The 54,575-nt window shown below is 38.4% G+C and overlaps 1 long non-coding RNA gene across 1 annotated transcript; it reads right to left on the bottom strand.

The window, feature by feature from the left end:
• Window positions 1-19,556: 19,556 nt before the first annotated feature.
• Window positions 19,557-21,186, bottom strand: LOC105546442. The gene is made up of 2 exons (XR_001007093.1): window positions 21,011-21,186; window positions 19,557-19,858 (listed from the first exon to the last, which is right to left on the bottom strand). It is a non-coding gene; the product is annotated as an uncharacterized LOC105546442 (long non-coding RNA).
• Window positions 21,187-54,575: the final 33,389 nt, after the last annotated feature.

Raw genomic sequence — 54,575 nt, 5'->3', positions numbered from 1 at the left:
TAATGAAAAGATATTTTGATGGGAAAAATTATTTACTAGGATAAATTTATATACTCCTTGAGAATAAAATGGAATTAAGAAAGGCTTTATCTTGTAACATCTATGTTGGTGAAGGATTCAAAATAATCATAAAGAAAGAGATGTTGCATGATACAATTTCTCTCATAAAATATTTGTCGAAGAAAATTTCTCTGAATGAAGACAAAAGGAAATCATATTTGTGAAAATATGGTCAAAGAAATTGAATAGCCTTTTCTCCAAAGAAGATCTATAAATTGCAAAAAATAAATAAAATAAAAGCACATGGAAAGATACTCAACATCACTAATCATCAGGGAAATGCAAGTCAAAACCATAATGCGGCATCATCTCAGACCTGTTACTGTCAAAATAACAAATTCTTTATGATTCCACTTATATGAGGTACCTAAAGCACTCAAATCAATAGAGACATTGGCTGGGCACGGTGGTTCACGCCTGTAATCCCAGCACTTTGGGAGGCCAAGATGGGCAGATCACCTGAGGTCAGGAGTTTCAGACCAGCCTGGCCAACATGGCAAAACCCCATCTCTACCAAAAATACAAAAACAAACAAACAAACAACAAAAAAAACCACCACACACACAACTACCTGGGCATGGTAGCATGTGCCTGTAATTTCAGCTGCTTGGGAGGCTGAGACAGAAGAATCCCTTGAACCCAGGAGGCAGAGGTTACAGTAAGCCAAGGTCACACCACTGCCCTCCAGCCTGAGCAACAAAGCAAGACTCCATCTTAAAAAAATAAAAAATAGAAACCCAGAGTAGTGGATACCAGCAGCTGGGGAAAAGGGCAATGGGAATTAGTGTTTAATGGGTTCAAGATTTCTATTTGGAATAATGAAAAGGGTCTGGGCATGGTTGGTGGAGATAGTGGTACAACAATGCAAATGTCCTGAATGTAACTGAACTGTCCACCAAAAAATGGTTAAATTAATAAATTTTATGTTATGTCTTGTTAATCACAATTTTACAAATCTTTTTTTAATTATTGAGGTCTAAAGTGAATAGTTTATTATTTACAAATTTCTCAGCCATGAAATACTAACATTTCAGTCTTCATCTGTCAAATGAACAGGGGACAAAGTGGTTTTCTTTAAGCCAAACTCTGCCTGAAAGGAGCTGACTACATTAAACTGGTCATAAAGTTATAAAGTCTCCATTACGCTAGAGCCTTTAGTATTGTAAAAATTTTCACATGAAAATATAATTTAGTTTTAGATTGTATAAATTATGCATTATGAACATCATATATAATTTTGTTATTAATAATGACAAACTAAAATCGTAGCATATTCTAGTTTTCTAAGGTATCGCCTCATCTATTGTCTCTAACTTTATCCTCAATGCAACCTTGTACAAATGAAGACAAGGGTATTAAGCAATTTGCTTAATGGCAGATGTGGGAATAAGATCCAGATCCTCTTGGGTGTGTTCAATAATTACTTGTTTATGAACTGACCACTTGGGATTCTCCTAGAGAAAAAACGCTATGAATCTTAGGCCAGCCCATTGACTCCCTTATGTCAATTTAAGTTAAAACAAAGTTACCCACTGAAAACATTTTTTGATTATGTGATAATTTTATTCATAAAATATCCCTAATTATAATAGCCAAATTAAGTTTAAAAATTCAATCTCAAGTCTCCCTTTGAAGTCTCAAATTTTGAATGGGTTACAATGATCTGTGCCACAGACAAGCTATACCATAAATTACATTAAAATGTGGGCATAAATCTTATTAAAGTAGGTTATCGATGGTGAAATATAAATCATGCAAAAAGTAAAAAAGTAAAGGAAAAATGTTGTTTTATTTTTTAAGCAACAAAAGAATTAGATGTAATGACAACTGATAAAATGATATAATGCACAATAAAAAATTCTCAATACTAATTATGCAGACTAAAAAAAGAAAATGAGAAAGTTCATATTAGGTAAGGTAGTCATTAATAAAGTCCATTGAAGACCTCCAAGAACCAGAAATGGTGATTTTTAATGTAAGTATTGAGGTGGATATTGGGGAGCCAATAAAATTGGTGTGTGGATGAATTTTATAAAGGAGTATAGAGATGAACATCAAAGCCAGAGTTTCAACAGAAGTAGAATTGAGGCAGAACTTTATAAATAGTACAAGTTTTATATACCCAAATCTGTGGACAAAGATTCAAATCATCGATTGTTTTTTCATTTGAGGAAGTTGAGGTCCAGATATAGTAATTAATTAGTCCCAAGTCATAGTTAGGCTGAAGTCAAGATTCATATACAGGCTCACTCTAACATTCTCAAGGCTTGGCAGAGAGGACAAAAAGGCCCACGTATCCCATGCCACAGACCACACACCACAGCCCCCAGCCTTTCCTTTTATCTTCCCTCTCCTGGCTCCTTCATGCAGCATGAAGGGCCACACATCCTCATGCATACATCCATGCACTGTGGGCATCTCAGCCTGCAAGTCCAAGATCTGCCCATGTTCCCCAAATCCCGGCACTTGTGCACCCCTCAGATTTATAAATGAGTAAGTCATGGGCGCAGCTGAGAAGGTGGGTCTAAGGAAGAGATCAAGGCAGAGCCGGGAAGGGGACTCAGGCTCTTTGAGCAGGGAACTCTGCGCCCCAGGTACCCAGATCATGGTGCAGAAACTGGAGCTTGGGCCCTGGTGGGCACTTTCCCTTGACCCCAGGGATTCCTCATGCTGTGAGGAGGGGCATGGCTAGAATAAGCTAGCACGGGTCCCGTGAAGCATGTTCATTTCATTGGAGGCTTCCCTTCTGAGGTCTGAAAGTGGCACTTTGTATAAATCCCTTATGTTTACATAGCAATTGTGGTCAACAAAGCTGTTTTACACACATGATGTTATTCGATCATCCCAGGACACACACGAGGTAGAAAACACAGGTGTCACTGAGGAAACTGTGACTTGAGATATGAGGCTCAGCATCCGAAAGTTAGAAAGAAACAGACCTCAAGCTTAACACTACCTACCTCCACTCTGCTTTCATTTCCTCCATTCTGTATCCATTCCCCCTTCAAGAACTTCTCACTAAGCCATTCTTTATGGTGTGAAAAACACTAAGCTAGATCACAGCCAAAATGCAGGGGCCAACTTGGGACTTCATTCAAGATATTTGGCTTTGGGATTTGGGAAATATTCACCATGAATAAAGTTAATATTACACATACACAAGCACAAATTACTAATGAATTGCCTTAGTCTAGTCAGGCTGCCATAAATTTATTTTCACACACTTTTGGAGAATAGAAGTCTAAGATTAAGGAGACAATAAACTTAGTGTCTGATGAGGGCTCTCTTCCTGGCTTGCAGACAGCCACCTTCTTGTGATCTCACACGGCCTTTCCACAGTATGGTAACATGGAGGAAGAAGGAGCCCTGTTGTCTCTTCCTCTTCTTTTAAATATAATTATTTATTTTACTTGTCAAATAAGAATTGTATATATTTACTGTGTCCATGTTGTTTTGAAATATTCTGTTTCTCTTCTTATAAGGGTACCAGCCCTATCAAATAAGGTGTCCATCCCTGTGACCCAATTTAAACTTTATCACCTCCTCACAGGCCCCATCTCCAAATACAGTCACATTAGGAATTAGGACTTCAACATATGAATCTTGGGCCAGGGACGCAAACATTCCATGTAATATTAATCCAGACAAAAGATGCATTTCTATCACAAAAGTGATGCCCAGTAAGTTATTATTCACCATATATAGAGCTGATTAAACACAGAACTGCTTAGCTCTGCTTCATTCCAAAAACATGTGATTACTTGCTTTGTGTCGGAAGCCTTTGAAGAGCTTCACATTCTAGATTGACCTAGAATGTAAATTGCAAATACATACTAAGTGTGACGCCAGACACACACAGCATTCCATGGAAGTCTGTCCCAACTGTTGCTGTTATAAGCAAAACCTAGATCCAGATTCCTTCACTGCTCCCCACTAGCCATGGGTCAATATTTCTCAGTTGCTGATGGGTTCACCCTAACAAGGAGCTAGGGGAAGTTAACTTGCCCAGGATTTTTTTTCCAGGGATAAATATATGTAAGATGATACTTAACATACAGTTTTATCTCCTGCCACATTTAATCATTATTCACTATTACGGTCAGAAATATTTCATGGGCCAGAAATCATGCCAAGTGCTGAGGAGACAACAGTAAGCAAAATACACATGGTACCGCTCTCAGGAAGCTCACAGTCGACTGCTGGCAGCCATTTTACTGTGCCATGGAAAACCTTTCTGTGATGGTAAGTTTTATGTTTGCATTGTCCAAAATATGAAACTGCTTCCTAATGTTGAGCATTTGTGATTTTTATAACAATGAAGTGATTTTTTTTTTTTTGAGATGAAGTCTCACTGTTGCCCAAGCTGGAGTGCAGTGGTGCAATCTCGGCTCACTGCAACCTCCATGTCCCAGGTTCAAGCAATTCTCCTGCCTCAGCCTCCTGAGTAGCTGGGACTACAGGCACATACCCCCATGCCCTACCCATCAACCTATTCTCCACACACTCAGGGGCTGGTTTGTGTGCCCCTATTGAATCAAGAGGGCCCAATTACCACTTTCCAGTAGCCTTTTTCTGGGTCTTTCTAAACTTCACATGCATTGTCGAAACTTTTGTACTATGGGTGGATGAAGGGCATAGAAAGCTGTAATTGTCAAAATGTCACCCACTCAATTCATCCTAGATTTCCTTGTAGAAACAATATCACCCATAATATAATATGCTGCTACCAATTCTCCAGCCCCAAGGCCACCTTGCACCTGGTTGTTTCATGGGGCTCAGCATTTCTGATTAGAGGAGACACAAGACAGGTGGCCAATACTGTGCCTTAAGGAGTGATGGTTCTGCAGGACAATTGTCTCACCAACGAAGAAGTAGACACTGCAAGAAAGCAGATCTCCCCAATTATTTTTATCACAGGTAGCTCACGGTTCCCTTTTTAGTTTAGTTCCATCATCCTTATAGTTATTAGAACATTCTTCCAGATTCTGAAATTGGATTTATGCTAGTGTTGTTTATTTTTATTTATTTATTTGTATATTTGCTTGTTTTTCTTTTGTTTATTTTTTTTTGGTATGGTAATTTTTATATTTCCATACTTTTATAGGAACTAGTAAAAGTTTACACCAACATCTGTTAGCTACATGCAATTTTAAACCTGAAAAACATAAAATTTTGATTTGAAAGTCCATTTACACAGGTAGACACATACAGAATTATTTCATTGACCACTGCGATTGCACAAAGCCAGTTAACTCTAAGCTACCATATTAAACTAGTTATGGTTGTGTGAACAGAGGTCAGGCCAAAAGCCATCCAAATGCATATCCAAGTGCAGAATGCACCCTGTTGTTCACACCCACTATGTTCATGGCTTTTGATTAAAGTAATAAAAATATTTTTCTCCCTAAGTTTGTATCCTTATATGCTTTTGAAGAGACCCCCTAGGTCACTTCATACCATGCAGCAACCACTTTAACATTGTGCCAGTTCTGAAAAAAGATTAAGAGTCAAAGACAAAAAAAAAAAGAGTCAAAGATAATCTGGTGAACCTTCCTCACAAACACACACACACACACACATACCTGTACACAAGCGTACATGTGCACACATAAACACAATTAGTTGGGAAAACAAGTTAAAGAGATCATCGCAGACTAATCAACCCGGGGCAGGGTTTTCAACACGTTCAACCCATTGCAAAACTTGGTCCATTAGGATGCCCCTCAGAAATAAATGAAAGAATGCTTTTCTGGAGAATTATTAATATATGTTGCATCAATTTTTGCCATAAGTAAAGTTTAACAATATTGAGTCACACCAAAAAATTTTGTCATTATGAGTAAGTACCTTTCAACTATTAAAAAACATGCATAAATCAAAACTAAAAAAACCACAGCATATCTTCATATTACATGAGAAGCACAAAAAGAAGAGTATAATACCATAAATAACTTTTTTCTATCCAAGTTCGCATCGTTATTCTGAAACCCATTTAGAAAACAATAGAATAGGGTACCATGGGAATAAGGGATCATTTTCCATGAGACTTTAATGTGTGATTACTTAGTCACATAATTGAAAGCATGACAGTAGCACAGTGCCAGGGTTCTATTGCCAGGAGATTATATCAAAATAATACAGTCTATTTCACATCTTTTTTTTCTCATTTTCCAATACTGAACAAAATTGTATGTGAAGTCATCAGGTAATATTTATAACATAACCAATTTTAGTGATCAGCAAGGAGATGCCAGTCTCTCACATAATGCTACACAATAATATCGGCTCACATTTGCAAACGTTACTGTCTCTTCACCTTCATTTCTTTTTTGTTTGACTTTGCAGCACTAAAGATCAGGAAGTGGTTAGAATCATATGGGAAAAAATGAGAAGAATGTCAAAAGAATGGGTGCAAAACTTTTTTAAAGTTGTTTTTTTTTTTTTATTCTTAAGGTTTCTATGGTTATACACAAACCACATAAAAGACAGAATAAATGTATGCCCAGTGCTGGGCCTCATGGATAAGAGACTATATTGTAAACAAACATGGTGACCTTTTCAAGCATAAGAGTACCCAGCACAGTACCTAGCACATCATCAACACTGAAAAATATTATTAAGCAAACATTAATTGGTCAATTACTTTTCTTCTAGAAGTTTCTATTCAATTGGAAAACTTGATGAATTATCCAAATAGACTCTTATTAAAATCCTTTCTGTAAGTATGTTTTCTTTTTGGCCAAGATCCCTAAGTTTTTGAATCAGACAAACCAGATTGTCTAACATCATCGACACTTCTAATTTGTATTAGTGTCCCAGCGTCTGCATTAATAAGGCCATATTATCTGCCTGTGGCCCTGCATTTTTGCTGTAGAAAGCCATGGCAATCCCATTTAAAATCTTTTAACCTATTCACTTCATGGTAGCAGCAGTAGCAGAGCCTTCTGGGCTTTGTAACATAATAGCGCCCCTTTATCACGCTGAATGGTTTATTAGAACCTGCTTGTACTGATGATTTAGTTTTACCATGGTGAGGCCACCACTCCAGGGCTTTCCACTCTGTTTGGGGACTCTTCTGTCATTTTAATGTTTAGGGGTTTGTTTGTTTTCTTGTGAAATGGGCTTTCATTTAATTTTAGCATTATTTACATTATTTATTATCAGGAGACAAATTGAAGACTTGGGGGTTAAGAACAGTGCACTGTACTGCAGAATCCCTCTAAAATCTGTAGTGTACCAATATCACCGAGAATATTCTGACTCCCAAAAGTCAACACACAGACTCTTGTTTCGGTTACAGAACCAAATAGAAAAATAATTCCTAACCATCTTCAAAAGCTGAATTTCACAAACCCAACTGCTCTGTTATGCCTAATGGAGTTTCACACCCTGACTAATTTCCTTTGTCTTTTTAAATTCTACAGTTTCTGGGTATGGTAAGGGCAAAAAACAAAAGCTAAGACCTGAGGTCCTAATACCAAATACTGAGTGAAGTTAAACCCCTTGCTGCTGCTGCTGCTGCTGCTTCTTTTTTTTTTTTTCTTCATTCTATCTTTTAACTCTATTTGCAGGCATGAAATTCTGCCTTTAATTTCATTATAAACCCTGCCTAGTGCCTCTGCCCCATACTTCCATGTCCCCATTCAAGGAGGGACCATGAATAGAACCTCAGCCCACAAGGTACCAGTGGGTTCAGCACCCTTTTGAGGTTAATTCTCTCCAGCCTATTTTGTAAACCTACCAATTGGGTTGGACTGGTCTTGGCTTTCTCCTCCTCTCTGTCTGAAATGGGCTTTAATTATCAATACATTTCCCTCTTCGCCCTCCCAAGACCTGGGATTTAATGACAAATCTAATCACAGTAAAAGTATAATTGAAAAAATAATGCTAATTTTTCAAAAACAATGTAATTTTCATAAAATAAACATAATATCATGGTGAAAAAGTATCATATTGCTGAATTTATGCTATTTTAGGTATGGAAGAACATAATGTTCTAAATTAAGTTTGTTAGATAAGGATTGATTGGCAGATCTCAGCTTCCATTTAACCACAGCATGAGAAATACCTTTGTTTTTTTCAGGCCACTTCTCAAATCATCAGATAACAAGAAAGCACTTTTTAAAACAATAATTAAAGGGCTAGTCAGAATAACTAACAAAAACCTTGCGTTTTAAAATCGATCAACAAAACCCAAAAGCTAAAATTATTCCTACCTCCATTCTTAATATCAGCAATGACATGAGAGATTTAATTAGGCGTAAAATGATCAAGAAAACATGGGAAAAAAACGAAATATCTATAAAACTATTTCTTTAGTAACTTTGCTATGGATTAGGCTTTCAACTGCCATTGAAACAGTGAAATTGTTTATATATCTGGCCTTGCAGACCACGATATTCCACGATGTTTGCTGTGTAAACCAGCAAAGAACAAAGACAATTGATGAGGGTGGATTCTTCCAAATTTCGGCAGCCTGCAATGCTAAGATACCCTTCCCGGTGACACATCCAAATTAACTCCATCCAGAATCAGACCTTTGCATTTGTCGACCTTTGGTGGAGGGGGAAAAAAAAAAGCTAATGGATAAATTCCATGACTACTTTCTTTCTGGTATGCAAATTTTCTTTGGCAAGTTCTCGTAACAGAAATCTCATTGAATTTAATGAAATCGATGCAACAGCCAAAAGTTAATACCATTTAGGTATCAAATGTGACAATCACCATTATTGTTTGATTGACTTCAAAAAGAAACGTACAAAACATCTCTGATCTCTTGTTCAGTTTCTGGGGATTTCAGAAGAAATTCGGTTAGTAACTGAACATAATTTATTTCTAGTTACTTTTTTTTTTTCAGAGCTGGAAAATACTATAGTCATTGGCATTTGAATTGTTCCACAAATGATTTTTTTTCTCCCAATATGGACTGATAACAGTCTGAAGCTTCATGCATTCTTTTAATAAATTAGTTATTTGATAAAACAATAGAATCAAAAACCTCATTTGAAACCATAAGAATAAAGAATAAATAGCATCCAGTGTGACAATCCAAACATAAGGCTGGAGTATCTTTTTGTTCATCATTCACTAAAGCTTGACGTGAAACATGAGTTAAAAGTAACTGCCTAAAACAACAGAAGCCCTCCTGCTTTCTCCTGTATAGCTTCCAATTTGTCTTTGATCTGAGTTTTAAAAACAGAATAAAACTTAGCACTGTTTTTTAAGAAAAATATAACCAGATTTCACTTCCTTATAAAATAGATCCTTGTAATGTTGTGTGAATGAGCTTTCTTACTGGAGACAGCACTGACTTACGGCATTAAATAATCTTAAAACAAGTCCTACAATGGTTTCAGTATAATTCTTAAGAAAACTTCCACCACTTCACTGAATATAACCTGAGTTTTAGAGAGTTCTGAAATTATAAGTAACAAAATGTGTCACTCTGCCTTTCTCTGATTAGTTTTCTTTCTAATACTCTCTATTCTTAGCATCTAGCAGGATGCCTAGTTTGCGACTGGTATTTAGCAAGTATTTGATCAATGAATAGTATTTAAAATGAATGAATCAATAAACATCTTAGTTAGCCATGTTAATTATTAAGTGATGGACAGATTTTTCAAAATTCATATCCATAAAAAGAAGTTCCTACAAATGTAGAGGATATGCTCTCCATATTTAATGTAGGAATGGGAAACTGAAGTTAAGCAGCACATGAAAATGAAATCTCCCAAGCAGTAACGTAACCACGTATATCAGGCTTTCTGATTCAGGTTCTCTTGTTTAGTAAAATATTTAAGTCTAAATTTTTAATCTTTTTTTTTAAAGCACTCTTAAGTTTCATGGACTAAGTGCTAGTTATTCATTTTAGTACTTTTTTCTACGATTTTCAGAAGGATAAAAAAGGAAGAAGCAAAAAGCCACTTATGCCTCTGCTTCCAAAACATGATGTCATTATAATGAAGACAAGCAATGGGACCACAGAGAGATGCCTTCATTCAACCTTCAAGTATCCACAGAATATTACTATTATCTCCCCCACCACACACACACACCACACACACACACACACACACACACACACACACACACATCTGCAAGATTTTTCAGTCTTATCCTAGAGAGAGCCAAAATAAACTGCATTTTCTGGTGAGAAGGAAATTGGTATTCAAAACCATAGAAAGCATAGATATAAATAACAAATTATAGTTCTGAATATTCATAACTGTATTCATTAGATTTCATTGCCTTAGTTATTGGCCAAGTTGTTATGAGTATTGATATGAATCAAAAGATAAGAGTATTGATTTTGGAAACCAACCCTTCATCTTACCCTTAGTGCCACCATTTTACGGTTGTGTGACTCTGAAGTATACCAAACAAGTATCTGGTAAATATAAAATGTATACAGTTTCTGCACACATATATGTGTGTGTATGTTGCTTTGAGTAACTTAAAAATCATAGATTTTTCTAAAATCTGAAATTTTATTATTGTATTATTCATAATTTCAAAGCAGAGAAATGTGCAGAGAAATAAAGTAAGTCCGACGGTAAAAAAACAAATTATCTAACTACATGTTGAGGCAATTCATAAAATGGAATTTTATCTTATTATTGAGAATATAGTATAACATTTAAAATACTTAAATCAGCTATACGGACTTTCCAGATAGTTTATTTCTACCTCAACTAACATGCTATGATTAATTCTGAGCACCTATAACATAATCTTAAACTCTAATGTGACAAGTCAGAAAAATGAAGAACCTTTTTTTTAAACCCAGGCTTTCATAATTTAAAATGTAACCTTTTGGTTTACCTGATGCCTGCAAGCAGTGACATAGATGTTGACAGCATTAATATCACTATTTCTGCCACTAAAATCTATAGCAAATACATTAGCAGCCGCAAACGGAGGTGGCTTTTCAGAGAGCTTGCTAATTGCATTGCAGCTGTGAACTCAGTTTTGCAGTGTTCCTACAGAAAAACACAGAGCTGAGACGGAAACACGAACCTTAAGAAGACTGTAAACAGATTGATAGCTGCTGTTGAAGCCATGTATTTGTATTTAGATTATATATCATGTTCACATTATTGATATTGTAGACTGATATTTTTCAAATCTTGACGAAAGAGATAGAGACTATCTATTAGTTTGAGACAGAACAATTTACCAAATGCTCTAAATTAAAGTTAGGAATTTAATTGAGTACAAGAGCAGATCTACATTAGAATCTCGGATGAACTGAATTCTTACTCTTCTTTAATTTGGCTCTATCTACCTTCAGTCTCCCAATGCCCTCCAGGGCAAAGAAATCTCCTGCGTTCAAAGCACAAGTCCTTGAGTTCCTGGTGATAACCTTAGAGAATGTAGTCAAAGATGACCTATCAGAGAGGAGTAAAGCTGGGTTTCCAAAATAAGCAACCTTATCTGTGTAGCCTACACTTTTAAATGCCACATAGCCGTTTGCCCTTCTATCAAAAGGCAGACTTATCCACCAGATACTCCTGGACAACGGAGGAAATGTGATTTTCAATACCGAGCAATTAGTAATTTTTAAAAGCCGTCACTCTGTTTCCATCATAAAGAATAAATACAATTCATTATCATATCTCTGCACCCCAATTTTGCTGTTTTCTTTAAAAACCAAAAAGAATTAACAGTTAAAAATCACTTTCCTTATTCCATCTGCTGAAAATCCCAGATCTTTAAGACTAGAAAGAAGTTTTTCAATTACTTGCTTTCTTTCTCATTTTGCACATGGAAAAACACAGTTAGAGAGATGATGAGTATGATGAGGGCCCCTTCCGAAGTCATAGGCTGGTTGGGGGCCCCAAACCCCTGGCTCCCTGACCCTGCTCATTCCACTGCCTGTCTCAGCAGAGCACTCCAAGGATGTACATTTCTTAAAAGTCAGTGCTCCTCACACACCTTCAGAAAAAACATAAAGAGGGTATTCATTAGATTTCATTGCCTTCGTTATTGTCCAATTTGTAAAAGGATAAAGACATTTTTGTTCAAAGCATCATGATACACCATTGGGCAATGGTCATAAATTCAATATTCTCCTAAGAATTAATCTAAGAATAGAAAAAGACAGGTATATCTTTATTTGATAGCACTGCCACACCGTTAAAAGAAAAGATACTTTCCAAATAAAACAAGTTATTGGCAGTAAAATGCGGGGTTTCCCCACCAATTTTAACATCAAATAATCATCTTAGGAAGCCCCAACTGCCAGTGTCAAGAGGACAAAGGGATTCGTGAATGGCATGTTGTTAGATTATCCTTCTTCAATGTGTCCCTCCTTTCCCTTTTATTCTCTCTTCTTTGTGATTGCCTAAGCACAAAACATAATCTTAATTTTATGATTGACTTAATTTATGACTTTGTGATTAACTTGATTCATGTGGAACTTAAAGATGGAAGCATATCACATAACCTATAAGAAAGCATTCATGGTTCATAAGTTATTTAACTAATGCTTATTCTAAACTCTCACATATCATGATTTGCCCTGAAGTGATAACTGAGAATAGAAGATAAAAGAAAATGACTCAGGAATAATTGGACATTTTATATTTGAGATTTAAAATTTAGTAAAACAATCTAGACTTTGTTCCTCCAATGAAGTTTCATGTAGTTGAAACAAACAAAATCAGAGTTTACTAAGCACAGTACTTTATTCATCTTATGTCAATATTGAAACAAAGGGACAGGGTACTCGAAATTCTATTGTTTTGAAAAAAAAGGGGGGTCCATTTTATTCCAACTCAAAATACATTATAAAAATGGACATAAAAATAACAAATTGCCAAAAATGATAAAACTTAATTCCTTAGATGTAATAATTGAATTTTAGTAGATCTGTGTGTTTCATAAATATCAATTAAAATATTTTATTGTACTACACTTTTGCAGTTGAACTTCAATCTATGTTAATTCATTACAACTCTACATATTGGATTTTATTTTTCAGCAATTTATGCCATAAAGATGATAAAATCAAACTGCGAGAGAATGGGAGTCAGAAGGAACGTGACAGATATTTTGGTTTAAGGGCAAAGGCATGAGTTTGAATCTCACACAGACTCTCACCTTGCTTAAGATACACGATCTTACACAAGCTGTTTCACTGCTTTGGGCTTTGACTTCCTTTTCTGTATAGAGGTGGGTAAAAAATACCCACCTCATGTGCTTATTTTAGTAAGAATTCTAGGGTCACAGGGTTGCTATTATCTAATTTCTCCTCACCCCCTTTCTTTGAAATGGGAAAATCCATCCAAGAGCCAGGGTCATTCATGTTGTCAGGTACCATCCCTGGGGGAATTCGCTTTGTTTGTTTCAAATGTGCCCTCTGCCCAGGCCTTATGCTCAGGCTGTGTGGATAAAGAGGGGGAAAATCTTTTCATATTGAAAACTGGTTTGATTCCTACTCTTAGCAGCTGAATACCTAAAAGGGAGGACCAAGGGTCCCCAGGGAACAGCAGTAAGTATCTGTAGTAACATGAGATATAAAATAACTGTATACATTGCTGTTGCTTATTTCATATGTCATAACTCAAACGTCCCACTCTGAAGTATTTATCACTCCAGGATGCTATAACAGAACCCCACAGACGGGGTGGCTTCAACACGGAAATGTATTTCCCACAGTTCTGAAGGCTGGGAGGTCTGAGCTCAGGGTGCCAGCATGATTGAGGAGTTCTGGTGACCCTTCCTTGGTTCATGGATAGCTGTCTTCTTACTGTGTCCTCACATGGCAGAGAAAGGGAGACCATCTTTCGTGTCTTTTTAAAGGACACTAATCCCATTCATGAGGCCTCCACTCTCAAAATCTAAGGCCCGGCCTCCAAATACCGACACGTTGGAAATTTAGTCCTCAACATAAGAATTTAGGGGGAATGAGGGAACACAAGCCTTCTGTCCATAGCAGATGGAGTAGGGAGACTTTGGAGACTGGCAGGATTCAAGGTGACATGCCAGCTGTTAGCGTCGGCCCTCTCACTTCCCTTACCTGACCCTTCTCCTCATGCCTTCATTTCTCTTCCTCTAGTCCCCCCAGGTGCCACCTTAGAGGCAGGGCTGTGCTGTTTTCCGCTACCACTCTGCCCTATCTATCTATTCCTCCAGCAAACTTCCTTTCCTTCCCTGCTGTTTAGTTAGATAGTATGAGGAAAGTGCCTACTTCATTCCCAGGCAGGTAATTGACTATCTACTTTTATCTTCTGTGGCGCGTTTGCTTGAAAATCCTAATAAATCTCGAATGGACCATATCCCAAGCAATGTGAACAACATTTTCAGGTGGTGTCTGGTCACTCCTTTGAAAAATTGGGAGTACAAGGAATCCAGATGAGCTAACTTTGCACATGAAACGTGATTGCAGCAGCATCTCTAAACGGGAAGCTCGCTTCCAGCCTAACACCCAGGGGAAGGCTGGTCTCTTTATTTACAAAACTCCTAGGGCTCATGGGATTTACTTTCTTTTAGCTCATTAAAGCTTTTCTTTCTAAAAACAGACCTTCCAGCTTTCATTTCTCTGCTGGTAGCTCTTTAAGGACTCCACTCTCCCTTCTGATTTCTGCTCCTTGGACACGGATTCCCTCATGTTGGTACTGATTCATCCACGACCAGGGCTCCCTTCCTGACAGCTGGCCTGTGCTTTGTTACGGGAGTTCCCCAACCTAGAGCTGGCTCACTTCATCATTGTTAATTTACAGTGTCACAGGTGTATTTCTGAACAATTTAATAAGTGTAATTGAATCCATTATACACCAAACAAGTTGTTTCACAAAATTCTATTCATTGGGTTGCCTTCTACTGAGGAACACCAGTAATTACTCTCATGATATAGAATACTTAATAATCCAGGCATCCCTGCAGAAACAGAAAAATCATCTTGAACACACGTACCTCTTCAAATGACTACAGTGATCATTGGCTTCCAGCCAATGATAAAGAATGTTTTAAAAGAGCTAGGATTTTTCATACGATAAATGAATACGTAAGATTTTTCTGTTTTTTTCTCTTTTTTTTTTTTAGGAAGGGACTGTATCACATAACATGCCTTGTCTATATTCGGAAAATTAGAACCAGATCATTATATGCATCCACTTACTTCAGGAGCACTGCTATGCCTCAGCCATTTGAAGGGTTTGCTTAATTATCTTGCAGGGGAAGAGTAAGAGCTTTATGGCTATCTAAAGATGCTGCTAATGTAGGATAAAATGCTTTTTCATGAATGTTTTTGAGGTTTAACGTTAACGCACTGTATTATTACTCCATAGACGGAAATGAAATGTAGTGCAAAAACTAAATACACCCAATGCATCAAATCAAGGTCAAAGAAGAATTGTGTTTCATGGAGAAAAGTTGTCACTGAGATGGCAACTTGCTTGTGTTTGTTAAAATAGATAAACAGATTGCTTAAATAGTGTGGATTGCTTAGGATGCATGATCATTGTGGGCTTCTGGAAAATGTGTGTCCTTTCAATAAGTCAAAAACGTTTTTTTGACTAATGTTAGAAGATGCTAAATTTATCAGGCTGGTTATTCATTGAAGAAATATCAGAGTTTTACATGAGTTGCTCCACACTGAGTTGAACTAGTTTTAAAATGAGATCTCTAACACATTTGCTATTTAATCGCAAACTTATGACTAAGATGAAAGGTAACTGGAAGCAACAGAAAGAAGACTGACTCTGGTATCAGAAATAGTCCCTGGTCCAGTTTTTACTGCTAATGAGCACTGCTAGCCTGGACCTAGACTAAACACACGATTTTAGTCTTTTAAACCAGTACATTTAAACTATATTTATACATACATACCCCACAGGCTCCAGTTATATTGATCAAGACCTAAATTAAGAAGAAAGAGAAAAATAAAAGCTCTAAATTCTTGACCTTCCCAAAGGGAGCATTAAAAGCCATTATTTTGTTCCTCTCCTTGATAGTTACATAAAATTTTAGCCTTCTCTTGGAAAAGATTGAAATAGCAACTGGTAGAATGAAAAAGAGAGTGGCTACACTTCCACTTGTAAAAAATAAAATAAAATAAAAGGCAATAGTATTACATATTTTTAAAAGTATAAATCAGAATGACAAAAGAATAACAGAATAATAAAAGTAAAGGGTCTAAATTTCCCCTTTATAAGGCAAAGACTCTCAGAAACAATTGAAAATAATCCTGTTATTTCTTACACAAAATATCGCAAAAATAATGTATCACAAGAAAATATCATACACAAGACTCTAGAATGCAGTTCCGCCCCTCAAAGAAAAACCCAGAGTACAAATATTGATATCACTATTATTTGCAGTAATGACTACATTCTCTGTAAGCTCTACAAAATGGGGACAGTGAATTTTGTTTATAGGCTCCTAAAAGCATTTGGAATATAATCAAACTTAAAGAAATACTTGTTGAGTGAATAAATCAACTAATTAGTCATTGTTTTGTTAAGACATGAAATTGAGTAAAGAGGGCAATTTTGCATTGATGAAGTTTAAATCAACAGGAAATTTATAACAGTGTTCCACTTTTATGCCCTGAATATTCTCAAAATGTTTTAATTTCAAAATGTCAAATGATGGAAATGCAGTCTTAGGTGTGCTCAAGTTACATTAAGAAATTGTATGGCTAAAAATATGGAAGTGATCTAGGTGTCCACTGATGGATGAATGAAGAAAATATGGTACACATGGAATACTATTCAGCCTCAAAAACATGAAGGAAATCTATCATTTGCAACAACATGGATACCTTGAGGATATTATGCTAAGTGAAATAGGTTGATCACAGAAAGGCAAATACTGCATGGTTTCACTAATATGAGGTACCTAGAGGAATCAGACTCATAAAAGCAGAAAGGAGGATAGTGGTTATCAAGGGTAGGAGAGTTATGAAGTTGGGAAGATGTTGGTCGAAGGACACAAAGTTTTATTTAGGCAGGAAGAAAAAGTTCAAAAGTTCTATTGTGCAATATGGTGACTAGAGTTAATAACCATGTATTGTATACTTGAAATTGCTGAGAGTAGATTTTAAGTGTCCACACACACACACACAGATACATATGTGAGAGAATGCAAATATTAATCAGCTTCATTTAGCCATTCCACAATTCATGCATATGTGAAAACATCATGTTGTATACACTAATTATATACATTTTTTATTTGTTACACAGCTAAATCAAAGGATGCACATGTCAGAGTAACTGGAAAGACAGCACATGAATGCTACACAGGAGTCCTGTTACGTACAACCCCACTCACAATCACCTCTTTCTTCATTCTCTGCACACCAGGTTCACTGCCCACTTAATAGCCCCATTAAGGAAACCCAGGTTCTCCTATATTTCAACCTCCGTTTAGATACATTGCCTCACACTATTGATAAGTATCATCAGCCTTCCTAGCTTTGCCAATGCCTCAATTCCCTTTCCCCACTCCTGCACATCACTCCGACAATCACTGGTCTACTTTATTGAACCTGCCTCATGGGCAGGATCCATATGGGGCAAATTTGCGAAGAGTTGCATTCCTCTGCTAAGCAGTTTGTAAGGCATTCTAGCTTAAATAGGGAAGCAGATAATTGTTTTCACCAACATCCACCCCCTTGAAACGATCCCACTAAAATTTTTTTATTATTATTATACTTTATGTTCTAGGGTACCTGTGCACAACGTGCTGGTTTGTTACATATATATACATGTGCCATGATGGTGTACTGCACCCATTAACTTGTCATTCACATTAGGTGTATCTCCTAATGCTATCCCTCCCCCCTCCCCACACCCCTATCCCACTAAAATTAAAGCAAGGTCATTGCAGCCTGGGGGCCAGAATAATGAGAGATTATTGACAAAGAAACTAGTTACAAAAATGCTGAGAAAATCCAGGCAATAAATAGAGAACTTGGATTAGCATGATCAGTAGGAATAAATTGGAGAAGTTGGGTTGGTAACACATTTGTGATATAACAGGATGAGGTGGTTAACAAATAAGGTATGGAGTTAAAGATGACTTCAAAGTGAATAGTTTGCAAGATTCAGGGAATCATGATGCCATTCATACATAGACAGAATCATTTTAGAAAGAAACGACATCTTTGAGGGAAAAGGTAATGGCTTTCATTCTGGGCATCCTAATTTTGATGAATCCACGGGGCATTCAAGATGAGAAATCTAGTAGGCAGTTAAGAGGAATTTGGTCTAAATAATGTAGCTAATCTGGTAACAGGCTGTTTTGACTGAGTACCAGCCATAGGCAAGGAGTAATCATTGGAATAGTAAGAAAGTACTAGATTTTATGGTAGATTAGATCAAGAAGATGGATAAATAGCTCTTTGGCACAGCTGTACATCTTAGTGCCTATTTTGGGTCCTCAATAGAAATAGATTAGGACGGATTGCACCTATGGACATGGTGCAATATTTAAAGGTAAGCCATGCTGTAAATAAATTAACATAATATTCAGTGTCTTTAAAAATATTAGTCATAAGCTACATAAACAAAAATAGCAATGCTAACATTGTAAAAGTAAATTTAGTTAAATGAAGTTATTAATGACTCAAACTTACATCTCCCCACTTCTTAAATCCCACAAGATTCCTCTTATATGTAAGCAACACTTTCCTCAAACCAAGAGCCTTTTAGGAGCCTTCTATCATATCCATCTGGCACCAGGGTAGCAACGTTATGGATCATTGAGACAGGTTGGCTAGAAAGGTAGATCACTTTTGTCAAGGAAGAAAATTTAAAGAGTCAAAGGATCATAACTCTTATCCTCTACAGTAAAAATGGCATTGTTGATGATTTAAGAACTTTGGATGGTGCTATTCAGCCCAGATAATTATAAAGAATACCCCACTGTGGAACAGTATTCCATAGGTCTGTAAATTTTCTGTCACTTTTCCTATTTCAGCTCATCTTATACATCAAACAACTCACCCTGTCTGTAAAATGGAAGATATGCCATATAACAGTTATATCAAAAAAGATCTTTTATGTGAAATCACTTCATAAAGTGCTGTTTGAACCTAAGGTATCAGTAGTTATTTTAGCCTATCACATGAATAGTGCATCCAGACTCCAAGATTTAGAGATTTAGAGTCGAGCTCTGTTTTTTTTTTGGCCAAGCTCTTGGAAATAGTACCCTGGATTCTAAAATAGAAACATGGCAGTACAGAATTATGATCACCGCTCTGGAGTTACTGGATTTAATTCTTGGTTCAAATAACAATGATAATAAAACCAACTTCAAATTCAGCACTTTTTTCCATGCATTGTCAACTCCTTTCGAATTTCATCTTTGACCCTGAAGTACAGATTCAATTCTTTCTTCAGAATGTTCACATTTATTTCACCTTCCAAATTACCTCCTTTTTCCTTGGTCTCTGAGTTTCACAGGTACCTGATGCATAATTTATGCCCTAGAGACAAAAATATTGGCTGCCAAGATGCATAAAACTAGTGGCCCAGCTGTGAGGATGATTAAGAATGGACACCATTTTATTTCATTTTAATTTAGTTTTGTTTAACTCTAGTTTCAGTTTTGATGATATTTCACCAGCCTTTTCCATTTTTTTTCTTTGATAACAACATAATTCAGGGAGAAAGTACAAATTTGCCACAGGTTGAACATTTAGTTTGTATTCCTTAAAAAATAATGCTGTGCTTAGTTTATTGCCAGAAAACATCTTGCTTGATGTTTTGGTCTGTTTTGTTTTTAATGTTTTAAACAAAGAATCTTCTCGCCTTTACTTCGAGTTTCTTCCAAAGATACATATGCATTTCTAGGAAGAGGAAACAAAGAGTTGTAAGACATCTATCATCATAAAAAATTAATCATTTGACTCATTCCCTGTCCTGCTTGTTTCAATTAGTATTTGTAGCTTCCCAAGACCATATTGTTCTTCATCTGTATGTAAGAGCTCTGGTGTACCTAGAATTTGTAAGGTGTCCAATAAAAATGAAAAAGGGTCTCTCCATTTACTTTTCAATGGTAAAAAAAAATAGAAGAGAATCAATTTGATATAACTCTCTCTTTTACTCTAATCTTATTCTCTGCCTTGCGTTAATTTCTAGCAAGGCCCTAAACAACTGAAAAATGAACAAGTTGATTGACCTTTAGCAAGTGAATACATTGTTCCCTAAATGGTTTCAATCACACAGGTTAGCTCTGTTGAGGGTTGCACTCACTGTGATGTTCTAAAGAGACTATATGGTTTCTGAGAAGATAAAATATTCGGTAGCACTGAAACAGGTAGAATATAATCCTAGGTAATATTCTGGTGCTGTGTTGTGGATTTGCAATAAATCAATTCAGACAAACTGGAACTACATTTCCCAGAATTCCTTTATCTGGAGAGTTCTGGGTTGGGGGTGGAGCATAAGATAATTTGCACAAGATTTAAAAGGTAAAAGTGAAGTAGCAGCCATACTCTTTGCTTGCTGTAAAGGTCCACAAGGGCGCCAGGCTGTGCTTCAGACAGCACACGTGGTGGTCCCAGTGCCAGCCCAACTGGTTGGCTGGGGTAGCAGCCAAGTGCAGCTCCTCAGCTCCTTCCCACTCCCCTCCTTCAGCTTATCCCACCCATGGCAGCAGTGGATTTAGCTCCATGAGGAAAGGCTCCAGCTTCTCCAGCAAATGGATTCCATAATCAAAGATGGAGGCTAACAGGTGGTAAGAGGGGCTAATGGGTCCCATTTGGTCCTTGTGGGAACCAGCTCAGCCTCAGAAGTTCCACATTGTTCGAACCCCTCTCTACTTCACACCCTGTTTTCTCCCAATTGCCTGCCCCGTGGACTTAAGGCTCCAGCACCAGATAGTGAAGGAGCAGCCCCACATTGACTGCTTCACGTGTCTCAGTCCACCTTCACGTGTCTCAGTCTGCTTAGGCTGCTATAAAAAATAACAAAGACTGGGTAGCTTGAACAACACTTACTTGTTCACAGTTGTGGAGGTTGAAATGTCCATGATCAGAGTTCCCGTATGGTCTGGTTCTCGTGAGGACTCTTTCTGGCTTGCAGATTGGGGCCTTGCTGTATCCTCATGTGGCATAAAGAGAGCTCTTGTCTCTTCATTCCCTTGGAAAGGCTCCAGTACCATCGTGAGTTCCACCCCCATGACCTAGTCCATGCCCAGTTACCTCCCAAAGGCCCCACCTCCAAATACCATCACACTGGAGATTAGGGCTTCAACATATGGATTTTGTGGACTGCAAACATTCAGTGTATAGCAACCAGCTCCCACTTCTAGTGGACCTGCTTTTCTGACTCAAGCTCCAAATGCTGCACAGTGAAACTGCCTTCTTCGTGACTGTTCTTATGTGCTGTTTACTGCACTCTTTCCCATATCTCTGCCTCTCAGAATCTGATCTAAACTTACAAGAAAAACTCAAAGCCTACCTTTTGCATGAAGCCTTCCCTGATATTTATGGTAAAAATTAACCACTTTCTCCTGCATGTCCCTAAGCACTTTAGTTATATCTCTCTTCATGCACTTAATGCACCCTGCCTTGTATGGCAATTCTGTGTATCTCCCTCTCCCCTTGTAAATTTCTTGAGGGCAGAAATGACGTCTCACTCATCTTTGTATCCCCCAAAGCAACTATCACAGTGCCCCATGCAGAACTGGAGTTCAATAAATGTCTGTTGACTTGAAGTCTGCTGCAGCTTGCTTTATCCTCTGGCATTGCTTGGGTTGTCACCATGACTGTATCTAAAGGACAACTTTACCCTTCTGGGCTCCTTGCTCTTGTTTTATCTATTTTTATGACGTGTTTATACATAGTCCCAGCTTTATGCCAGAAGCCAAGCACTTTGGTGATACATTTTCAGTCAGGTTAAGTGTTTGGCATTTTTTTTCAAGTGGAAAGGCCCTCACCGGATGTATTAAGAGTTTTCTTTTGAAACCTCGTCGTGAAAATAAATGGAGCAAATACCTGCATACAATAAGGCACTGCATAGTTAATGTAGCAAAGTATCCTGCACACAGCAAGCTTGGAGGAAACATGGATTGAATGATGGATGAAACAAACTGATGAATTTACTAATGAATGAAAAGCCTAACCAAGGGACAAAGCCATCAGGTACATGTATAGTACTGCCATTTTTAATGACATGATTTGAGACTCTTCCAAAGAAACATAGATAACTACCTACCTTGATGTAGTCCTACCAACAGGCAGGGGATTTCTCTCCTCCATATTGCAGTGGTTCATCATTCTTGCTTAGAGTTTGCCATAAGCTATAGTTTATAATGAACTATAATTTATGGTTTATACTAGATAGGTCTTATTTACATTTCAAAAAATGGGGAACCACAGAACAATTCATGGAGCGAAGTGTCAAAGGAAAGGACCTATTGTCAGAAAAGATCTACATCTATGTTTTTTGGTTTTGTTTTGTTTTGTTGTCTACCATCTATGAAAGAAAGGGTGAATGGTAACGTACTAAATATTTTTTCTAATATTGCTAATTAAATGAGAATTTTATAAAATTCTTTCAACTCCCATCTTGTATATGAGATTCTACAAGTTGCTATGTATTGCACTAGAAAATGGGTATAGCTTTGTCTTGGAAGTTTTATGTTTCAAAACATTTTCCCCTCAAAGAAAGCTGTATTTCCAAGTCCTGGGGTGCCAAGTAAAAATCTAATATAAAGTAAAAGTAATTATCTAGTATCTCACTTAGTAAATCATCAGGATAGAACTTCTTTAGGAAAAAGCTAGCTCTTTTTGCTTGTGAGGAAAAAAGAAATAAAAGAGACTCTGGGAAATTTTTCAAGTGATTTTTAAAAGCAAAACTTTTACTCTAATCATTTTCTTGTAAGTAAATCTAAGAAAATAATAGTTTAGCTTAAAGTAAAAGTTTCCTGGTTTAATTGGTGTCCACTTCTAGGCACAGCCTGTCAGCTTACCTTTCACAGTGGTTGCACTTTACGTATCTTAAGCTTATCCTGGTCAGTATAGGTATCTTCACAAAATTGCTTTGGTAACCCAGGAACTGCAGTATTTCTGTTGCCTCATCTAACAACTTATCCAGCTAGCCTCATTATCTAACAATTTATCCAACCAATCAAAACTCAAGAGGGTCAGAGAAGATTTCGCAAGTCATTCATTCAGCAAACCTTCACTGAGCAGTAATGAAACATAGGCTCTGGTTTTCAATTTAGAACTGAGGACAGATGCACCCAGATGAGTGCAACACTTGTCACAGGTGCAACCATGGAACTTCTCCACAGACACCAAGAGGTCAAGAAAGACAATACAGAAAGGGTGATTCCTTTTTTTTTTTTTTGAGATGGAATCTTGCTCTGTCACCCAGGCTGGAGTGCAGTGGCATGATCCCGGCTCAGTGCAACCTCCATCTCCCGGGTTCAAGCGATTCTTCTGCCTCAGTCTCCTGAATAGCTGGGACTACAGACATGCACCACCACACCCGGCTCATTTTTGTATTTTTAGCAGAGATGGGGTTTCTCCATATTGGCCAGGCTGGTCTTGAACTCCTGACCTCGTGATCTGCCCGCCTCAGCCTCCCAAAGTGGTGGGATTACAGGCGTGAGCCACTGCATCCGGCCAAGGGTGATTTCTAAATTACATCTTGAAATATTATCAGTGTTCCTCAGGCAGAAAAAGGGTCTAGATACGTAAAAGGCATCTCATGCAAAGAAAGCAGACGGAGCAAAGCATGAGGTATGGAAGACTTTGGTGCAATCAGAAAAACATCTGATGTGGCCAATACTTGTCAGGGAGAAGGAAGAAAGTAAGGGATGCATTATGGGTTGAACTGTGCCTCCCCAAAATTTGCATGTTGAAGTCCTAACCCCATACCTCAAAATGTTACCATATTTCGAAATTAGTCTTTAAAGAGGTAATTAAGGTAAAATAAGACTGTTAGATTGAGCAGTAATTCAATCGTACTGCTACGTTAGGAGAAGAAGAAACTGGGACACACAGAAATACCAGAGATGTGTGTGCACAGGAAAGACCCAGTGAGGACAAAGAGAGAATGTGGTATTTACAAAACAAGGAGACAGGCTGCAGGAGAAACCAACCCTACCAGCACCATGGTCTTGCACTTCCAGCCTCCAGAACTGTGAGGAAGTAAATTTCTATTGTTTAAGCCACCCAGTCAGTAATGTTTTGTTATGGAAGCTCTAGCAAGTAGTACAAGATGAAAGAGATGAGGGAGGCAGGGGTCTTCATGGGAGAACATGTACACCCTGAGAAGCTCACACATCCTGCAGGCTATGCAAATCCTTAAACAGTTAGACACAGGAAATTAGCAACACATTAATAATATGTTATACTTCATAAAAGTATCACTCTGACAACTGTGTACAAGGTAGAAGACACCAGCTGACTACGGGAGGAAAAACTAACTGTTGAATGAAGCAGCAATGAGAGGCTAACAGAGGCAGGCATGGAGTGGAGAAGAGGTCTGATGTGCGAGATGTTTCAGAGGCACACTCTGGACCCGGAGATGATGTCATGTTGTACAAATGAGAACGACAACCCAGATCTGCTTCACTGCTGGGACCTATGATACAGGAACTCAATAAGCATGTATTTATCGAATGAATGAAGACAAGCTAACTACCCGCTTTCATTAGATGGACATCTGAGAATAAACCATACGATCCCAAACATAATAACATTCATTCTACTACCCCATGTCAACTACACTTTGCCATAGACTAAATGTGCAGAGAGTTGAGTATTGACTATAAAAATATACATACAATATTCATCCATTCTCATATGATTATACACTATCTGTTTTTCTATAACATGTGTTGATTGATTGTTCAGTGGATATACAATTATGTGCTAGCTTGGCTCAGGAGTGGTGCTATAAAGTAACATAGACTAGATTTGTGCTCTAAAAAATATTTTTAAAACTTCAGAGACCAAAAAACATGTGTTCTTTGAATGTATGTAGCAAAACAAAATGTATTTCAAAATGTCAGAGGAGAGGTGCTGCTGGTATGGCCCTGACATACCTTATTCTAAAGGGGTCATGTAGAAAAATTTCTGCGTGAAGAAAGAGTAAAGAAAAAGTTTAATCAAGGCAGTAGGAACTTAATGAGCATTGAGGGATGGGTAGAGTTAGAAGGTTTGTCTTCTTCAAGATTTTTGCAAAAGCACAGAAGAAAAGTAAGAAAATAGTAATACAGAATGCCGATCTGGCTGGTGTGAAAAGAAGTCCAGATATCATCTAGGTTACCCATTTTAGTTTAGAGCAGGGGTTGGCAAATTGTGGTCCAGGGGCCAGATCCAATCCACTCCCTGTTTGTGTATTGTCCATGAGTAACGAATGGTTGAAAAACATCAAAAGGAAAAAAAAAAAAAAATCTCGATATGCGAAAAGAATATGGAATCCAGTATTTGTTAGCCATAAATAAAATTTTATGGGAATACAGTCATGGTCATTATGTTTCCACATTGTCTGTGGCTGCAAGGGTAGAGCTGAGTAATTGTGACAGAGATTGTATGGCCCACAAGAGCCAAAAAGATTTACTATCTGGGACTTCACAGAAAAAGTTTTCTGACCTGTAGCTTAGAGCAGAGATGAAAAGGCCAAAGATCTACTGTTACTGTCTTTTTCTGAACACCACAGTGATACAGAGGCAAGCTTCCTGCACACAGGACCATGTAAGTGTTTGTTAAATTAGCATCTTCTAATGTGTACTCCACGGAAATTAAGTTCAAGAAATATTAAAAGTCGTCACCTGGCAAAAAGAGGTTCAAAACAGCCTAAGCAAATGATAACTTTGAGAGATGATGAATGATATTTCAAGGCATTAATATGTCAATATGTTATGGGTCTATAAACATTTCTCAAACGCCCTGGTATTTTTTTCTGCTCCATCTATCTCTCTAACATGGGACACTGAATGGGACTATTATGTGATAGAACTGGGGAGTGCTACATCAATTTGGTGAAGATGGTGATGATCAATAACATTTATTCAACACTGAATTATTTGAAAATATCTGAATTATTTGAAAATTTAACTACAAAGGCATGCAATATGTGATATTCTATTGATAATTCATAATCTCAAAAGTTGCATTCTGATATTAATATTGCCAACACATACCAGCTACTTCTTGGTGACCTGTAAGAATTAAATTCTTGGCAAGGAAACACAGCTTCTGAAGGCAGGGAAAGTCTACTGGCATGAGTGCTACTGTTTAAAAAGAACAAAGAGGGTTTAATGTAGTAGAAAGCCAAGGTAGCCAGGTTATCAGCCAGCACAGATTTCACTCAGAGCCTCTAATCAGCTGGACCACTTGGAAGAACACACAGCCTGCAAGGGATAATCACTGCTTGGAAGGTATGTTATGCAAAATATGTTCTCTGTGTGTGAATACCACAAGGCACTGAATTGGCTCCTAGTAGGAACAACCATGGAGGCTGATAGAATTATGTCACCGATTTTTACTGTTTGGGAATATTCCTAAAATTTTAACTTTATTTCTTGATTTTCATATCACTGGAGAGAAGTGCTAACAAATCAGGAATGGGATAATAAAATACACTGCCGAAAGGAAGAAGAGAACGTCTATCAATTTGTTGAATGGCATACCGAAGTATTTGGTGTTTTTCATGTTGCTACATACTTTACCCAACAGTTGCAGTTTGCCTTCCCAAAGAAAATTCACATGCCCAGAAGGCACCAACCTCAACCTTTCTGTGAATGGTGGATTAAAGAGCACAAAAACAGGCCGGGCGCCATGGCCCACGCCTATAATCCCAGCATTTTGGGAGGCCGAGGCGGGTGGATCACCTGAGGTCAGGAATTAGAGACCAGCCTGGCCAACATAGTGAAACCCCATTTCTACTGAAAATACAAAAATTGGCTGGGCATAGTGGCAGGCACCTGTAATCCCAGCTACTTGAGAGGCTGAGGCAGGAGAATCGCTTCAACCCGAGAGCTGAGATCGCACCACTGCATTCCAGCCTGGGCAACAAGAGCGAAACTCCATCTCAAAAAAAGAAAAAAGAAAAAGAAAAAAGCAATACACAAACCTACTTTCTGCCTAATTGTCTGAGTATTATGTGTTATCATCATCATCATCAGAGAAATTTCTGTTCAGGAAAGCTTAATTTAAATTGCCACAAAGGCCAGCCATCGTGGCTCACATCTGTAATCCCAGCAGTTTGGGAGGTTAAGACAGGAGGATCATTTGAGGACAGGAATTCTAGACCATCTTGGCCAACATAGAAAGACCCCATATCTACAAAAAATACAAAAATAAGATGGGCATGATGGTGTACACCTGTAATCCCAGCTACTTGGGAAGATTGCTTGAGCCCAGGAGGTTGAGGGTGCAATGAGCCATGATCATGCCACCACACTCCAGTCGAGGTAACACGAGACCCCATCTCTGAACAAATAAATTACCATGAAGTCATAACCCTTAGTGATCTGTCCAGTAATTTCTGATGTTTACATATGTTAACTAACTTTCTAAAATATGGCAAAAGTTACTAAAAATGTGTCACCATAGCTGCTATCATTTTATTTTTTTAATATTAAATCCAAAGACTGGTTGCTAAGATCCTTAACAATAATGAACTTCAGGAAATTCTAGAAGAAAACAGAAGGTGACACAAGTGGATTGGCCCTCATGCATCCTCATGGCCGCCTTCTGGCATGAACACTGATTTTTTATTTGGCACCTAACTCACTATCAGTTCATAGGACCTGAATGTGACCCATGGGTGAACTAATCACTATGTTGCATTTTCCCTGGCCACAAATCAAGGTGGTTTGTAACTCAAGCTGGTCAAATCAGAGTGACTCTCAAGGGATGCTGCCAGAAAAGTTACTTGTTTGTTGCAGACTTAAATGTCGCTGACACTGACACTCCTGCTGCTGCAGTCATCCTGCCACTATGAAGACACTGTCTAGATTAAAGCCAGGCTGGAGGACAGATGAAGCTGTGAGGTGGAGGAATATTGAGTACTGATGACATCATTTGAGGTCCTAAACCAGATTATGGTTAAATCTAGTCCTATCACATACTTTTGAGTAATACTTCATTTTTATTAAGCCACTTTGGGTAAATTACAAGGAAGTGTTTTAGCTGTTAGAGTAACCAAAAATAATAATAATAATAATAATAAGCATCAGAGCCATGCTGATAGATCAGCTCGAATGAATCTGGTGTTTCATTAGGAGAAGGAAACAAAGAGACTACTGAGTCCAGAGTTTCTTCCTTCCGGTGGGTTCTTGGTCTTGCTGACTTCAAGAATGAAGCCATGGCCCTTCACAGTGAGTGCTACAGCTCTTAAAAGTGGCACGGCCCCAAAGAGTGAGGAGCAGCAAGATTTATTGTGAAGAGCAAAAGAACAAAGCTTCCACAGAATGGAAAGGGGACTGAGCAGGTTGCCCCTGCTGGCTGGGGTGGCCAGTTTTTATTTCCTTATTTGTCCCTGCCCACGTCCTGCTGATTGGTCCATTATACAGAGCACCGATTGGTCCATTTTACAGAGTGCTGATTGGTCCATTTCACAGAATGCTGATTGGTGCATTTATAATCCTTTAGCTAGACACAGAGCGCTGATTGTTGTATTTTTACAGAGTGCTGATTGGTGCATTTACAATTCTTTAGCTAGACATAGAGTGCTGATTGGTGCATTTTTACAGAGTGCTGATTGGTGCATTTAGAGTCCTTTAGCTAGCACAGAGCACTGATTGGTGCATTTTTACAGAGTGCGGATTGGTGCATTTATACTCCTCTAGCTAGACACATAGTGCTGATTGGTAGGTTTACAATCCTGTAGGTAGACAGAAAAGTTCTCCGAGTCCCCACTCGACCCAGGAAGTCCAGCTGGCTTCACCTCTCACTGCCACAAACAAAGAACTAGCATAAGCCAAACATTTTATGTTTATTAAAACCTCTTTCCCTTCTGGGTTATGATATTGGTATTTTGCTCCTATTTCTGACCTTCAGAGTAAAAATTATAGATCTGAGCTGCCTGGGTTTTGCCTGTATCCTCCCTAGATTATAACATTTTGTATTCCTTTATATTTGGATTTACTTTTTAGGCTAATCTTATCACACATAGTGACACTCAGAAGTTCAGTGTTTACTACTTGTCTTATAAAGAAATGAAAGCTCCAGTCAGAAGGCATATGCGACTGTTCCAGTTGTGTCCAGGTGTACTCATTCATGTAGTCAATAAACAGTGGAAAGCTTCTCTATTCCAGGCACTGGTGTTTGTACTGGAGACACAGCAGTGAGCAGACAGGCAGACATGCCTCCTCTCAAGGAGATCACATGCTAGAGGAGGAGATGGACGATACACAAGAGAAACACATGAAATTTAAGTATGTTAGGTAGTGAATTCCATGACAGGGATTCCTGAGGTGGGTAGGAGGATGAGTTACAACTTTACATAAAGGGGATTGGGGAAGCCTCAGCAGGAAGGTGACATTTAAGTAGAGACCTTAATTAAGGAGGTCAGAAAGAAGAAACATTCTAAGCAGAGAGAGTCACAGGTGCAAAGGTCCTGTGGTGACAGCATGCTGTGGGCACTGTGTGTGCTCTAGAAACAGGAGGGAAGCTGAATCAATGGACCAGACAGAATGAGGAGAGGGAACAGCAATAAGAAGTGAGATCAGAGAGTATATGGTAGAAACTGAGTGGTGAAAGAAGGTAGCAGATCCAGTAAAGCCATACAGGCTATAGATCCAGGCTCTTTTTCATTTGTCTGTTTTCTTAATAAGTAAAAAACATTGGAAGTTGTAAGCCGAAGAGTTATAATCTAACTTACATTTTAACAGGCTTACTCTGGTAGTGTTAGAATAGACTTGACCTCAAGATCAGAAGGGAGATCACACAAAAGAATATGATAATAATCACAGTAAGGAATTGTAATGGCTTGGATGGAGGTGGTAATGATAGAAAGGTTAAGGATTTATCAGATTCTAATAAAGACAGTGGATATCGACAACGTATTCTGATGAAGTCCAGATGCCATAATGCAGAAGGAACTTCACGATCCAAGTGCTCTGGCCACTGCTTGCCTCTCATGCCACATTCCAGCCACCTTGACCTGCCTCTGTTTCCCCTGGTGCCCTGCCCTCTCGCCCTAGCAGATGCTAACCTGCAGTCACCCAGCATGACTCAAGCTTGAATTCACCTCCTCCAAGGAGCCTTCAAAGCCCTCATCACACTAGTTCTGTTTATTTGTCTACCTCCCACCCCACCATTAAATTTCTAGCTGCTTGAAATTCTATTCTGTGACTTGGTCAAGGTTACATCCTTGTGGTTTAAACAGTGTTTGCCATAAAATCAATATTCATAAATCTCTGTTTAATGAATGAGTGAAATCCCATTTTTATTTCGTGCTTTTAAATTTACTTAATTGCTCTTCCTTCATTTGTAAAATTGGGTAATAACTTCCTTACTAATTTTGTTGATGTGAAGATGTAAGTGTCCAAGATAGATACAGGCAGGGAAGAGGCACACAGACGTTTCCATAGCTTCACTCACCGATTTTCAGTTTATACAGCTAAGGAAGGCTGTCTTATTTTGGCTGACTTTGTTTGCCTTTTGAAAAACATTTCTCCACTTTTTATTTAAACTGCCACTTTACTTTTTTGAATGCTTGCTTTACGTTTTAAAATATTAGCCGAAGGATAGGGAAAAGACGTTGGATTCAGTGAGAAACAAACCAAACTTTTGCAAGAGCTTTGCTTATTCAAACAAAAACAGTACTGTGAATCCCCCCAAAGGGAGAGTGGGTGCTGACCTAATCTTGTTTGCTTTCCTATTCAGTATTCTTTCCTACCAGCCTCCCTGGGGGCCTTAAAAGGAATTACCAAACTGCACAAAGAACTGCCTTGATGGTCATGCTTACTTGGTGTTTCTGGTCTAATGGACGAGTGATGTTGAAATAACAGAAAAGTGCATTTTTTCATTTTTATTTTGATAGCTTAACATTTTTAGGAAGTTTGTCTTCCTCTCCAAAAAAGTATTACATAGAAACAGCAAATTGATTGCTTAGTAGGAAAAAAAAAATACCGTCATAGTCCTCGGGAGAAACTGAAATGACCATTAATTTAAGTAATTGTAGCCTCTATTTGTTGGTATTTACTATACAGGCTAAACAGGCACTGGGATGTGTGAATTTTCTCATTTACCACCCACTCCTCTAGAGGTCTATGAAATGTGTACTGGTATTATCACCATTTTGCATGTATGGAATGTGAAGCTTCAAGTGATATAGCAGTAACTTGGCTAAGGTTACATAGCCTTCTAAGTGGCAGAACCTGTAGACTAGTGACTCTGTGATACATATTTCCCTCTAGAAGTGCCTTTTCATTTGTATCTTCCCATTTTATGACTCGTATATCAAGGCTTTCCATATCATTCTTCAATTGTTGTGGTGGGTCCTCTAGACAAAGCAAGAGGGAGAGAAAATTAGAGAAGTCACCTTTTTAATTTTCCTTATTCATCATGTAGACCATGCCAAAGGAATCTTCTTAAAACACTGCTTTCCTCTGACTCCTGCATTACACATAAAGCATTGATAACTCCCATTGCTCTCATCCCAATAGAACATAGGTCATATTTCTTTGTCTGACATTCAAGGGTCTTCACCCTCTGCCCTGGTCTTCTTATCTGGTATTATTTGGGCCTTATACTCAAGGCCACAGCATGAGTTTCTGTACTGAAAGGCTGCTCAGCTATATGCAATGAACCTGTTTTAAAAAGGCTTCAACTGTCTGCGCTCCATTTTTTAAATACCCCTTGGGCTCTCCAACTCCATTCCCATTTCATCGCTCTTGAATGCCTCCCTCTATCATTTGTCTATTGAGATCCTATCATATTCAAATGACTGCTCAAGCTGTTCATCTTTAACCATGTCTTTTCTGATCACCTTGGTCAGAAGCAATTTCTCTTTTGTTCTACATTCGAATAAAATTTACTTTGAACCATACATTCATGGCGCTATTCCCATACTGATTTGAATAGGAACCTGTCTCATCTCCTTTACTAGATTTCAATCATCTTGAATACAGGGAATTGTAAGAGTCCAGGATAGGTTTGGTTATGGTGTAATAAAGAAATTTCTCAGTGAGTTAGAATAGCAAATGTGTATTTCTATCTCATGCTCTGTGCCCATCAGCTCTGAACTTGGCTTCCATAGCATCATCCTCCACCATGTGGGAAGCGGCCAGTTACAATGGTAAGGGCAAGGAGAGGTAAGGTAAACACTAGTTCTTAGGGCTTCAGAGGTAGCACATCACACACATCAAACCTACTTACATTTTATTGTCCAAAACAAGTAATTGGCCAAGGACAACTTCAAGGAGAGTAGAGACATGCAAACACAGCATGGTCCTGGAAGGAGGTGAAATAGGATATTTATAAAATTCCCTAATGGCTCTCAAAGCCATCTTCACAGGCCTCACAAGAACTAAGGCCTTTACCCACTTCGCATTTCAGGCATGCCTCACCAAGACAAAGACTAAGACCATCTTCTTGTACTTCTCTACCATGTCAGTATGTAAGGGTAGGGCTGAACTGGCAAATACTCTTCCTGTTCTGGCTCCAAGTGTTTCATAACCACGAAAGTACAAAGCCAGAAAGAACAGACAATCATGCCCGTACAACCTCAGATGCCCTTTGACCTTCACACACAATTAATATTGTCTTGCTAATCATTAAAAGGCTGATGTCTCAGTTATTGACAGATCCAAAATCTCAGTGGCATACAAAAATAAGCATGTTTTCTCTCACTCACACATCCTCAGGGTAGCTGGGATGTAGCTGAGCTAGGTTAGCCTCAGCTGGGTTGGGGTCCAGGCTTCAGATTGGGTCCAAGTTATTCCGTGTGTGTCTCTCTCATCCACTTAGAAAAGTTACTCAAGGTATCTTCTCATGATAAAAGGCAGGAATACAAGAGTGCAAGCCCAACTGGGCAAGTGTAGGTTATGCCTCTGATAAAATTGTACCTGATAAGATCTATTTGACGAAAGTAAAACACATACTTAAGCCCCAGACCAAGAGGTGGAAAAGAACACTTCGTCCACCATGAGACAAAGTCACAGGGGCAAGGAGAGAAATAGTGTACTTCTTCCGCCAATGAAGTAGGGAAAGACGTAACACTTGTGTGCAAGAATCTATCTACCCTATTTGATGTCAGACAAGGCGGAGATACATGAATTTTGTGATAACATTTTTTTACGCTCAAGCAATACTTTCTGCAGGACTTCTCTAACTCAGAAAGATGGATGTGCACTTACCTAGAGAGTTATGTCTGAGCTGTGTATGTTAACTGACCTCCGGAACTATGTTTTTTAAAATAAACTGCTTGTTCTTCTTCCACTGCAAATCACACAGAGAAAGTCTTGGACTGCTGGAAATTAGAAGGTGTCTGATGTGTTAGCATTTGTGGGATGATTGGGACTCCAGGCTTAGATTATTTGGAGCATTTGCGTCAGGTGTGATATGGCCAGTGCCAAGTTATTGGCAGTAGCACCATTATCACACAGCTCCAGCAAAGATTCCCAATGTAGGTGACAAGGTTCTTGTTCCCTTGTCAAGATTCAGCAGGAATCTTGAAGGGAAACAGATTGAGCTCCTAGACCTCTTGCTACTACCAGCAGATCAGGAAGGGGGTCTTAAGTATTTCTACCCTGAAGACTACTGGAATCACTCTCCAGTTGTATAAGGTGGCACATGCTTACATAATTAATTAGACATTTGCAGGATATTAAATTTAAAATGACTAAAACATGACAAAAATATTTAGAAAAATAGAGGCCAGGAAGAGAGAGGAGAGATCTAAAGCAAGAAAATATTAATGCAAATCCGACTGTAGAGTGGAGCTCAAGAAACAGGAATGAGAAGTAAATTGCTTAAAATAACCCATTTGGAGAACTCTTTTTTCTGCAGAAGATCGAAGAAAATTGAGGCACTCAAAAGTTTTTGAGTATAGAGTTTATCTTATATTGAAAAACCACATGGACATATGCAAAAGCAGTGGAACTACAGTTTCTGACTTGAATTCAGTTCTGTGGGTCTGAAACAAGAAGCTCTGGAGGGTCTAAGGGAAGTAGGTTAGAACAAAGAGCTGGGCTGGAAAATTTCATAGTGCTGCTTGTGGTAGTAAGCTCTATAATTTACCAATAAGAATATAATTTTCATCCCCCAAATTGTGTGCTCTGTGGTAAGGTAAATTATCATTTTCTAGTCTAAACAAATGGCTGCAATATTCTGGTGTGGATTCTGCCCCACGAAAAAAAGGATATGAACTATTGGTGTAGGACTGGGGCTGACCTTCCAGGGTTTGAAGAACGCATTCTCTCTTCAGCTTTCCACGGGTGCGAATGGAGAACACAGGGTGAGCACTGCTTGCCAGTGTCCTGGTGGCCCCCACCACCATTTGCATTTAGCCACAATGTGGTCCATCCCATCCCATTTGTGATGATGGAAATGTTCTATGTCTGTGCCACCAAGAAAGGGGCCACTTGCCACATGTGGCTATTGAGCACTTGACAAGTGGCTGATATGACTGAAAAAAATAATAATTTTAAAATTTTATTTAATTTAATTAAATTTGAATAGTTACACGTGGCAAGTGGCTGCCATATTGAATAGCACAGTTTTAGAATCTCTGAGTCCTCTGAGCCTCTACAGTCTTTTAAGTACTCAAAAGCCGCTCACATGGTCCCTGTTCTGCAAACACATACTCTCACTACCAGTAACTGAGTGCCAAGGAGCAAGTGGCAGTATCTTAGCAGCTTTTTCAGTTGTCAAAAGAAAAAAAAAATTCTGCTTCTGGGCAGACATCTGACTGTGCAGCCGTTGCAGAGAGACAATTTAGTTCAGAATTATGTGCCACCCTGACTCTACCTGGCAGGTGCCTTCTGTGCTAGCTCTTCTATCTGCAAACTTGAGAAAGATGACAGGGTTTTAAATGATTAACTCCTCTGGGCCACATTACTTAATTATACAGTACATCCAGGGATAGGCACATGGGTCTTTTATGGTAAATGATATGACGGTCTTAAAAACTCATTAATATGTCATTAACCAAGCAGACATTTACTAATTAAACAATTAGCCCCTCTGTTCTATTCCTTTGTTCCTCCCAGAGATGCTCAGTTACCCAGATCCCCAATTTAGCAGAAGTCCCCCCCTTCTTTTCCCAGAGAAAATCACTCGTAAAGCAAACTCAGAAACAAAATGATTTTACCAGATTTTTTTTCCAAGTTGGCTACAAAGACAATCAAAGCTGATTTCCACAGCATAAATGAATGTAGATGTTGGTCTAGTTTAAATAAATCATCTTGATATGTAAACCAATTTTAGATATATGTGAAATAGCATCCGCCATAACTGGCGTAAATAGTGAATATAACAAAACTACATATCCCAGTTAAGTAAATACAAACAGACAAGATTAATGACTTGAGATGTATTAATATGATTCATCACATAAAGTCAATACCAAAGAAATATGTAATGTTCTTAACTTTGTATCTCAGAAGGTTTTTAATATCCATTATGCTTTCAGCTAATTTTAGCTAAATCATATTTGTTGCGTTGAAACTATACTAAACTGTGGCACAAGGGTGATTATTCAGAATATCAAAATATAACATCACAAATGTCTTATGAAACAAATGTCTTGTGTATTTTAAAAAATGAAATGTAATAGTTTAAAATTCGGATTAGCAATTTTCTAAGAACATTCAGAAGTATTAGAACACATGCATTTTTTTTAAGCTACATTTTGGTTCTCTATTTTAAGATTCAACTTGACAGTTACTTTTATCAATCTCCTGTTGACCTAAAGTAATGAACACTGGCAAAGGATCCAAAGCTGGGTAATAACTGGGATGGTCCAGGGATGATTAAAAAAAAAACAATAATAATACACTGGAATTGCTGGAGCTCAGACGACCACGTCCTCATGTAGCATGATCAGCTCCAAGTTGGTCAACTATTTTTGGTTTTTCTAGTTTGTCTATTGGCTTGTCTTTCTGCCTTCCAACGAGGTGATGAAGCTGAGTGAGGATTAACACAATGCCGTAAATTATACTAACAGCAAAGTATGTCTAGTTAAGATTCTCAAAGTATGTCTAGTTAAGATTCTCAATAGCTCTAATCTTGTGGGGGACCAGCAAATGGATTATCCACTCCATGAAATGGGTATGCAAGGGGTCTCGGGGTACATGGAGCACTGTGCCCAGGGCATTAATTGCTCCAGAAAAGCCCACTTCATGCAGACGACACTGATTCTTAGACCAGAAACAGCTCTACAGTGAAGTTAATAATGCTTGAGCTTCAGGACCCCTCACTGGCCGAGGCTCTTGCAAGTACTGGGAGCTAGTACTTACTGGTTGGGCAGGGGAAGTCAGGCAACAGTTAGGAAAAACTCTGTAAATTGCCGCAAGTGATTTAAGAAAGAAGAGGCATGGATCTTCAAAGCTCTTGTTACATGTCCACATTTCTATTCCCATTCCACATAAATATTGACTTTCATATTTATTTATACTTAAAATTTTCAGTACCTTTTTAAAAGGAGAACTCCTCAAATAATGTAAGCTTTGGGATGTACAAACATGGATCTCCTCTTAAGTTAACGGATGTGTTTGCTGCTGATATTAAATAATGGGCACTCATTGCTATAATCTACTGTAAGATGCTATTTGATTTAGCACAAAGTTGAGGAATATTAATTGAGTATGTGAGTATTTAAGGGTATTCTGCAAAGAGCATCATGATTTTTGTGACTTTCTGCTGGCAGAACGCGATTGGAAAACTCTCAGTCCACATAGAAAACACTGGGCAGAGAAGCAGAGGATCTGGCTCTCCTTGTCTGTGCAGCGCTAAGGGACTCTGTGGCCTTGGGAAAGTTAGTGTCTCTGGCCCTCACTATGCTCATCTATAAAAAGAGGGTGGAACGGAGAGTGGACTAGATCCTCAGTACTCAAAACGTGGTCCAAGAAAGTGCATTAGAAATGCAGAAACTCAAGCCCCACCCCAGACCTCCTGAATCCAAATCTGCATTTTATCAAGATCCCCAGGAGATTCATACTTGCCTTGAAATTTGAAAAGGGCAAGTACAGGAATGCCCCAATACCCCTTCCAGGTCTAAATTCCCAGGACTAAAGTGTAGGAGGGCACACAGAAATTAACTGAAATATTTAGGAAAAAAATATTAAACTCTTGCTCAACTTTACCTTCTCCTCACTATCCTTTTATCCCCAACCACTCACAAATTTTCTTTCTATCCTCCAGTCCAATCATCTTTTATCTATTGTTCATATTATTTGGTTTGTCTAATTTCTTAGAATAAATTCACTGAGGAATTTCAGTTTTGCTTAATCATAATTGTGTTAGTTTTTTCTCACACTGCTATAAAGACATACCCAAGACTGGGTAATTTATAAACGAAAGAAGTCTAATGGACTCATATATCCGCATGACTGGGGAGGCTTCAGGAAACTTACAATCACGGCAGAAGGTGAGAGAGAAGCAAAGGCATGTCTTACACGGAGGCAGGTAAAGGACAGCAAATGAGGGAAGTGGGAGGAGCCCCTTGTAAAACCACCAGATCTCATGAGAACTTACTCACTATCACAAGAACAGCATGAGGGGAACCACCCCCATGATCCAATCGCCTCCCACCAGGTCCTGCCCTCAACATGTGAGGATTATGGAGATTACAATTCAAAATGAGATTTGGGTGGAGACACAGAGCCAAACCATATCAATTATGACCTTTCACATGTTGCTGAATGTTTGAATGTTTGTGTTCTCCCAAAATTTGTATGTTGAAATCTCCCAAGGTGATGATAGTAGGAAGTAGAACTTTTGGGAGATGATTAGTTTACAAGGGCAGAGCTCCCATGCAGGAGATTAGTGCCCTTATAAAACAGGCCCAAGGGATCTCATTCATCCCTTCCATCACATGAGGTCACAGTGAAGAGACGATGCCATCTACAAGGAAGTGGGCCCTCACTAGACACTGACGATTCCAGCACCTTGATCTTGGACTTCCCAGCCTCTAGAATGGTAAGAGAGAAGTTTCTGTTGTTTATAAACCACTCAGGCTATGCTGTTCTGTTTAGCAGCCCAAAAAGACTGAGACATGGATGCATTTCCAAGTTTTGAAGACACAAGAAATAAATCAAATAAAAATTATATATTCTCTTTAATCCACAGTGATTTTCTATAAATACCAAAATACAAATTATAATTCATTTCGTTGATTATTTTGCCATGTCCTTTGAAACTTTCTTCTTTTTAAAAAATCTATTAATAATTTCTCCAACTTTCAAGGGAAATTACATCAAAAGGCTTTCACAGTAAATCAGGCTGGGTGTGGTAGCTCATGCCTGTAATCCCAGCACTTTGGGAGGCCAAGGCAGGAGGATCGCTCGAGCTCAGGAGTTTAAGACCAGTCTGGCCAGCATAGCAAAACCCCATCTCTAGTAAAAACACAAAAATTAGCCAGGCATGGTGGCACACACCTGTAATCCCAGCCACTTAGGAGGCCGAAGTGGGAGAATCACTTGAATCCTGGAGGCGAGATTGCAGTGGGCCAAGATTGTGCCACTGCACTTCAACCTGGGTGATAGAGCAAAACTCCATGTCAAAAAAAAAAGAAGAAGAAAAGAAAAGAAAAGACTTTCATAGTAAATCAAAGTAAAAAACATTGGTGGTGAAGGTTTGATAGTATGGCCCAAGTTTTCTGGATAGTGACATAAAGCTGCCCAGTGACAAGCCTTCTTGTAAACGCTAACTCAACTCTACAAGGCCACTGGCATGTATTTGGGTTAAAGAACTTGAGACACACAAACTATACGTTTATATGAAATGTTTAATTGAAAAATGCATGCCTGCACGAGATTGTATTCCTTGTTTATGAAACTAAAAGGTACTTACCTGTACAGGTTGCTATACTTGCATTACATGCAAATAGACTTAGAGATAATTTTAAAGTTCTAAGTAGCGTATATTTTCAAAAACTTTGATCCCTAAAGAGGGAAATAGAAGTCATCAATAAACTTGGCTCTGACTTGCATTAGTCATGGATTCAGAGAATCATGAGCTCAGATTCCAGTAAATACCTGTACAACAGGAGAAAAGCCATTCAACATTTCAACACTGGAAAACATTTGCGTGAGAAAGTTTTTCATAAAGGGAAGATCAATCCCCCCTCCACTAACTGAAAACAAAATTAATTACCACAGTTGGCAGGAGATAAATGGCTTCAATGCACAGAATTGTGTAATTACAGCAGCTGCAAAGCTGGAAACCTGTTCCTAACTTTGAACCTCAACCTCGACTTGACATTTCTCCCCATGTTCAGTTGTGCCACTAGCAAGCATATTCAAGGTTCCTTCATCCTGCTTCCATAATTATATGTTGGGGTGCAGAAGTAATCATTGACTCCATTGCCTACGTGAACCTTATCATCCTCTGCTTTGCAGAAGGTATGCTGTATCATCTTTTGAAGTGTTGAAATCTCCAGAGAGAGAAATTTATTAGGAGAAAGTTACTGGTATGGCAACAAAATTAATTCTGCCAGAACATGTCAAATTAACCATCCTCCTAAAGACTGGGGTCACAGCCAAGTTCAGAAATGGATAAATATTCAGTACCAGTTTCTTCAACATCACTTTAGGTTTAGTAAAGTCAAGGTAAACATCACAATCTATCTCAACATTCCAATGTTTAGTCCAAAACAACACTGGCTGGAAAACAAGAGGTTAAGAACTAAGGAAACATTTCAAACAATTCTTTTTTTCCCTCCCCCTTTCCAAGCAGCAACAAAGGTTGTCAGTTAGGCTCCGTGGAGATTTTGGTTCTCCCTTTGAAGCAAAGAGAAAAGTTTTTAATCTCATCTTTAATTTTAATCCTTTAAAATATGTAAGTGATTTAGAAACGTACAAGTTAAATTTGGCAGACGAGCCTACTGGTAGAGAAGTAAAGCGATTTATTTCAATTTTGCAGTAATAAAATAGTTCAAAGCTGGCCACCTAAACGATCCAAATGCCTCAGCCACAAGCTGCAATCTACTGATTTTTAAAATTCCCCTTATCAAAAATGCTTAGAAGAGCAAAGTGTGTGGTACAAACAAGGGAAGTGACAAGGTAGTGTCAAAGAAACATGCTCATGCTTGAAAATTTATTTACATATTGGTTTGTTTCTCCTGTAAGGGAAAAAAAGCTCCATAAGCTTTTTGGAAAGTTTTTCTTATTCAAAGGGAGTTTTATCTTTTCTGAGTAATACATTTACAGGTTACTATATTTAGGGATTCAAGTCATTCTTTTGACATACAGCTATATACTCATAGGATTCTCATGTGATTTACATCAAGTCAGAGATGGCAGGTCTTGTTTAATAGTGGTATACTTGTGCCTGACAGTGGTTGTTCAATTACTCTTTCTACATTTTAATAAACACTCCTCACTTAGCAGAATAAAACAACCACCATTTTAATGGTCACAACTTCTGTGAATCGGATTTGGAGAGTGTGTGGCAGGGATGGCTTACCTCTGCTCCATATCTGGCCACTCAACTGGGGAGATTCAAGACTGCAGGCAATGACTAGTTATCCACAACAGGAATCCCCAGTCCCTGGACACAAACCAATACTGGTCTGCGGCCTGTTAGAAACCAGGCTGCATGGTAGGTGACCAGCCATCAGTTGAGCATTACCGCCTGAGTCTGCCGCCTGTGAGATCAGTGGCAGCATTAGAATCTCATAGGAGCCCAAACCCTACTGTGAACTGTGCATGCGAGAGATCTAGGCTGTGTGCTTCTTATGAGGATCTAAGTAATGCCTGATGATCTAAGGTGGAACAGTTTCATCCCAAAACCATCTCTGTCTGTGGAAAAACTGTCTTCCACCAAACTGGTCCCTGGTACTGAAAAGGTTGGGGGCCACTGATCTAGAGGATCATGCACACACACATATGTGGTGGTTGAGCATCATCTAGACCTCAGTTAAGACTACGGACCAGAATGCCTACATGTGGCCTCTCCATTAGATTTCTTGGGCTTCCTTTCAATATGGTGGCTGGATTTTAAGTTGTGGCCGCAAGAGACAGGAAATGGAAGCTGACAGTTTCTTAACACTGGACCCAGAAGCTGGCATGGCATCACTTCTACTACGGATCAAGCAAGCACAGAGTCCAGACTCAAGGTGATACATACCACATCTCACAATTAGAGGTGTCAAGGATTTGTGGACCAGAGTTGTATGCTCGTGTCCTCATCAAAGACATAATTGTTGGCAATTACTTGACCTCTTATGCCCATTCCAATTAACTTTGTCTCTCTAATTTCTACCTAAGTTCTCATTGCCCATAATTATAAAGCTATAGCTCTTGCCTCCTGCCCTGTTCTCATCATTTTTTACTTCTTTATTGTCCACTCAGTTCACAACCTGATGGCAAATCTCCAATCCCCTCCTCTTGCCTAATGGGTGCTAGTCATTAAGCAGGGGGGTGATGCTGTTTGTTGGATGAGCAGAAAAAGGAATATAGGGTATGCTGAAGTGGAAACTAGAAGGAGAATAGCTAAGGGAAGATAGCAGAAAAGCTTTTCATAGTCACTAAGGTCTAACACAGAAATCATTCCACTGACTTCTGGAAGGAAGCCAATACAAATCTAGCTTATCTTTTGGTGTTAATTTATTATAAACTTAAGTGTTAACTGGCCCAAACAAATAATTATTGCCAATTTTCATATAGCAAAAACAATTGAAATTTTAATGACAATCATATAGAAATAGCAAAAGCTCTAAAGATGTCATTTTCAACATCTTCAGATGGAATTTCCCATGGAAACCAAATGGAAAGTGATAAAAATTGCTTAATATAATTAATATGTATTTCTTACATGAAAATGTATAGTACTAAATCAGTGAGAACAATGAGACTGTATTTTAGAAATAAAATTAGCAATTGAAAGATAGGGATCAGCCACATTAACCTTACCTATGAGATTTTACTGGTTTTTATGCTTGCTTGTTTTCTCTTTTTTGTTTCACTTTTTGTTTTGGAGGGTTTAGTTATTCTTGTTGTTGCATAATATTTTTAAAAATACTTGCACACTTTTAGAAGAGTGGATACAATATTTTAAGCTGATTTACTTAAATTTAATTATGCAATATAATCTCCATTTAATAGATATCCCATCAGTTCCCTTTTAAATGCCAGCCTGATGTTTCTTTTGAATGTGCTCACATGCAGGTGACTGGTGATGCACCTCAGCTTTGCGTGGGTTGTATTTGAGGCTATATGCTGAGACTTTGGATTTAAGAAGCTCTCAGTAACATCTGAGATTCTATGATCACCTACCTGTCTGTTAGGTTTTAGTACGCTAGAAAGTGAATCAGCTGGGCACAGTGGCTCACAACTGTAATCCCAGCACTTTGGGAGGCCAAGGCAGGAAGATCCCCTGAGGTCAGGAGTTTGAGACCAGCTGGGCCAATATGGTGAAACCCCATCTCTACTAAAAACACAAAAATTAGCCAGGTGTGGTGGTGGGCACCTGTAATCCTAGCTACTCGGGAGGCTGAGGCAGGAGAATGGCATGGGATGCGGAGGTTGCAGCGAGCTGAGATCATGCCACTGCACTCCAGCCTGGGCGATGAGAATGAGACTCTGTCTCAAAAAAAAAAAAAAAAAAAAAAAGGGAATCAACCCATCAAGGGCTGTGATACTTTGGGGGAAAGTGGAGTGGAATGAAAGAAACTGTCGTGCAGGACTGGATAAGCCAGATGGAAGCCAAATATCCACAGCTCAGGATGAGTGCAGTAAACTGAGAACTTCTAACAAACTCCCTGGAAACATTGTAAAATACAGATCAATGTTAACTAACACTTCATAGAAATCTCATGTCTTGAGAAAGTAGAGATTTTTCTTGATGGCAAGAGAAGCGGAGCAGCAGATAAGCCTGGGCCACTTGAAGGTCTCTGTACTGTTCCATCTGCAAACATGAGATCCAGGAGACTCAGCTGTCACCATGGTTTTAGAACTTTTGTAGAGTCTTGAAGGAGGTCATTCCAGGGATGAATGAAAGATACATTGATCTTTGACTTAAAGCATGCCACAGAAATATAAGGATAGAGTGCCTTGGAAGTAGACAAATGCCAACATTAGGAATTGTTCACAGAACCCAAGCTCTGAGGCCTCCATTCTCTGGTAGATTACCCTACTCTCCTAGATAAAATACATGGCAGACTAAATAATCCCAGGATATATAGGTCAAGAGATAATTCTGTCATTGGCAGTTAGATAGAAGGTCAGCATAGAATATCAGGGGACCACATGGCCATATTAAAGCATTTTGGATGTCATCGCAAACCAGGATCAGGGCTGCATTCTGTTATTAGAGCTAAATACAGAAGAGAGAGTGGGAAGGGATGGAGATAGAGGGTAAAGCAACTGTACCGAGGCTCTTCTGTGGCACCATCATCATTCTCTTAGCTCTCCATGTTCAATGTCTTCAGGGTCTTTCAGATAAGGCCTTTCTGAAGGCCCCAGCATCCTTCAGAAGAGACCTTTAGACTTTTGTTCCTATTTATTAATGCTTAGTACCTAACTATTTAGGTGCTTCACACTTCTTCTCTTATTTATTAAGGCTTAGTTCTTCACTGACTCCAGTGGCTTTATAAGATGAAGACTCTCAAGTTTAGAACACCAGTCCAGACCCCTTCCTATGCTCTAATTTCATGTGTTCGGCTGCATAATCAATATCTCTACTCGATGCTTAATAGGCATCTTGAAGTCAACATTGCCAGAAACAATACAGTGGTGACTCCTTCTGAGATCAGAGGCCCAAAAGATAAAATCCTATAGGATGAGGAAAATTAGGTTAATCATACTCTACTGTACATCTCTAAGCAAACCTAATGTTTGGAAAGTGTGCCCACAGATTACCTTCTAGACATCAGGATTCACAGAATTGCTGTGACTACTTCTACACCCTTAGACTCCAGCTATAAATGAATGACAGAATGCCAGACTGCCCCAGATCAGGGAATAAAGGAGACACTCCCACATTGCCTTTATATGTGATTAAGATGTCAGGTTTGTTGACCATACTCACTACAGGCATGAACAATTCAAGTGATACAATATGAAATAGCACAGTCATAATAAATGCCATGCAATGAATTCTCATAAGTATCCCTTTGCGTGACTTTAGGCTAACACAAATGCTGAAGCAATGGCTAATATCCAGTACACCTGAGATAGTTCCTGGCAGCTGCTGAAGAAACATGGAAAATGGACCAATAAGAACAGGCTGAAGAAGGCTGAAGTCAGTAATGAGACTGATAATTTATCAGAAAATTTGGTATGTGACAACTGTTATAAAAGGTAGGGCATTTATAGTTAATCATCATTCAGCAATTTGATCAATGAAAGAGAAAGAAAGGAAGAGACAGAAAGAGAAGAAGAAAGGGAGGAAGGAGAAAGAAAGAGAGAGAGAGGGAGGGAGGGAGGGAGGGAAGGAGGGAGGGAGAAAGAATCAAGAAACAATGTATCCGAAATATCAATAAGGTCCCGATAGGTGCTCTGTCCTAGTCAGTTTGAGCTGCTGTAACAGAACACCACAGACTGTGTGCTTATGCAATAAACACTGATTTCTCACAGTTGTAGAGGCTAGGAAGTCTCCAGGCATTTATGCCCAATCCTTGTACTTTGCTTCTTGGACTGCCCCAGCATCTCAGAGTGAATTTCTGCCTTTGTTTCTTAGCTAATTCTTACCAAATTCTACAAAAAAGTCAAGAACAATGAGGACAGAAGAAAGAACTAAAAAGAATACAATTATTGATGACTGTGATCCCAGCAAAATGCTGAGTAAGAAAGACTGAAATTTCAAAGGATTAAAAGAAAGACTGTTAGAGGATGAATACAGCGGGTTGAGAGCATTTATTTAATACATGTCAGCAGTTAAAGCAAAGTGAAATAAAATGATGGCTAAAAGAGGCAGACTATAAAGGGAAGAACTTTTTAAGAAAGGAGAGCTGAGTGTTTGAACACAAGGAGAAAGGAATCGCTGTAATGAGAAAGACTCAAATCACAGTCAAGGGAAAAAATAAGCTTCAGAATGAGATACCTCAAAATAACAACTGGACAGAACCTAGGACACAAATGGGGACCGTTTGTTACAGTGAACAGGACTCAGCATGAGAGCTTAGCACAAAGGAAGAGATGAGTAAGAGAAAGATGAAAGTGGATGTTTCTGCAATGACTAGGGTTGGACTGTGAGAAAGAGGAAGTAAAAGTTGGTTTGGAACAGGGCCACAGGTGAAAGCAGTAAGGAATCAGAAGGGATAAATAGAAGAGCTTCCAAGAAGAAGCAAGTGCCAACGTGTAGCTGGAAACAACATCTGCCATTTAAGTCTACATTTTTCTAGAAACAGAATTTAAAGCTATAAGATACCCCAGGAATGTTTTTTCATTTTTCCTAGTGATAGTCTATGATCTAAAGAGAGGTGTGAATAATGTATATTTAATAATTATTTTAGATTGGGGGGTTGATGTTGAAGACTTATCTAAAATCAAGAGACTTCAGGAGTCTAGACTGATGTGTATGAGCCACTAAAACTAGAGACAGTCTCATCATTCAGCTGGGGAAAGATGATGTCATCAAAAGGCATGAAATATTGGGGCAAAATAAAATAAACTAAAAGGGAGTGTGGATCAGGAGAGGAGAGATACTGAGAGGTAGGTTCAGTCGGGATAAAGAAGAGGGATAGATGGCAAGCAAAACAGTGTGTCTGCAATGAGCCCACCACCTCTGAGATTTCAGTGGTATATGATGAGCAATTCCAGAGCATGGCAGCCAAACAGGGCGAGTGGAATGCTGCGACTGTTGATACTATGAGTCCATAAAGCTTGCTTGATGAACTTTCAGTAGGAAAGCCAATGTCACTGAGAACAATGCTCACAAAGGAAGAAGACATGAATCAAATATTCTAACAGCGACTAAGGAGGGTAAAATCTGGAACAGACGCAAGGTTGACTCCCAGTCATTCCACTTTACAGTTATCGTTGGACAAGTTATTCAACATTGTGAGCTTCATTCTCTTCTGCTACAGAATGGAAACAATAAGTAGACACCTCTTAAATATCAAGATGAATAAATAAAATAAGGCACACCAAATGCTTAGCATGGAACCACCACAGAGTAATTCCTCAGGAAATGCTAGGAAATACCCGTAGAAGGACAAAAATCAAATGCGGGGAGCCCTCCAGGGCAGCTGGAATGATTAAGAAAGGAAGCATAAAGAAGCATCTGGAAGACTTTGAAAGACAAGGCATGATGGAAAGCTGTCAGTGCTCTGGAAAGATCCATCAAAAATGGCAGAGGGAAAGGCATGTGTCTGTTAAGACATGAGAACAAAGGAAAAAGTGAAAATGAAAAATGGGCTCAAGAGAGACAGAATTTCCCCAGTATCCAATCAAAGGCTTTGTAAGACACAATCAAAAGGAGTAGGGGAAATGAGGGGAAAGTATAAGGCAGTGGTAAACGCCCCAAGAAGAGATAAGCAGGAAAACGTTAGCTGTTGCGAGCACTGAAAAAGATTAGAAGTGTCTATCTCCTCTCATCGTCAAGACCCAGAAGATGTCTCCGTTAAACAAAAGGGGGAAAAAGCATCTGTTTCTCAAAGACAAAGGGCCTAAAAGTTTGTCTTCTGTTATCCCAAGAGCCAAGAACATAAAGTCAGAAAGAAAGATCACATAAGACATCATCACATATGTGCTCACTAAGACCAAATAAGCTTTCACAGAAGTCTGGTTCTCATAACTAGAAAAACACTACATAGACAATTTTACGTCACTTTTTTTTTCCTGTCTTTATGTTTCTGTCACCATGCTCAGGCCTCTCAAACATGTTAAATAGTCATGGTTTAACATTAATGAGGTACATGATCTTGATCTGCTAATGATACAGATTATGTTTTCCACCCCAAATATTGATTATTGTACGATGTAAGTAGTATTGTTCTGTTAAAATGCAGAACAGGTGAAAGCATCTTCCTACAGAATTCATAAAAATATGAAGAATCTGTGTGAACCATCTCTACTATTAATATCTGCTAACCTTAGCTACAAATTCATCTATTTCTATTTTCTTTGAGGTATCTTCCATCATCCTTTTATCTTCTGCTTCAGAATAAGCACTTTTAGATTTTACTGGTCTACAGAACTTTTATTTTCTAATCATTCAATGCCATCCAAAAACAAAAATTACCACAGGTTTTATAGTACATCACAATGGTGTTTGTGAGATTATACTGGGAAAACTGGAGGGGCAGGGGAAGGGTTCCACCTTTAGGCCCATACCATTTACATATGAGAGCCTAATACTATTTAAATAAGTGAAAATCACGGCCTTCCAACACAAAACCAGCTATTAAAACATTGCCATAAGCAAAATATTGAATCTTAAACTGAATTTGCACAAAATGGAAATGGACAGAAGGGCAGGTCACTAAAACAGTATTGTTTTAATCTTTTCCATGATCCTTTATATCCATGAATTTCTCTACATTCTCCCCAGTATATTTTATAAAAATCACTTTCAGGTTTATGGAAAATGGAGCATAAAGTGAGCAGTTTTTTAAAAATGAGTTGCATGGAAGAAAGAACAGCAACTAAGATTTTTGCGATTAATTTGATAGACTTCCAGTCGGAAGTATTTAGTTTATCTGCACATATAAAATGAATATTAAAATATTCATACCCCAAGGCTACTAGCAAAAGTAGATAACAGCTGTTGGTCTAAAATGTGGTTTCATTATGCAGAGATTGGAATAAGCTTGTAATTATGAATTAAAGCTAGAGCAGTTAAAAAATGTTGAGTAGATTTTCTAACCTCAACATTTAAAATCAGTTTTCTGTTAAGAAATAAAGAAAGTGTTCACAGCAATGAGCTTTCAAGTGGTATCAGCAATAGCAGACTTGCTTTTGCTCACCTCAAAGAGAAAAATGCAATAGATCCTTCATATACATTTCTTAATGATTTTTTTCCTAAAACAGGTTTGATTATCTTATACTGAGTCCATATTCCAAACAAACAAGACTCTAGTTTAATATTTGTTTTAGACCTGAAGACCCACTAATACAAGGAAACAAGGGTTTAAAAATTATTTTGGTTAATAATGCACATTGTGAGTTTTTTACATATATGTATTCTTTTTCCTGGGACATGATATCACTACAACAGAGGAACTATTTTTAAGGTAGTTATACTATCAGATTAACAAAATGAAGTATTATGAATAATATAATTTTCTTATTTGAAAATCACTGAAGTTAGAAATATATTTTTAATTGCATTCTAGTAGTAAAAAATAGGATAATCTCTTTTCCTACTGTTTAAGTAATAATCCACTGAGAGTTGTGACTTTAGTTTAAAGCAATGTAAGTAATAGAAACTCTCTCACGTACACACACACACCCAACATAAACAAATTATATAGAACAGGGTAAAGCATGAAATAGATTACCCATCTATTTTCTCTCTCACTGCTCCCCTATTACAATCTGTTAAAAAGCGGGATGGATTATTACTGGAAAGAAAAAGACAAACTAGGATTGAACAATATGAATAGTGACTAAGAGATGCTTTTACATTATTGTGATGCATTTCGTTAAGAATTACAAAGCATTTTAAAAATATTTTCTTAGATTAAGTGTTATTATCTGTTCTTCAAAATGAAGAAAATTGGCTTCAGAAATTATGTCCTAGACCCAAGATGAGTAACAGTTAAGTACTACAAAAAAGAAAAAAAAAAAAAAAACAGATAAGAAACTCTGTTTCTGTTATTTACTGTGACATGAACTTTCAGCTAAATTATTTGTGTCTTGGCACAATGAATCACATTCCCATGCTACTTTTTCCTTTTAATACTGTACTAATATATTTTGTGTCTCTGACTCTAAAATGTGCCTAGAAAACGAAGGGGAGAGTTAACACTGTAACTCTCCTCTGCAGATTCCACCTTCCTGGATCAGACGCAGAAGAGACAGCAAGACAGACAGCACAGAAACTCTGCAACCATTCCCGAAGCTCCCACCAGCACCTTGAGTTTTGAGCTGCTCACGCAAAAGAAAGGGAGAACAGAAACAATGATCTGAATCATGTTTTTTAAAAATCAGACTCTTTATTTTAAAATAATCTTAATAGTATAGCTGAATTGGGAAAGAGAAAAAGAGAAGTTCATCTTTGTTATACTTTATGTTTGACGCCTTTAAACATTGTATGCTGGGCCAGTGCGGTGGCTCACACCTGTAATCCCAGCATTTTGGGAGGCTGAGGCGGGTGAATCACCTGAGGTCCGGAGTTTGAGAGCAGACTGACCAACATGGCGAAACCCCGTCTCTATTAAAAATACAAAAATTAGCTGGGTTTGGTGGTGCGCACCTGTAACCCCAGTTACTTGGGAGGCTGAGGCAGGAGAATCTCTTGAACCCGGGAGGCAGAGATTGCAGTGAGCCGAGATCATGATACTGCACTCCAGCTTGGGCAACATAGCAAGACTCCATCTCTCTCTCTCTCTATATATATATAGAGCAAGACTCCATCTCTCTCTCTATATATATAACACACACACAGATATATATATATCTATATATACATAGAACATATATACACACACACACACATATATATATGTGCTGCGAGTGTATTCACTCTGTTCCTGGAATGGAACAGTGGGAAGAGAGTGTCCAAAGATGAAAGACAAACCACACAATGGCAAAAACCTGCCATTCTCCATTGGGCTCCAGTAATATATTCAATAATTTGTGCAGACAAACAGGCTTCTAAATGCCTTCCTAGAACAAATGATAACCATGAAAACAAATTGACCTCAAATATTTAAAAGTAACCTACTACTTTATTACTAATGTATCAGCAGATAAAAATAATTTGCTTATCATAAAGATGACTTTCCTGTTATCCTTAACAGAAACCAAGCGAAACTTTGATGAGTGTAATCAGTCTGAAATATGTTTTTATGCTCATCCTAACAGAAGTTGTAATGCAAAAATTAGAATCTAAATATTTCTTAGATATAAAAACTTTTATAGCTGAATTATAAGTGAACATAAAGAAAAAGAGAGTATATTTCTTTCCCAAAAACTCAAGTAAATAAACAATAAAATAGTTAACATAAGTATTTAACACTTTGATGGTTTAAACTAGATAACCACATTAATGTTTTAATTAGAAGTTCATAGGTAATATTAAATACAAATGTAAACATTAAAAAATGTTCTAGTTATATTGTGGTGCTTTTTTTCCTAAGATAAAATGCCAATATAAAGGTAGTAGATAACATTAATAGAAACATGAAAAATGTTGAAAAGAATTTATCTTTCCTTGCGAATGCCAACACATAATTATATGGCAAGAATAGAACTTGTGTAATTTTTTATATAAAATAAAAGAAAAAACACCTTGAGAAATAACATCAGCCCTTAGAGCATCTAAATACAGTTTAACATCTTTGAAAATATCATACAAATATTAATTAATCCTCACTTAAAAATGGAGGTAGGTAAGCACCATCATCACCCTCTGATGAAGAAATAGACAGTGTGGTCAAGAGTCTAGCCCGAGGACTTAGGCTGGGGTCATCTGTCTTCAAAAGTGTGTAACTCCAGAAAAAATCAGGAGGGAGAAGACATACTTAGATTGCAGTTGTTTCTAAAACATCAGGGTTTCTGTTTATGGCCTGAATCTCACCCATTTCTATTAATTGAACACCTTTCTTTGAGGATAGCACTCAGCCGCACAGACATCCTGCGCTCTTTTAATTGAGCCCCTTTGGGGAAAGTATCGTTTAAATATAACAATATATTCAGAACCCTAAAATAATTTGATCTATAATAAATTCTTAAGCAAGAGAGGACGACCAGCCTGGGGACCCTGGGAGGGGAAGATTGCCAGGTACGAAGTCAGAGATTCACAAGGAAGTTGTAGAAGCTCCTTCCCTGGAGACTTTTAAAAATAGACTAGACAGCCCTCTCCATACCTTGGTGTAGGAGGCCCCATTATACTTTGCTATTAAAGAACTTCACTATAGGTTTCCTTAGACTTGATTTTTTAAAAAGGGAAGAAAAAAATGGGAGGAGGGGAAGGGAAAGCCACCTGGTGTGAGGAAAAATCAGTTTAATAAATGTCTTTGATAGTTTATTATAATATGAATTCTGATTTTCACACTGATTTTAAGGACAACGTCTTTAATGGATTTAGATTCTGATGTCTACTAGGTTTCTCTGCTTCACATTTTTATGACTATTTTGTTCACTGTATATTGTGCTATTTTTATAACTTCAGTATATACCAGGTCAAGCAGGAAATTGGAAGTTGTGTGGATATTTTGTATTTTTCTCTATTTTAATGCCATAATTCCCAATATAATTAAATATATATGAAAACACATATCCCTAGATATATAAAGTTTAATAATAACTTTTCAGGAGGAACAATCAACATTTTAAATGCATGTATCTTCTAATTAATAAACTATGGAATATAGTCATCACAAATTCCATACACCTTTCACCTTCAGTTATGATTGAAGTTTGTGACAAATCTTTTTCTTATTAAAAAATAAAAATAAAAGAAAGAAAAAGAAAATGCTTCTGAGTTCATTCTGGATACTCAAATGTATGCAGACCATTATGGAAACACGCTATTTTTTATCACCCATGCTCAAAACTTTGAAAACTTTTTTACCTTTGTGATTGACAGTATGTATTTGAGGCCTTTTGAGGACTACAGAGATTTCTTCTGCATTAACTATTTGGTTAAACTCATCATTTCTTTCTTAATTGAGTTACCCATTAGCATTTAGATAAGCTTCTCCTGAAAGTAAACTAGATGCTTTGGACAGATAGTGTTAAGCAGCTGAAAAACAGTATTCATTTAACTATGTCACAACTTCTAGAAAGTTCTACAAACTGTTCTAAAAGGTTTGGCAATTATATTACTTTCATAAGTTTCTGCATATAGTATTTTTTTAATACTCTATGATGCTTCAGCTACATCATAAAGTAATCTTTTCAAAAATACTTCAAAAACTCCATTAGGGGTCCAAATTCAAGCTAAAATCCATTATAGATCAACAATGCAAAAAATAACATAATATGTCCACCAGCTACATCATAATGTATGAGTACATTGTAACGTAATTTCCCACCTAGCAGCTGACAACAGTTTTTATCCTAATTGTAAATTCATCTATATTTAATAAATATTAATCAAGGACCCAAAACATGCTACCCATTACAGAGATTTCAGTAACATTTTAAGCTTTCCAAACATATATTTATCCTTGGTATTAGTTTTCTATTGCTAATGTAACAAATTACCATAAACTAGCATCTTACAGCCTAGAGTGCTAGAAGTCAGAAATCTGACATGAGTTCCACTGAACTAAAAATCAATGTGCTGGGGTCGTGGCTGGCAAAATGGCCGAATAGGAACAGCTCTGGCCTGCAGCTTCCAGCGAGATCAATCCAGAAGGCAGGTGATGTCTGCATTTCCAACCGAGGTACCTGGTTCATCTCACTGGGACTGGTTAGACAGTGTGTGCGGCCCACGAAGAGTTAGCTGAAGCAGGGTGGGGTATCGCCTCACCCAGGAAGTGCAAGGTGTCGGGGAACTCCCTCCCCTACCCAAGGGAAGCCATGAGGGACTGTGCTATCCAGCCCAGAGACTATGCTTTTCCCACAGTCTTCACAACCTGCAGACCAGGAGATTCCCTCGGGTACCTACACCACCAGAGCCCTGGGTTTCAAGCACAAAATTGGTTGGCTATTTGGGCAGAAACCAAGCTAGCTTCCAGAGTTTTTTTTCATACTCCAGTGGCGCCCAGAACACCAGTGAGACAGAACCTTTCACTCCCCTGGAAAGGAGGCTAAAAGCCAGGGAGCCAGGTGGTCTAGCTCAGCGGATCCCACCCCAACAGAGCCCAGCAACCTAAGATTCACTGGCTTAAAATTCTCGCTGCCAGCACAGCAGTCTGAAGTAGACCTGGGACGCTCAAGCTTGGTGGGAGGAGGGGCGTGCACCATTACTGAGGCTTGAATAGGCGCTTTTCCCCTTGTAGTGTAAACAAAGCCGGCAGAAGTTTGGACTTGGCAGAGCCCACCACAGCTCTGCAAAGCCACTGTAGCCAGACTGCCTCTCTAGATTCCTCCTCTCTGGGCAGGGACTCTCTAAAAGAAAGGCAGCAGCCCCAGTCAGGGGCTTATAGCTGAAACTTTCATCTCCCTGGGACAGAGGACCTGGGGGAAGGGACAGCTGTGGGCACAGCTTCAGCAGATTTAAATGTTGCTGCCTGCTGGCTCTGAAGAGAGCAGCGGATCTCCCAGCACAGCGCTCAAGCTCTGCTAAGGGACAGACTGCCTCCTCAAGTGGGTCCCTGATCCTCATGCCTCCTGAGTGGGAGACACCTTCTAGCAAGGGTCAACAGACACCTCATACAGGAGAGCTCCGGCTAGCATCTGGCAGGTGTCCCTCTGGGACAAAGTTTCCAGAAGAAGAAACAGGCAGCAATCTTTGCTGTTCTGCAGCCTCTGCTGGTGATACCTAGGCAAACAGGGTCTGGAGTGGACCTCCATCAAACTCCAGCACGCCTGCGGCAGAAGGGCCTGAATGTTGGAAGGAAGACTAAGAAACAGAAAGGAATAGCATCAACATTAACAAAAAGGATGTCCACACAAAAACTCCATCCAAAGGTCACCAGCATCAAAGACCAAAGGTAGATAAATCCATGAAGATGAGGAAGAATCAGCTCACAAAGGCTGAAAATTACAAGAACCAGAATGCCTCTTCTCCTCCAAAGGATCACAACTCCTTGCCAGCAAGAGAACAAAATGGGATGGAGAATGAGGTTGAAGAACTGACAGAAGTAGGCTTCAGAAGGTAGGTAACAACAAACTCAACCAAGCCAAAGTAGCATGTTCTAACCCAATGCAAGGAAGATAAAAGCCTTGAATAAAAGGTTAGAGGAATTGCTAACTAGAATAATCAGTTTAAAGAAGCCCATAAATGACCTGATGGAGCTGAGAAACAAACACAGCACATGAACTTTGTGAAGCATATACAAGTACCAATAGCTGAATCGATCACGCTGAAAAAGGATGTCAGAGATTGAAGAGCAACTTAATGAAATAAAGCATGAAGACAAGATTAAAGAAAAAAGAATAAAAAGGAATGAACAAAGCTTCCGAGAAATATGGGACTATGTGAAAAGACTAAACCTATGTTTGATTGGTGTGCCAGAAAGTGACAGGGAAATGGGAACCAAGTTGGAAAACACTCTTCACGATATTATCCAGGAGAACGTCCCCAACCTAGCAAGACAGGCCAACATTCAAATTCAGGAAATACAGAGAACACCACAAAGATACTCCTCAAGAAGAACAACCTCAAGACACATAATCGTCAGATTCACCAAGGTTGAAATGAAGGAAAAAAT

Source organism: Mandrillus leucophaeus, unplaced genomic scaffold (genome assembly GCF_000951045.1).
Source record: "Mandrillus leucophaeus isolate KB7577 unplaced genomic scaffold, Mleu.le_1.0 Scaffold36, whole genome shotgun sequence".
NCBI lineage: Eukaryota > Metazoa > Chordata > Mammalia > Primates > Cercopithecidae > Mandrillus > Mandrillus leucophaeus.
Note: the sequence above shows the minus strand (reverse complement) of the source record. Positions and strands in the feature narration are given on the sequence as shown.